Genomic DNA, 72,089 nt, shown 5'->3' with positions numbered 1-72,089 from the left:
ATCCAGTCGTGGAATTCCGGGCTTACCCGCCAGAACCACGGTTATGTGCCATGACCCACCTACTATCCTACATAGACACAACCAAAATATTCGAGGGAGATGAAAAGCCTTGTGGGTCAGTCATAAAAAACCTTATGGTCGGGTGACGAGCCAAACCATTGCGAGATGGCTCAAGCAGGTGCTAAAAACTGCTGGGATAAACACTAACATGTACAAATTTTATTCCACCAGGGCAGCATCCACGTCGACGGCTAAAAGAATGGACGTGCTTATAGACCACATCCTGGCTACAGCAGGATGGTGGGGGGAAAGACCATTCAGAAATTCTATAATAAGCCGTTGGCAAAACCTGTTTTATTTGCAGAAAAGATTTTACAGACTGCAAATATTTAATTTAAGCCCAGGGGAGCAATTTAATTTCTTTATTGTTATTGTTAAAAAATACCATTGTGTTTTTCTACAAACAGATTCATTGGTTGATTACGATAACACACTTTCTCCCTCAAGGACTTCGGCAGTGCGTGAAATCGTGCCTGTTACACGGTTTGAAATCACAGCTTTGAAGTCTTCACGGAATCACTCACGTGACTCCGAAGTAAAATAGTAAGATTAAACGACAACTTACCAGTTTGAAGTTTGATCTGTATTTTATGAGGAGTTACGATGAGGGATTACGTGCCCTCCGCTCCCACCCTCAATAATATGGGTCAAACTGATAAACTGATGTCTCCTTGTCTTTACTATGTTTACTTCAATAACTGTGTCTATCTGTGATTCCACACCGCTGCTTTGAAGTATGCCGCGCATGCGTGCTGAGCGGGTTCTTCACGTAATCCCTCATCGTAACTCCTCATAAAATACAGATCAAACTGCAAACTGGTAAGTTCTTGTTTAATCTTACTAATTTAATGCAGAACCCACTTCCAATGTCAGCAAATTCACAATTTCCCAGTCTTTTTCCATTAGGTCCTTTTCAGATTCAGAAGGTAGACACAAAATACTGGAGTAACTCAACGGGCAAGACAGCACCTCTGGCGAGAAGGAATGAGTGACGTTTCGGATCGAGACTCTTCTTCAGACTCAGATTCAGAGTCAGATTCAGATTCAGGTTGGTTTATTGTCATATTCATCATAGTGTAATGAAATTACTTGTTCACATGAAGCTCAATGGAGTAGCTCGTCTTCTTATCATTTACTTGCAAATATAATTTCAAGGTCATTCTTTAATATAGGATGATCATACTCAAACCAGGTTAGTGTCACACAAGGTGTGATCTATGTGTCATTCTACCTTCACCCTCCTCTCATCCACTGATGAATTATATTGCTTCAAGCCTCTTCTATAGCCCATTAAGACTAATTTGTTTCAGAAATTATTCCCACTCTAACCTCTCAGAATAACCAGGAAATCGTGTATTGCAGCATTGGGAATGCCATACAAGAATGTTATTTAAGGGGCTGTCCCACTGCAGAGACCTAATTGGCGGGTTTAGAAGCGTTTAGGAGTTTGAAAAAATGCCATGTTGAAGACCTCCTTCGACTATGTAGAAGACCTCCTTCGACCTCCTTCGACTATTTTGAACACTAGCTTCGACTAGCTTCGGGAAAATTGAACACCGAATAGTGGAGCGTGAAGACAACCTCCTTCGATCTTCCTTCGACCTCCCTTCAACTATGTTGAAGACTATCTATGACTACCTTTGATTACCTTTGATTACCTTCGACTACCATCGATTACCTACGAATAACATGCCGACCTACTACGACCTACTTCGACTAAACCAACAAGTAAAAGAGTATCGATTTTTTCCATGGCGACCTTTTTTTATTTGCGGGCATTTTTCAACATGTTTTCAATACGCTGCAACCTAGCTGAGGCCTCAAGTACGCGGGGACTACTCTCGAGCATGAAGGAGAGTTACAAAGACCTCCTCGGATCTCCTGTTGACCATGCTGCGAATATGAGTCTAGGGCAAACTCGCCAGAACTCGCGGATTAGGTCGCCGCAGTGGGACAGCCCCTTAAGTTGACTTGTTACGATACTAGGCAGGTGGCATGTTCCAGATACCCAAACAATGCTCACTATTCATTGTGTCTCTCCCCTGCATTATGAATTCAGATTTATGTTATTTGCTGTTAATTCAACGAGGTAAACTGAAATAATTTCCAACATATCACTTGGTTTTGGAGTTGAAAAAGTTTATAGGGCATTTATGTACGAATTGTTGCATCATAGTATCATATTTCAAAATTGACAAAGAGGAAAATTTAATAAATAATTCCCTTCTTTTATATAATGCCCTTTATTCTTTTTGTTCCGACAAGCTCATCATTTTAAAATGAGCTGTACATGATAATTAAAAGACATTCTCTCTTCAAAGTGATTGCAGGAAGCTGTCTCTGCTATTAAACTACTATTGTGGTATGAAGGCACAATGATTAAAATAAGCATATTATTATTATTTTATACATGTTTAACTTTGGACTCTGAGTCATATATTTAGAAGTTACATCTGGTCTTGGTTGCTCTTTAATTAATTTTACGATTCCTCATCAAAGACATTTCAGGAAGTTCCTGGTAGCCAAATGTTGCATCCTGACCTGGAATGTATACAGCAAGTTTATACCCAACAAATAGAAGAAAGACCTGGAAAATGCCGAGCATGGGAATCTCATCAAGATTTTTTTTAAAAGAACATAAAATAAAAAATATAGAAACATAGAAAATAGGTGCAAGAGTAGGTCATTTGGACCTTCAAACCGGCATTCAATATGACCATGGCTAATCATTAAAATCAGTACCCCGTTCTTGCTTTGTCCCCATATCCCTTGATTCCGATGGCGCTAAGAGCTATATCTAACTCTTGAAAACATCCAGGGAATTGGTTCTGGACTCCTCCAACATTGGGAATTTTTTTCCTGCATCTAGCTTGCCCAATCCCTTAAGAATCTTTTAAGATTCTATGAGATTCCCTGTCATCCTTCTAAATTCCAGTGAATATAAGCCCAATTGATTAATTATTTAATGCTGGATCATGCTGGCCAAAATGCTGGATAAACTGAGCAAATCGGGCAATGCCTGTGGAGAGGGAAACAAAGTTAATGTGTCGGGTTGATGAACTTCTATCAGAATTAGGAACATGACAATAAACTGACCTTGAAACCTAGAAACCTTGAAACCTTGACAAGTTGCTGAAAAATGTGGAGTGAATAAGCAGAATACCTATGATAGGGTTATGGCAGAGAGACAGTCAGTGACACAAGATGTAGTTGAGCCAGCTGAGGTGGAATACTTTTAATCATTGTGCTTTCTTACCATAATCGTAGTTTAATGGCAGAAGCAGCTTCCTGCAATCACTTTGATGGGAGAATATATTTTAATTATCATATAGATCATGCCCACTGTGAACTTCTGCTGCATCTCTGCTAGAGTTTGCAAGTTCAAAGGTCAACACATTTAAATGTGCATCGTGAGTCCCGAAGTTACATGCAAGGAAGGGAAGGCAAGAAAGGGAAACGTATGTGAGAGCATAATACAGCGTAAAAAATTGATTTCATAAAGATATGATGGGAGGTTAGGAAAGTAAAGATAATATATGAAAACATACCAACAAGTACAAAAGCAAAGTAAATCAAAGGGCCAGGTTAATGAATACAGTGGTGTTGATGGGTTGAAGTGAGTTTACTTGAATGCAAGGATTATTACGGGTAAAGTAAATTAATTTAGAGCCAGGACTAGTACAAGTAACAATGATCTTGTAGCAATTAAAGAGACCCGGTTGGCAGAAGGGCAGGAGAGGCAGCTCAATATTCCAGGGTTCAGATACTTCAGACACGATAGAGGGGGATATAAAAGAGGTGCAGGGGTTCCATTACTGATTGGAGTCGCCATTTAGCTTAACTCAGTATGTTATAACTATAACCAGTTACCTTAAAAAAAGAAGCATGGGGGAGAATTCACAGCTTTCCGCCATGCACAAATTTGACTATGAGTAAGATCAAAATGTACTTAAACAAGAATAAATTTGGATGAATATCTTACAGTTTTTACTACGTCAATAAATAAACTATTAGTTAAGATTGCCACTTTCATTTCACTGCACATCTCGTATCTGTATGTGACAAATAAACTTGACTTGACTTGACTTGAAGAGTGTATTTTGAAGATTTATCTTTCGACGGCATTGAATGTCTCATGGAGAGCTCGTATAATATAATATAATTTTGATAATCTCCTAACCCCTGTCTTCAATCATAGTGACTTGAAGGAGGAATCCTTGAAACAATATAAAAATCTGTCACTACATCTAATCGAAAGCTACCTTGCAGCCAGGGGATAGAAGATTGGGCCCAGAGAAGAGGGACAGAAGGCTGGGCTGAATCTCTGGAGAGAGATTACTGCCTGAAGAACTGGTTCCGTAGAAGTGGGACTGAAGACTGGTTCCGTAGAAGAGGAACAGCCAGAGATTGGATAAGCCTACTTGCCAGTAGGTTAATGGCAGCCACGCGACTTATCTGAAGATTGCAAACTTCACTGATCGAAAACGTAAATAGAACAGCTATTGGATTTGCTGTAAATTTGAAAGTCAGAATGCTTTAATTAGAACAGCTTCTCAACGAGATGCTTGAAAGTTCGACAAATGTCATATTTTAAAGTAAAATTACAGGCACTGATAAAGTCTAGAGAAGGATGAGAAGAGAGTTCTGCTAAGTTTTGGAAGGGAGCCAAGAAGCGAGTAGACCTGGAATCCAAGTGCTGGCCTTGGTATGGTTTGAAGTTGAGATACGATACATTCTTTCTGAACTGAAGTCACTTCTCTACTTCAAAAATAATTAGATGTTTTCTGAAAGTCCAATTTTGTTTTGGATTCTTATTGGGTGTTTATAGAATACCAATCAGAATGTTTATCAATAATGACAGAAGCAAACTGAAGACGTCCTGTTTGTCCAACTAGCAGATTTGGTGGTCTGCCAAGACCTGTTTGATCCATGGAGCAAGATGGAGCAGGTGAGTCAGAGGAGCCACAAGGTGGCAGAGAGAAGCCAAGTTATTCAAAGAGACAAATTAAGGTAACCAAGAAGATAGAAGAAGCCTATCTGGAAAAAATCCATTAGGAGAGAGACAAGTTGTGGAGAAGGGTGTCTAAGAAAATCGTGAGCCAGAAGAAACTGATGGAACCCACAGAAAATGTAACGATGCTGCAATCTAATCAGGAACAATTACTAAATCTTGGTGTCGAGGTTGGAAAAAGGCAAGAGGCATTAACAAAAGGCAGACTGCATGGGGAGGAGATTGAAAGATATACCCAGTGGTTTGAAGAGAAGGTGCAATTCTTCGCCGAATTTGTGGCGTTTATGAAGGATTGGCTACTTGAAGTCGAAGAGCTTATGGACCCTGTTGCCGAAAGTGCAATGCAACAAGGTGTCGAAATCAAACAAGAAGTAACACCACTAGATAGTTTCTACATGAAGATCAAGACGTAAATCTAGTTCTGTAGCCAGTTCATCCACAAGGGTATCAGTTCAAGTGCAAGCTGAAGCTGGCATAGCTGCTCTTTCATTAAAAGTTAAAGCAATGGAGGAAATGCATGAGATTGAGGAACAATAAATGTGGGTTAAGAGAGAGGCTGAAGAACAAAAATGCAGCTTAAGAGAGAGGCTGAAGAACAAGAAATGCAGCTTAGATGATGAGGAATGAAAAAGGCAGTTAAGTAGACAAAAACAACAGCTGGAACTAGCCACCAAATTGGCACTGGCCAAAAGTACAGCAGAGATACTGGAAAAACGAGGTTCAAGACAGGACTCAAAAGTATCTCAGAGGAAGATTTCCTCAGTCCAAGAAGGAGCTGCTGAGCTGGATACAGCAGCTGGATTAAATCCACAACCGAGGACCACCAGATTTCATGGTGTTGAACACTTACTGTGGCTGGCCGACAAAGCTTTACCTCAACAACAGGATGTTAGACCGAAGCAACAAATTTATGGGCCTCCTGATAAAGCTCGTTACAAACCACCAATTCACTATGCTTTTCAGATGCCTAATACACAGGCTCGAGCAAGCCAAGATTGGACGATGCCTGTTTATGATACGAAGAGGCCTAGTGAGGGACAAACAACTAGTCATAGGACTCGTGACAAAACGTACTCAGACCAGTATTCTTTTCAGAGGCCTGATTATCGTCCCTCTACGCCAAGCCAAGGATCTCAAGGTGAATTCTATGAATTGGAATCAAAATGAAATCAGCAAGCTCATAGCTCAACAAAATCTCTCTTCCACCTTACCACCAATAGAAATTTCTAGATATGATGGTGATCCTTTGCAGTATGAAGCTTTCATAATGGCATTTCACTGAATGAAAAATAACATTATGGTAACAGAGGATTGCTAACACATACATGAAGAAAGCCTATGCTTGGAAAGATATCAAGATGTGGAGGCATTTAGTGAGTTTGCGATATTTCATTAAGGTTGTTGAGCTCGATGAAAAATCTCAACCACATGGATGAAATGTATGTTGTTAGTAATACTAGAGCCATCATTTTAAAAATGTCCTATAGGTTTAGAGATAAGTGGAGAGATAAAACAGGCCGGATAATGGAAATGGAGAATCGAGAAGTCATTTTTTGTGACATGGTAGCTAACTTAGAAAGGATATGATTGACAATGAATATACTGATATGGTATCAACAAACCAACTAAATCGAAGTGATGGACAGCTTTGGTACATTCTGCTCCATGGTGTATATCAATCGAAGAAAGGAACCTTGAGGGTGGTCTTTGACTAGGCTGCAGTCTTCAAAGGAACATCACTTAACTGTGGACTACTGCAACGTCCAGACATTAACAACTCACTCATAGGAGTTCTCATTAAATTCAGACAAGAACCAATTGCTTTGATCGCTGATATTAAAGCGATGTTTCATCAGGTTAAAGTATCAGAAAAACACATTGACTACTTGCTATTCTTATGGTGGCATGAAGGGGATGCACAACAAGATCTTGTTGAATACCAAATTAAGGTACATCTCTTTGGAGCAGGGTCATCACCAAGTTGTGCAAACTTTGCATTAAAGAAGACCACAGAGGACAATAAAGTTCACTTTCCAGAAGAAGTAATATCCACTGTGAAGAATCATTTCTATGTGGATGATTACTTAAAATTCATGTCTACAGAGCAGGAAGCAATTCAAATGGTAAAACATCTGACTTCCCTCTAGCAATAAAGGAGGATTTACACTTTCCAAGTGGATCAGCAACAGTATTGTTGTATTGGAAAGCATTCCACCAGATGATAGAGCCAATGAGACCAGGGAGTTAGATTTGGACAAAGATAATTTGCCAATGGAAATAGCATTGGGACTGCACTGGTGCGTTGAAACAGATGTGTTCTAGTTCAGAATCTCGATTCAAGAGCGACCATGTACTAGAAGGGGTATCCTATCCGTGATTGGTTTTGTTTACAACCCATTGGGATTTCTTGCACCATTTTCACTGCAGCCAAGTTGATTTTGCAGGATCTTTATAAGGAAAAACTTGGATGGAATGAGAGGATAACGCAAACTTCCTCTCAACAAGATATCAGAATTCAAAGTGAACCGGTGCATGAAGCGTACAAGCTTTGGTAAGATCAGAAGTGCGTAGCTGCATCATTTCTCATATGCCAGTGAAAGTGGCTACGGTACTCTTTCATATCTAAGACTGGAAAATGATAACAAAGTATATGTTACATTCTTAATGGGGAAAGGCCAGAGTGGCACTATTGAAGCAAATGACAATTCCCAGAATGGAACTTACTGCTGCAGTCTTAGCTGTTAAAGTTGAAATATTGCTGCAAAAAGAACTACAGCTTCAACTGGCAGAATCTATCTTCTGGACCGATAGTACTACGGTGCTTAAATACTCCAACAATGAGAAAACACGTTTTTTGACATTTGTAGCAAACAGAATTTCTTTTGTATTGGGAGCTACTAATGTTTCACAATGGAAATGTGTAAACACAAAGGAAAATCGTGGAGAAGAAGCTTCTAGAGGACTAACAGCAGACCGCTTCTTGAGCAATAAGAGATACATCAATGGACCGGAGTTTCTCTGTAAGCCAGACAGAAAATGGCCAAAGCTTGAGCTGGGATTTGAAATCTCTGCTAATGATCCGGAAATTAAACAGAACATCACAGTGAACGTTGTTGCGAAAAATCCTATTATTCTCTCGAAGGACTTTCTCATATCAACATTATTGTTACGACATATTTATGAATTGATCGCACTTGGAGGAAGAAGTTTCATGCTGTCAAAACTTTGGACTTTTGTGTTTTGGACTATATACTGAATATCATGCCTGATGTTAAGGGTACGTGTGCACTAAGAACAATGTTTTAATAAGACCAATAACCAACTTATGCTTGATTTTAGAAGGCGAAGGTGAAGAATGAAGAATTGCTAAAGAAGTCTGAATGCTGATATATAATGAATGCTATTTTTTATTTTTTCAAATATTAAGCTTTTATAGCTCCTTTTTTAATGTCTATTAGTAATTGCCTCATTATATACTCAGAACATTTGGGAGCCAGCATGTAGTAGCCATTTAGCTTAACTCAGTATGTTATAACTATAACCAGTTACCTTTAAATTTTATCTGCCTGTAATTATGAGGGTGGGATTTATTACGTAGTTGGAGGCGTGGTTTCGGCAGGGATTCTCGCGCAGACGCCCTATTAGTTTTTAGTTTAGTTTGAAGAAGCATGGGGAGAGGTCACAGCTTTCCACCATTCACGAGTTTGACGACGAGTAAAATCAAAATGTACTTAAACAAGAAGAAGTTTGGATGAATATCTTACTGTTTTTACTACGACAATAAAGAAACTATTAAGTAAGAGACTGTGTTTTGAAGATTTATCTTTCAACGGCATTGAATGTCTCGTGGAGAGTTTGGAATTAGAGTCATTAATAAAACAGTCGGAGATGGTTGAGCTCAAGACTTTGCCCTGAAGATCCCCTGCTTTGATGCCTTGGAGTTGGGATGATTTCCTTCAAACAAACCATCTTCCTTTATGCAATATAGACTCCAATCACTGATGTTTTTTTTCATCTTCATTGCCACTGAATTCAGTTTCACCAAAGTTCCTTGATGTCACACTCAGTCAAATATAGTCTTGATGTCAAGGGGTTTCATCATCACTTCATCTCTGTTTTGCTCCACTTTTTGTACCAAAGTTGTGAAAAACATCTACAGTTGAATGATCCTGGTGAAATCCAAATTGAGTATCAGCATGAATTAGAGAGTGAATGCCAATAGGTTGTCCTATTATTGAGACTTTTAATGTTAAAATAGTAAGATTAAACAAGAACTTACCAGTTTGAAGTTTGATCTTTATTTTATGAGGAGGAACGTTGAGGGAATACGTGAAGAACCCCGCTAGGACGCATGCGTGTCATTCTTCAAAGCAGCGGTGTGAAATCACAGATAACTATAATGACTAAACATAGTAAGATTAGAGAAGAGATACCAGTTCAAGATATGATCAAGGGTGGGAGCGGAAGGCACGTATTCCCTCAACGTTCCTCCTCATAAAATAAAGATCAAACTTCAAACTGGGAAGTTCTCATTTAATCTTACTATTTTACTTCGGAGTCACGTGAGTGACTATGTGAAGATTTTAAAGCTCTGTGATTTTATGCCGTGGAACGAGTCCATGCTTCACTTCTGCCTTGATTGTGGGGAGAATAGTGTTAACAGTATTAGATATCAATACAATCTTGATACAACAAAAAAATATTTTTTTTATTAAATCCAAATCATAGCCCCTATTTGTGGGTAAATCATACTACAGAACTTAAAGGTGTTTCTGCAAATGTTCCAGGTTCTATGACCGGTTTATGATAAAAACGTTGGAACGTTCGTTCCGTTGACCATCCTGCAGTCTTGAGGATTTGGTCCATTGGAACATCCAGTTGTTTTGCTGCTGATGTAGCTGCAGCCCTGGTGGAGTGAGATTTAAAAACGTTAGTGTCTACTCCTGCCTTCATTAAGACCTGTTTTAGCCATCGCGAGATGGTCCGGGCTGTTACTTTTTTATGTGGCTGTTTGTGGCTAATTAACAGAGCCATTTCTTTCCCTCGGATGATTCTAGTATGTTCAATGTATAGCAGTAAATGAGTTACTACACAGAGGCGGTCATCGGTCTGGTAGGCCCTGAATTCTAATATTTGCCCTGTTGTTCCTGGTCTGTTCTGTTTTATTAAGTCATGTATTAGAAAAATCAGATTTCCAGATGAAATGGTCAAGTTGTCCAGCCTTAGTTTTTGTAGCGACTGGACCCTTTGTGCCGTGACCAAAGCCATCAGCATGACCATCTTCATAGTAAGTTTCTCTAGGGACAGAGCTGTTGGTGGAGACCAGTTCCTCAACATGGTCAAAACAATACTCATGACCCAAATTTGGGTGTACCTGGTTCTTGGGGGATTTGTGTTGAAAATGCCCCTCATTAGTTTGATTACCAGGGGGTGAGTCCCTACAGAATGCCGCTCTGTTCCTTGCCACAGGTAGTTTGACAGAACACTTCTGGCACAGTTGATGGCACTGTAGCGGAGCCCCTCATCGTAGTGTAGACTGGCCAGAAATTCCAGAACAGACAGAATATTATTGGATCTGTGATTGAGGTTATTGTCGTGTAAGACTTTCCCCATTACTTTGCACCCCTGTTTTTTCATTTCTTGATGGGCACCATCAGTACTGTCAGTTTTTGGTGGACTGTTCTGTTTTATTGGGCCGATTAGAAAAATCAGATCAGATGAAATGGTCAAGTTGTCATAGTTTTGTAGCGTTCGTCAAAGCCATCCCATGTCTTAGTAAGTAGGGCGGCTGTTGGGCTTTCGGACTCTACAAGTTAATAAGTTGGTATGTTTATGACATGGGTGACTTTCCTGAGTTACTGGATGGACCAGCAAATTTGGTCTACGTTGAATTGTGATGCATGGTTCTAGTGCCATATCTAGTATCACCGGGAACCATGGTTGAGTAGGCCAATCGGGTACTATAAGAATCCCAGATGCAGAACCCTGTTGTATTTTCCTTAGTACCCGACTGATGAGGCAGAAAGGAGGGAATGCATAAATGAACAATTTCCCCCAATGCAGCGAAAATGCATCTGTAGCTGCTGCCCCAGGGTCTGGTTCCCATGAAACATAACTTGGTAATTGGTGATTGAGCATGGATGCAAAAAGATCGATATCTGGTGTTCCATACCATGCTGTAATTTCAGCAAATACATTTTTATCCAACATCCATTCCGTGTTTTCATTGAATTTGCGTGACCTGGTGTCTGCCACTAAATTTAGTTTACCTGGTAAATAGGTAGCTGATATCCAAATATTCCTCTGGATGCACCATTACCAAATTGTGTTGGCCAAATTGTCACAGGATGTCGATTTATTTCCACCCATATGGTTGATATATGCTACCACGGTGGTGTTGTCAATTTGTAATCTAACATGCTGGTGATTTAACCCCGAACAATATGACTTAAGGCCATGGAATGCACTTAACATCTCTAGGTAATTTATACCTCGCGCTTTTATCAATGATGCCTCCTGTGCATTCCATCTCCCTCCGCAGCTCGAGATGGAATTGGTGGCTCGCCAACCAAGTGCACTGGCATCAGTTTGTAGTGTCATAGACGGGTTGCTGATAATTAGTGGGTTGGAACAATACTTGATGTTGTGTTCCCACCATTTTAGTTCTATAATGGATTCTGTAGGTAGCTCCATTGGCCTATCAAAATGGTCCCTATTAATTTTGAGGGCTCTAATTTTTGCTCTCTGTAAATTCCGATAATGTAAAAGTCAGAAATGTGTGGCTGGAAATGCGGCCACTATTTTCCCAATTACCCCGGCTACCCGTCTAATGGAGGGTTTGGTGATGTCAATGATTTCGCTGCAAGTCTCTTGTAAGGCTGTAGCCTTTTCTATCGATAAAGTCACTGACATGTGAACCGAATTAATGGTGAACCCCAAGTAATCCATTTTAGTTGAAGGCATTAATTTAGACTTAACTGGATGGATGATGAACCCTAGTTCTTCGAACAGTAGTTTTGTGGTGGTTACTGCTAGTTTAGCCAATTCGAAAGTTTTGCCAACAATAAATATGTCATCCAGATATGCCATTACCATATGTTTTTGTTTCCGCAGTAACGCCAAGGCTGGGTTCAAAATTTGTGTGAATAACCTGGGGGCTGAAGCTAGACCATTTGGTCGTGCCCTGTATTGCCAGTACTGTCCCATCCAGTTGAATTTCAAATAACATCTGTGGTTACCCCTGATGGGTACTATATAGTTAGCATCTTTTAAATCGATGCTTGCCATATAGTAGCCTGCTGAAACTAATTGCTTAGCAGTAACAAAGGTTTCCATTTTGAAGTGAATGTATTGTACAAATGTATTTAAAGTTGTCAAATCGATGATGATACGACAACCACCATCTTTTTTGTTTTTTATAAAGATATTGGACACGAATTCCTGTGATTCGTGTTGGGTGTGTTCAATTACTCCTTTTTTATGTAGTCATTGTAGTTCTGTATGTGCTTTAGATGTTTCTATGCCTGTGAGCACGAACGTTCGGTCGGGTGCATGCTGTACTGGGGGGTTATGTTTTAGTATGAATTCTATGGTATAACCCTGGATACTGCTTTGAATGTAAGTGTCTAGAGTTATCTTATTCCATGCATCCAAATAATATCGAAACCTCCCACCAACTTTCGTGCTCCCCTTTTTAAAGAACCAGACCCACCTACCTCCATGGTAACCGGTGGTGGGTGTGTTATTTCCTCATCATCTTCTTTGGATGTTGAGGCTCCGTTGTTTTGGTCTGCTGTTGGCGTTGAGGCTGGCGCATTTTCCAGGGCGGTGGTCCTGGGCCATGCCCTAAAAGAAGACCGCTGTTGGGTGCCCCTGGTTTTTGCGCTCCTTGCGCTGTATGTTCCCCGTCTGCGAGGTCCGTAGGGCTGATATTTTAAGTATGTTTTGGTGGCTGCCTTTATTAGCCCCAGCGTTTTTGCCTCTTCATCCAGTTCCTTTACTTGTTTGGATAAATCCCCTCCAAACAAAAGAATCGGCGGTTTGGAGGTTCCCGGTTTACAAAGGCTGGCAAATTTGGGGTCCAGTGCTGGTTGGATTGCACTTTTCCTAATGTTATTTAACTCATACTTTGAGTTGCACAGCAGAGCCAGTGCATCCTGGTAGTCTTGGGTCATTTCTGTCTCCTTCAAAGTACGGGCAAAAGCTGTTATGCCCGCCGTCAATCCTTTTAGGACCTTTTGAATTTTTAAATCTTGGGTTCGAATCCCTGACCCCACATGCTTCCAGATGCATTGGTTTACACTTGGCACATGTAGTGATTTGCAGTTACCAGGAGGCAAATGCCGTGCCATGGTGTTCTCCTCTGAGGAAGAAGAGACACTATGCAGCCCTACAAGGCGTACCGCTGTGGGGCTTATTGATTGCGCACTGTGGCTAGCCTCCATCTCCCGGAGTCTGCCACTTTGGAGGATCTCCTCCAGCAACCGCTCCAACCGGCCCCGGTGCTCACGGGCACTGGCCGCTCGCGGCTGTTCCAATTCCTGCAGCCGGTCCAACCGGCTCCAATGCTCTCGGGCACTGGCCGCTCCCGGTTGTTCACTATACTGCAACCGCTCCAACCGACCCCGGTGCTCACGGGCACTGGTCGCTCGCGGTTGTTCCTCGTCCTGCAGACGGTCCAACCGGCTCCAATGTATTCGGGCACTGGCCGCTCCCGGCTGCTCGTTATACTGCAACCGCTCCAACCGACCCCGGTGCTCACGGGCACTGGTCGCTCGCGGTTGTTCTTCATCCTGCAGCCGGTCAAACCGGCTCCAATGCTCTATGGCACTGGCCGCTCCTGGCTGCTCGTCATCCTGCAGCCGCTCGAACCGGCCCCGGTGCTCACGGGCACTGGCTGCTCGCGGCTGCTCAAAGTCAGACTCGTCTGTGTCTGGCATATGATGCGTCTTTTGCTTCGCCTTCCCGCCCGGCCGAGGAGTGGGTGTTGCCAGTGCGGGAGCGAAGTCGGGCACAGCTGATTCCACTGCGGGAGATTCCCGTGCCGTCGGCTGCTGCTGCTGTTGCTGCTGGCTGCCTGCAACTCCGCGGTTCTCCCCCTGCAGCTTTTTGGCAGCCTTCTTTCTGGTCACTATGCCCATTTTTCCTCCTGTAAAATAAGTTGGAAAAACGCAGAGTCGCTTACCTGCTGTTGTCAGCTTTTTGATTCTGCCGCTTAAGGGGACGTCCTCCCCCGGCTGTGACTTGTTGCAATGCGTGTAGCGATATGACACGCATGCATCCTAACGGGGTTCTTCACGTAGTCACTCACGTGACTCCGAAGTAAAATAGACTGGTTGACCAGTAGTTAGCCAGTTTGACATTCCTGCTTATAGGAAGAAGTAATAGAATGTACCTGGTTATTTTTCCATATTTTTGGCTAGATTCAGGTGTTGAATGTCATACGTGAATGGCTTGATAGAAGTGAGTAAAGTTAGAGATGAAGCACAGATTGACACTGCTCTGGGGTGTGGTTCACTTCTAAAGCTAGGATTCTAATGTGTTTCTTCATATCATTGAGAGGGAATTGAATTGGCTGAATATTGGCTTCTGTGCTGGTGGAGGATCTGAGGAGGACAAGACATAATTTTAAAAAATGCAACATTCCATGAGACCTGCACTGGAGACTCAATCAGAATGTTTTCAGCTCTAAAACTTGACTCCATAACCTTTGGACACAGACTGAGTGTCACCAACTGAGTCTGACACAACCAGGAGTATAACTCAGGAAACACATGCTTGTGGAAGAATTGATAAATAAAATTGATGATTTCTAGTGAAAATCCAGCAATGAACTTCAGAAAAAGGTTGAGGTACTCCAGTCTGCAAAGAGTGCAGATTCTTTCCAGATTAATATTGACACCAGCTGCAGTATGTTTTACAATGGAGTAAATCTAGAGGTCAGAATTTGTCAGTATTTATAAATTAACTTCTTGTTTAATAATATTATTTTTCCCTGATATTTATTAAAGGCACGGATGAGAAGAAATGTATATACATACTGTAATAATGTGCCTCTGATATTCTGCAAAAACACAAGTTGGACAACTTAAATAACACAAAATTCAGAGATAACGCCTTCTAGTAAATAAAAAGAAATTGGATATTTTAATAAAATTGCAAGCAGACTGTACAAGGTAATATGTTCTGATGGAATTTACCAACTGATGTCCTTCCAGGCTGCATAAAGTTAAGTAAATGGTCTATTCATTACTCATTTTCCTGCAGTTTACAATATTTAAGATTACACAGTGAAGGCTGCCTTTAGCTATTGTTCATGTTTTGTTTTATGTCCACAACATTCTACAGAGGACTGCTCTCCACAACAGTTAGCAGAATAACCCTTTAGGGATAGCACTGGTGACCTAGATCCCCAAAATCTAGTGGCATGAATAGTGCCTAGAAGGCAAATATTTCCATATTCAGAGCTTGCATTCCTGCTACTCACTTCCTTCTGTTTAATCATGCAAATAAGCTAATCAGGGAATGGAGGGGTACGGAGTATGTGCAGGGATGCAAAGGATGAATAATATATTTAATGTGGACATATTCTGAGGAGATTTAATCTATCAAATCAACGCTTCTTTACTGGATCCACTTATCATTTGCCAGCTCTTGCTTCAGTCTTTTCCTTTCTACCAGCTATCTCCCCTTTATGCCATTAGACTGAAGAAGCGTCCTAACCGAAAACATAATCTGTCCATTTCTTTTGGTAGATGCGGTCTGTCCACCGATTACCTCTAGAGGTTTGGTTTTTGCCCTAAACCTTTGGACTTGGGGCCTCCATTTGCAACTGGCTTCAAGACTCTTGACTGGCAGACCTCAGTCAGTTAAAATTGGTCATAACTTTTCCTGCACACTCATCCTCACCATTGGAGTCCATCGGGTTTGTATGCTCAGTTCACTGTTCTACTGGTTTTGAGTTTAGTTTGAGTTTGAGTTTAGTTTATTGTCAGGTGTACCAAGGTGGAGTGAAAAGCTTGTTTTTAGTGTGCTAACCAGTCAAAGGAAAGACAATACATGATTACGATCGAGCCATCAACAGTGTACTCATTCCTCCCCCTCCCCTTTCACCCCTAAATCCCACACCCTCTATCTTCTGCCCACCTGCATTCCTTCCACTGGCTTCACAATTCACAACTCTTCTATCCTCAAGCTTCACAATTCACAACTATTTATCATTTTGAGCTCACACCCATCTTTCCATCTCTGGCCTTTGTCCAACAATCTGCCTATTTAAAAAAAACCCTTGCCTGCATTCACTTTTACCGGCCATGATCTGTCCTGCCCCTCCTTTTTTCTAGCCTTCTTTCCTGCCCCCCCACCACCCTGCAATCAGTCTGAAGAATGAACCCAACCTAAATTGTCACCTATTCATGTTCTCCAGACTGCCTGACCCCTTGAGTTACACCAGCATTTTGTATCTTTCTCCGATCTTCCTAGTTCACAACAAATATTGCTTTTGCTTTAACACAACAGAAAGTTGAGCAGAAACTTGAGATATAACAATTCCCAGAACTAATGTATTAGGAGAAAGTTACAGCTGAATCATGGATTTCGGTTAAACAAACCTTTACTTCAAATTCGTCAATAGCTAATAAATTTAATTTTCTTTCTTGAAAATCTAATTGAAAATTTCAAATTGGCATAAAATGTTAGAATATAGAACTGTAAAGCTCTGGAACAGTCACTTCTACCCACACTATGTGTGCTGTTGATCATGGTTGTTGCCTAATAAAACTAACTCCAACTACCCAAACATAGTTTATATCTCTTCATTTCCTGCCATTTTAAATGCCTCTGAAACATTGCTGTTTGCTTCCATCATCTAACCAAGCAGTGCATTCTAGGCACCTATCACTCTACCTCCGTGTAAAATCTTGCCTCAGAAATCTCCTTTAAACTTTCTCCCTCTCACCTAGTAGATGATATTTCTATCCTAAGATAAAGACCCTGGGTATATACCCTATTTATCACTCATAATTTTATAGACTTCATCAGGTCACCCCTCAGCCTCTGATGGTCCAGGGAAGACAATTCAAGTTTGTCCAACTTCCCCTTACATCTCCCATTCTCTATTCTGGACGACATACTGGCGAAGCTCTTCAGCACCCTTTGCAAAGCCTTCACATCATTCCTGCAATACAGCATCCAGATTTGTACACATTAATCCAAATGTGGTGTAATCAATGTGTTATACACCCGCAACATGACTTCCAAACTTTATACTCACTGCTTTGTCCTATGAAGGCATACACATCTGCCTTTTTCACTATCCTATTTAATAGTGTTGTAATTTTATGGATGCCATAGACTTGCATTGAGATCACTATGCACACCAATGCTCTAAAGGGCCCTGCTATTTATTACATACTTTCCTCTTACACTTAATCTCCCTGAGTGTAACACCTCACAATTGTTTTGATTAAACTCTGATGGAATTATTGACTCATTTCAAACTGATAGATTTATACAAATCCGTAAGGACGGTAGTTCAGATCGCTTAGATAGCAGACCTCTCATTGTGAACATGAAGGAGCGAAGGATATATAACTGTTTTGCTTGCTTTGTCTTCTTTACTTTTCCCTGCAGTTTGGTGATGAAATGTACACTGTATTCAGGTGTGGACTTAACTCTGGTTATATCACTTTCTTCAGATGAATAGTTTGTGTGTTTAATCCTTACTAAAGGCCATGAAATTATACATGATAGTCTGAAAATAATGAAGAATCCCTAATTGTGGTACTGACAAAACAAGAAGGGTCTCGACCCAGAATGTCACCCATTCCTTCTGTCCCGAGATGCTGCCTGTCCCGCTGAGTTACTCCAGCATTTTGTGTCTATCTTCATTTTACCAACTTCCCATTGCACTGTACCATCCACTCCACACCATCAGCCCCACCTCAGCCCGTCTCATCCTGTTTCTATGTGCCTTTTCCAGTGGTCCAGCTAGCAAATGTTAACAATTACATAGTCATCTTGGCATGCTGAACAGCATGTTCCCTCAAACAACGCAACAAGCTCATTCATGTTATTGGAGTTCATTATAGGAAATGTGTTTCAGACAGTGCTTTGAAATCTCTGTGTGAAATGCCGTGGTACTTTTTGAGTGCATATCCTTATTTCAGTGAAAATGTTCTAACAAATCACGTAAATGATTTACCTGCTAAGATAACAGTATTAATTTCTTAATGGTAGCAGACTATATTATATTTCTGCATACGGAGACACTCATGTTTCAGTTGAACTTATTTTTGTACACATATATAAAATGGTTGAATTCAGTAGAAGATATGTTTAAACCAAAATAGCCACATCCGCCGCAGTACTACATTCCTAGAGGAAACAAGTTGCTTTAACTTGTTCACTGTTTATGGATGAATCCTCATAGACTAAACTCTGGGGAGATTCAGTTCTTGAAAGTCCCCCAGAATACACAAACAGAAGTTCCACTGTAAACAGAATGAGGTAGGTATGGTAGATAGATTTTGGACGTGAGTAACAGACTGCGCGTTTAACACATGCAAGTTAAGAAAACAGGTTACCCATAATCAGAAGTAGCATCCCTTGAGACTTACTAACCAATTTGTGTTGATTAATATGTTCAAAGTAAAACAGTATAACTCGTGTGATGTAAAATCTAGCTTAGAAGGTTTTTGTTTTTCTGCCTCTGGTAGAGTGTTTCAGTAAACAGCACAAATTTTAATATAACAAATCTGAGATTCTTTGGCTGTTAATTTTAAAAGAGAAGAAAAAAAAGAGTGATGGTACAAAACTTCCTGATCCATTTTCCTGGCCCACATCAGTCATTGTGAAATGTTAACTGTTGAGGGTATTAAATCTTATTGTTCGTCTGATTTTTGCCTTTTGCAGGCGTATCTGGATCAGCTTTCTGAAGACATCAGAATTTAGAGTGTCAGTGAGAAACCAGCACTATTGACAAGACCTTCCCCTTCATGATTAGTGTGTTCAGGCTGAACTAGATCAATAGATTGCACTTTCTTCTACTATATAACTGGTTCATTGCCAATATGAATTCATGGGGTAGTAGAGCGATGCACAAACTTCGCAGAAGTGCTAAGCACAACTAAATATTTAGCTGCCAGTTGTGGTCACTCCCAACCATTCACTTCCATTTAAGTCAAAAGAACCAAATGGAGGACAACATGAAGCAAATACTGTCACCAAAGGATTTTTCTCAGTACTTCCTGATATACAGTAAAGCATAGAAACAGGATCTTAAGTCCATTGACTTATCTGTATATTGACAGTTCCAATGCTGGACTTTTCAGATATTTGTTGACTGCCACACCATTCCAAGTGATCTTCTTTACCACTTCCCCACGTTTACTTTTGTGGTGTTTTATCTGTAAAATGGGCATAGGTCATGTGATAAGCATCATGATATGTTCAGGATCGTGTGATGTAAACGTTACATTGATCCAGAATTAAGTGTGTTATCTTGTTTTGAAACTCTTCTGTCTGCAGGTGTTACCAACACTTTAGACTGCAGACTTTAAGAGATGCAGCTCAGAAACAGGCCCTTCGGCCCACCGAGTCCACAGCTACCAGCGATCACTAGCACTATCCTACACACTAGATACTATTTACAATTTATCAGAAGCCAATTAACCTACAAACCTGTGGAAGGAAAACAGAGCAATAGACAATAGGTGCAGGAGTAGGCCATTAGGCCCTTCGAGCCAGCACCGTCATTCACTGTGATCATGGCTGATCATCCACAATCAGTATCCCGTTCCTGCCTTCTCCCCATATCCCTTGATTCCGCTATCTTTACGAGCTCTATCTAACTCTCTCTTGAGCCCACGTGGAGAACGTGCAACAGAGAGCACCTGCAGTCAGGATTGAACCTGGGTCTCTGCCACTGTAATGAAGCAATTCTACCACAATGCTACTGTGCCGCCCCACTCTTGGCTTGGTTTAAGTACCTCCCAAAATACTTTACATGACCAATAATCTGTTGTGATATGAGCTGAGTCACTTGGAAACATTGAAAATGTAGATATGAAAGTCTTTATTCTTCAGGAGAAGCAGACATTCTCGTGTTGACCCTCTCAGTAGCGTCTGAACTAAAAAATAATCAAGTTTTTATACTCGTAAGAATAAACTTCACCACAGGTGATTCAGTACAATTTCAATAACCAAAATTACATTGTTCCTTTCAATGTTCCCTTCAAATTCATAATATTGAGGATGATGAAATAATTATGTTTGATTATACATTTACAGTTGGGACCTTGGTGAAGTAGTCCAATATCCAGGAAGGTGAATATTGGAAAGAATAGCAGAAATGTCCATGTTGATCAGATGAACATTACCAGAGAGATATCTAAAGATACTGGCATGATGCATGGTGGTGAAACTTTTTCTGGTGTTGATATATTGTCAATATCTATTGAAGAGTCACAGAACACAAAAGTGAGTGAAGCTAAGAGGCTGCAAGTTGACTAGTTGCAGGAACTTATGTAAACTCAAAGACATTCCACTCATGTGAAGATTGAACCATTAATGGAAACTAAGCAATGGATTGAATGGTTGCATACAGATGTAATGAGTGTGCTCATGGAATTGTTTTAAATGAGGAAAGGAAATATGGTTTATAAGTTACGTGGGTGTAGAATGAAACATGATGTATATCTGACATAAATATGAATGTTACAAGGTAACATGCCTTGCCGTTAAAATAGAATAACATTTACACCATTTCTTTGAAGCTTCTAGTATCCTGTAAATATGTATTATTATGTTTAGGACTTGCCAGTACTCCCAGTTCAGTCCATGACCCACTTGAGCTTGCATTGCAATTTTTTCAAAAGTCTTCCTTGAGACCATGTACAATAAATGCATTATGTTTCCTGGGTCTATCATTTGTAGGATTTCCTGGAGGATTCAACAGAGTGCACTCAGGAAATCACACCCTTTAAATTGAATGAATAAATATCTTTATTTTATTAACAACCCCACATAGTAAAAAAACACACTTAAAGAAGAAGTACAACATCTTCCCCACCATAGATGTTAATTTATTTGGCATATTTTACAAAAAATATTAATAACTTCCTTTTTAAAATTGAATACAGGTCGCTAAGTTACACTGACCTTTTTTAGCTAGGCCAATCACCATTATCAGCCTCTTTCAGATACAAAAATGACTCTGAAAACAAATAAACCCCATCCGATATTTAATGTCATTTTATAAATATCTGTGCTTTTATTAATTTTCTGTGCTTGATCTACACACTGCTCCATTCTTGGGGTGATCTCTATTTTTATACACAATGAAATCTGTAAGACAAATTGTTTTGCGTTCAATAGATACAGAAATAAAGAGATTATAATATTTTAAAGAATCTCTGGGAACTTACTTTTTACAAAAGCCAAGTCTAAATGTACGACTTAAGCACTTGTGCTGAAGCTGCATAGTTCACCGACAGTTGTACGTATGAAAATTTATTCAAGCGTATTTTAAATTGTGAATATTTTGCTTTTGGTCTCAAAATTGTTATATTAATGGCAAATATTTAAATAATAAATCAGATATTGGAATAACAACATTCAAAGTTTTAAATTTGTCGCTTTTCAAGGGGAACAGGTACCCATCCTTGAGGTTCAGTTGATTTGGAAGTTCATAGACCTCCTCCAATCTAAACATGATGCCTGAACTCCATTTGCCTGCATTAGGCCTGTATCACTCTACTCCTTTCCTCTCCAAGTACCTATCCAAATGCCTTTTACATATAGTAATTGTATCTGTCTCTACTGGCTGGTTGTCCCCAATATTCTTTCCTCTGTGTAAAAAAAACATAACCCTCAGATCCTTTAAAATTCTTCCCTCTCACCTTAGAACTGTTCGGCTATTATTAGATTCCCTTGTCCTATCTATGCCCCTCATTATTTTGAAAATCTTTGGAAGTTCTCCCCTCAGCCTCCTATGTTCAGTAAGACTAAACCCGGCCTATCCAAACTTCTGTCTAACTAAATGTGTGTGGACGGGGCGTCGAAGGATAAGAAGTTGAAGCGAAGAAGTGGAAGCCATGATACCGAATGGAAACAACGCTGAAAAGCCAAATAAAAGACAAACCCGACAATGAAAAGCCAAATAACTGAATGGACATGGTGACGAAAAGCCAAATAACCTAACCCCTGATGTTGTCTCACTCCGCTGGGTAGAGAACACTCCCCGCCACCCCTGCCTGAAGCGTTTCCCTCCTTCGGCTACAGAGCGCTCCTGCCAGCCCCCGCCTGAAGCCGTCCCCTTCCCCCGGATATGGAACGGTCCCCGCCTGAAGCCGTTGCTGTCCCCTCCCACTGCAGTCCATTTAGCCCACAGCACCCATACCAGCCCAAGAAAAGACCACTCCCCCCACAATGTCATACTAGCCCTCTGGCAACCAGTCCCTCTGGCCCACAACACATGTATGAGCCCAAGAAAAGTCCCTTTGGCTGATACTACCCATATTAGCCCTCTGGAAACCAGTCCCTTTGGCCCACAACACCCGTACTAGCCCTGCAGAAAGCCTCTCCCCACCAGCCACAGCCTAAAGCCCTCCCCATCCTCTTCCCCTGGCTGCAGTATGCTCCCCCCCCCCCCCCACCAGCCCCCACCAGCCTCCGCCTGAACCCATCGCCCTCCACCGGCTGCGGGACGCTCGCCCTCCCGTTGGCACCCGACAGCCCCTGCCTGAAGCCGTCTCCCTCCCCCGGCTGCAGGACACTCTTGACTCCCCGACCGGCCCATGACAGCCCCCACCTGAGGTTGTCCCCCTCCCCCACGCACCGGCCCCCGACAGCCCCCGACTGAAGCTGTCCCTCCCCCGGCTGTAGGACACCTCCCACCACCACTGGCCCTCGACAACCCTCGACTGAAGCCGCCCCCCTCCAATGGCTGCAGGATGCTCCCTCCCATGCTGGCTCTTGCCTGAAGCCTTCCTATCCACAGCTGCAGGATGCTCCCCTCCCCCATCACACCGGCCCCTGCCTGAAGCCGTCGCATGGGGGAGGGAGGTTTGAGTGATGGATGGAGTGAGTGCGTGGGGTATGAATGGCAAGGGGCAGAGTGGGGGTTATTGATGGAAGGAGGGGGCATCAGGAGCGTCACAACGGGGACCCATCATTTATGGGTGAGTGGAGGAATATTGCATTGGGCGACCAGGCCTCACATGTGAGAATGGGACCCAATGGGTCCCACTTATTCTAGTTAGTAAATAAATCCAATATTGAAACATAGGCTTAGCAGGCGGACCCTGTCTAACATATACATTTATTTATCTATGGAGCGAAGGAAATAGGCAATGTTTCGGGCCAAAACCCTTCTTCAGACTGGTGGGGGGTGGCGGGGAGAAGAAAGGAAAAAGGGAGGAGGAGGAGGAGCCCGAGGGCTGAGGGATGGGAGGAGACAGCCCGAGGGCTCAGGAAGGGGAGGAGACAGCAAGGGCTAACAAAATTGTTTCCTACATCAGTGAGACTAAGCGAAAGCTGGGCAATCGTTTCACCGAACACCTCCGCTCGGTCAGCAAGAACCTACCTGACCTCCCGGTGGCTCAGCACTTCAACTCCCCCCCCCCCCCCCCCCCATTCCCCATTCGACCTCTCTGTCCTGGGTCTCCTCCATGGCCAGAGTGAGCAACACCGGAAATTGGAGGAACAGCACCTCATATTACGCTTGTGGAATCTACATCCTGCGGGCATGAACATTGAATTCTCCCAATTTTGTTAGCCCTTGCTGTCTCCTCCCATCCCTCAGCCCTCGGGCTCCTCCTCCTCCCTTTTTCCTTTCTTCTCCCCGCCACCCCCCATCAGTCTGAAGAAGGGTTTGGGCCCGAAGCATTGCCTATTTCCTTCGCTCCATAGATGCTGCTGCACCCGCTGAGTTTCTCCAGCATTTTTGTGTACCTTCGATTTTCCAGCATCTGCAGTTCCTTCTTAAACATTAATCAATTTCTTTATCACTGTGTTCATCTTTCAGATAATTGGGTTGAGTGTATTTCTCATGTCTGATCCACTGTTTCCTATTTTACCTACAATAAAATAGTGGAATTTCTCCACTAAAGTAACCAAAACAATAACATTTACAGCAATGGCCTTGTTGAATATAAAGTGAGGAAAAACCATGCTTCTAATTTTCAGACTCATTGATGAGCACAAGTACAGATAAAAAACGTTTTATAACATAGGAAACTTCCAAAGAGCATATTTTGTAAATTATGTATATTATTTATCCATCAGAAATTGATTGAAGAGAAATTTGCCTTGTTTTATATCCTATACCAATAAATTTCAACCACAGTTCAAAGAATTTTAGTAGAATTTTAGTGATCAAGCGCTCCACTGAAATTCCTTGTTGTGCTATTTCAGAGAGGTGTTAATCTCCCTCAAATGAAAATAGAGAAGCGAGAAATATGGGAGGAATATGTCAAGTATCATGCCAGTGCACCAATTATGTTGTAGGTTGTTTCTTCCCTCTCTTTACTCATTATCTTTAGCGACAGGGGAAAGACAATTCTGCAAAATCCTGATAGTAGATCAAGGTTTAATTGTATTTGGTGACGGGAACAGGAGTCATACAGGGAAAGCAAGTATTTTTAATGACTTTCCTCCACAGTAAACTATTGTGAGAAATATCTTGAGATGTTTCAACATCCTCATATAGCACTATGTAAATACTCCTTTAACTTTGTTTCACTGAACTTTACTGCCGCAATACACATTATAAAGATTATTTTAAGGTAAACATTAATATAAAATGTTGCACAGCTCATTAAGGTTTAACTACAGCTCTGTACCCCAAGCTATCTGTCATTTAGATAATAAATTATATAACTGTTATCACAAACAACTTCTTCCCAAATACCATCTGTTCTCTACTAGAGACCAGCTTGCATGCTAGCATATTTTGAATTGTCTTCCAAAGCAACTAATAGAAAAATAGATTATTACCCAGGCACTTTGAAATATTTATTTTTGGCTTCCACAGTATACTTCTAAATGTCTATTAGCTGATATGGTTCACAATAGGTCTTCAGAAGTACAATAATGATAATACATCACACATCAAAATTTAAGTCGTCAAAGGGAGTTAAATGTACAATTGTCATATGCACCCAGGATCAAAACAATGAAATTATTACGTGCTGCAACTTTACAGGCTTATTAATGCAAAAAAACAACAAATCAATATACAATAAGGAGTAATACATTTAATTATTAATTACACTAGTTAGTTAGACCATGATAGTCCAAGTATGTAATGCAACTTTGTACTAAGCCCATAGGCATCCAGTGCTGAAGTAGGGTTGTGGTTAGGGTTGTGCAATGCGGTTCAAGAACCTCTATACATGCTTACATCATCATTTAGTTTATACAAGTGAAAATAAACAAAAAGATAATTCCCAGAGATGTGACAACTTTCTTTTTCTCCTGGATTAAAATATCCAAATGCAAACATAGCCCAAGGTTATTAATAACAATCCATAAAACTCAAAGAGTGAAATGTAAGCAGTAGCCAGTAGCCCATTTCCATTGATAAAAATTCCAAAGGGCACAATGGGCTGGATTGGCTGAGTGGCTCAGGCAGCATCTCTGTAGAATGTGGATAGGTGACCTTTTGGGTGGGGATCCTTTTTCAAAACTCCAACCTTACTTGATTTCAACAAGCAACTTTTTAGCCAAGCAGGACTTCCAAAGATATTATTTTTAACTCTACGTTTATTGTATTTGATTGTGAGCCATAAAAAAATTACAGTGAAGCCTATCCGAGAGTTTTGGTTAGAACACGGAACATAGAACAGTGCAGCACAGGCACCAACCCTTTGGTGCACAATGTCTGCGCCAAACAGTAAAGGCGTGTCCCACGTGGACGACCTAATCCGCGAATTTAGAAGAGTGTCTTCGACCTTCAAACTCGCAGCATGGTCTACACGTGGTCCTAGGAGGTCCAATGAGGTCGCTGGAACTCTCCTTCACGCTCGAGGGAAGTTCCCAAATAGTCGTGGCCTCAGCTAGGTTGCAGAAATTTTTTCAGCATGTTGAAAACATTTCTGTGAGTAAACTTTGGTCAGCATGGGTCTTTTTAACTCGTAATGCAGTGGAGTGGGGTCGCTATTTAGTTACAGGCAGTCAAGGGCAGCTGTAGGCAATCTCCTTCACTGACCGGGCATTTTGATTGGCTCATTGGAGTTTTCAGGACCAAGGAAGACACACCAGTAGGTAAAATGCCCGCTAAACTTTATTATACTTCTCAAAAGTGTCTCCAGTCCTTCTTCCCCCCCCCCCTTCTCCCCCCTTCTCGCCCCCCCCCCCCCCCCCCTTCTTCCCCCTCCCCCCCCCTTTCCCCCCTCCCCCCCCCCCCCCTCCCCCCCCCCCTCCCCCCCCTTCTCAACCCCCCCTTCTCAACCACCCCCCCCCCCCCCCCTTCTCCCCCCTCCACGCTCTCTAAAGAACTTACCATTACTGTGCAGCCATTTTGCCTTCTTCTTCATCGCGGGTTTGAATTTCAGACTGTGCTCCCCCGCTTTCCCTGGCCCCCACTTTCGCGATATGTTTGTGTGTGTGTGTGGTCGGTCGATCCAGCTCACGGTTTCAACTTGGACAGTCGATCCAGCTCGAGGTTTTCCAGGCGAGTGCCCTTGAGCTTGAAGGTCGAAGACACTCTTCTGGGCTGGCGGATTAGGTCACCCAAGTGGGACAGCCCCTTAAAAGTGCAATCATACAGAAAATGCTGGGAATACTCAACAGGTCAGGCAGCATCTGTGGAAAGAGAAACAGAGTTAATGTTTCAGGATGTTAGCATTTATTGTTAGCATTTATTTCAAGAGGGCTAGAATACAAAACCGGAGGTGTAAAGCTGAGGTTCTATAAGGTACTGATCAGGCCGTAATTGTGATTGTGAACAATGTTAGGCACCATATCTGAGGAAGGATGTGCTGGCTCTGGAGAGGGTCCAGAAGAGGTTTACAAGAATGATCCCAGGAATGAGTGGGTTAACATACGATGAGCGTTTGACTGCACTGGAACTGTACTCGTTGGAGTATAGAAGAAGGAGGAGGGACCTGATTGAAACTTACCAAATAGTGAAAGTCTTGGATAGAGTGGATGTGGAAAGGATTTTTCCACTCATGGGAGAGTCTAGGACTGGAGGTTGTAGCCTCAGAATTAAAGGACATTCCTTTAGGAAGTAGATGAGGAGGGTGAGGGTGGTGAATCTGTAGAATTATTTGCCACAGAAGGCTGTGGAGGCCAAGTCAATGGATATTTTTTAAGACAGACACAGATAGATTCTTGGTTAGTACAAGTGTCAGGGGTTGTGGGGAAAAGGCAGGGTAATGGGGTTAGGAGGAAGAGATTGAATGGCAGATTAGACTTGATGAGCCAAATGGCCTAATTCTGCTCCTATCACATGACTTTATGACCTTCCATCAGAATACACAACATCTGCAGTTTCAGCATCTGCAATTTTACATTTGATTTTCATTTACTGTTGTAAAAGTTAACTGGTTCATTGATGCTGAATGGAGAAAGGAAATTGCCAATTTTGATCATTCTGCTCGTTGTTACCTTGCTGTGTGTGAAAATTCAATGCACAACAGGCATTCACATTCCCAACTTTACAACAAGGATTCCATTGGCTTTAGGACATTTTGAGGTCATGAACAGTATTATCAAAATTACAAGACTTCCTTTCCTTTTTCCAAAGCAAGAGCTTGAACATTAGATTCTGATTGCTCACCATCACAGACGCTCACACAGTTTTTAAACAGCCAATCTGTAATCTACGGTTTTAGTTTTTCTACATGCTATCTCTGAATTAATTTGTAGCTTTCTTATTGAGAGTCAATACAATTAACGTTATCAGAACTTTTCTGATCTACATTCTGCAGATTTGTTCAGGCAGGTTAGTGCTGCATGACCTACATTTCCTGAAGCCATGCTGGGATTCTCTAACAAGCATCGGAGTCTCCAAGTAATCATATTTCACATCCCTCATAAAGCTTTTCAACAGGTCCCCTACAGTCAATGTCAAGATCATAGAACTATAATTGCAAGTGTCTAGTTTCTTCCATTCTTAAATAATAGCACCATATACTGTAGAACAATCCCCACCACATGGTGGCTAGCACACAAATCAATCTGTTAAATAGGCAGTGACTCACAACCAACTTCCCTTAGCTTTTCCCTCTTGACTTCCACACATACGCTGCATGGTTGCAGACAACTAAACATCTAGGCCCACGTGAAGAGGCAATGTCTTTCATTTGGCAATAGAAGCCCCTCTACCATATAACCATATAACCATATAACCATACAGCACGGAAACAGGCCATCTCGACCCTTCTAGTCCGTGCCGAACACATAATCTCCCCTAGTCCCATATACCTGCGCTCAGACCATAACCCTCCATTCCCTTCCCATCCATATAACTATCCAATTTATTTTTAAATGATAAAAACGAACCTGCCTCAACCCCATTCACTTGACGCTCATTCCACACAGCTACACAGCTCTACTCCCTATGCTCAACCATTTCACCTGTTATCTGGGAAGAGGACTGGATTTTGCTGCCTTCCCTCACAGTGGGAACCATTGCGGGGGGATGTTTTTATGTTTTATGTTAAATTCTTTAATGTTGTGTTTTATTCTTATTGGTGTGCTGCAAATGGCAACTCAAATTTCACTACACCAATTGGTGTAGATGACAATAAATGTCCTTTATCCTTTGTCCTTGTCCTTGTCCTTGAAGGGGAATCTCTGTCAACTGTTTAAGTTGTCAGAGTGATATATAGAAGCCTATGCCACTGATATAAGAATTTGTGTTTGAATCTGCTTAGGCTTTTAGATTCAAGTAATTAAATCTAGGACGAGAAGCCAGTTATCCTTATTGGTGCAGGGGATTTTTATTTTGGTTGCAGGCAGGACATCTATCATCCTCATTGGGCCTAGGTAATGGGTAACTCTAGAGACATAACAAAACTCTTGATTGCCTTCTGAAATTGGCTTTCTGGAAAGGGGGGGTTTGGCGAAAACGTGGACAGACAATAAATGCTGGTCAGTCCAACATTCTACAAACTACTTTGCTCAACAACCTTCTCATCTACTATAGTCATCATGTGTTACAGTGGAACAACCAGCTATAAGCTCAATGATGAAAAGGCACCCGATATCATCAGACCCACTACCACCTTGACTATGCTCTTATTTCACTACTACCTCTGGGAAGAAGGTAGAGGAAACTATGACAACCAAGTTCTAGAAGAGCTTCTTCCCATCAACTGTCAGGCTCATGAAAACTACACAACACTAATCCCTACAAAACTATGAACTTCTATAGACCGTGCCTTTGGTTGCACTATGGACTAAAAATGTGACTTCTTATGTGACTAATGAAGAACCTTTGAACCTTTGACTTTGCTTTTTGAACTATTATGGAAACTTTGTATGATAGTTCTAAATTATTATTATTTTTTTAATTATTATATTTTTAATTGTGTGCATTGCTTTTATGCCTTGTTACACTGTTGCAAGTGAGAATTTATTTATTTCATTGTTGGTACATAAGACAATTAAACATTCTAGATCGAGTTACGATTCTTGATATCTATTTCCTCTAATTTATTTAGTTAAATTTCTGTTTTGTTGCGAAAGAAGACACAAAGTGCTCAGTAACTCAATCGGTCAGGCAGAATCTGTGAAGAACAAGGGTAGGTACCGTTTCAGGGTGGGACCCTGTTATACAAGAATTTTGCCCGAAGAATCTATGACCCAGAGCGCTGTGGCCATGGCGCTATGTTTAAAGCCCATAGCGCTGTGGTCGGTAACGCTATATTTAAAGCCCATAGCGCTGCAGCTGACAGCTCTTTGTTGAAGCCGACAGCAATCTGTTTAAACCTTTGCGCGCCAAACTGGCAGCGCTGTGTGTATTACCTTTACGAGGCAAATCTGTAGCACTGTGTGTATTACCTTTGCGCGCCAAATCTGTAATGCTGTGTGTATTACTTTTGCGTGCAGTGTGTAGCTGTGTATTGCTTTTTGCGCCATCTGCGGCCGGTAGTGATTTGTTTCCAGGGGTGGGGGGGCACGCTCAGGTGCAGTCCCATGCCATTGGGTGTAGTTTGATTTTGGGAGCAGCGCTATTGGCCAGGACTTACCAGAGGTTATTTCAACGTGTAAAGGCTGTGCCGGTAATCCATGAATTAGTTCATGTACAAGAGGGGTTCACCGTCGGGCTGAGTCACATTCAGTTAGATGCAGAGTGACAGGGAGGTGTACTGCTGTAAAATGGACCCTGCACATACCAAGACAAATATTCTTTTTGTTCTCTCACTTGCCAATACATCTGATTTATAACTAAACAGACGAATGAGCCTTTTTCTGTTCTACTAGTCAGACCCTTGAACCTGTTCCCTTGTAACAGACCCCTCTTCAGAATGATCATAGGGGATTTATTGATTCTAAGGGGTTAATGGATGGTAATAGATTAAACACGTTTTCAGTTTTACTTGCCACTTGGAATTTCACATTTTGAAACGGTTGTTTCAATAAGCATTCAATCTCCCAATAATATGTGCTGCGGCAGTAAAAAAATGTAGTGGTACATGAATAAATAATAAAATGTATCAAAGGTGTGCTGGATTTCAAAGGAATACAATTTGGCTTTTAGTATACATAACAGATGTAAATGAAATGATAAAGCTGTTTCACGTTAATTAAATTGGTATCAGCATGGCTGAAGGTATCTTTGTTGGCTCAGTTCCGTGAGAAATATGCTCCAGAAATTTACTGTATCTTTTGGACAAGATTAAAAAAACTAATGAGGTGGTATAATGGACAGTGAGGAAGGATATCAAAGTTTACAACAGGATCTAGATCAGTTGGAATGTCGTGCCAAGCAAAGTTAAATGGAATTTAACTCAGACATGTGTGAGCTGTTGCATTTTTGTATGTCAAACCAGGGCAGCACTTACACAGTCAATGGTAGAGCCCTGGAGAGTGTTGCATATCAAGACGATCTGGGAGTACAGTTCACTAAAAGTCTTCCAGACTGATTCCTGGGATGGCAGGACTTTCATATGAAGAAAGACTGGATAGACTCGGCTTTTACACGCTAGAATTTAGAAGATTGAGTGGGGATCTTATAGAAACTTACAAAATTCTTAAGGGGTTGGACAGGCTAGATGCAGGAAGATTATTCCCGCTGTTGGGGAAGTCCAGAACTAGGGGTCACAGTTTGAGGATAAGAGGGAAGTCTTTTAGGACTGAGATGAGAAAATCATTTTTTAAACAGAGAGTGGTGAATCTGTGGAATTCTCTGCTACAGAAGGTAATTGAGGCCAGTTCATTGGCTATATTTAAGAGGGTTAGATGTGGCACTTGTGGCTAAAGGGATCAGGGGGTATGGAGAGAAGGCAGGAATAGGGTACTGAGTTGGATGATCAGCCATGATCATATTGAATGGCGGTGCAGGCTCGAAGGTCCGAATGGCCTACTCCTGCGCCTATTTTCTGTGTTTCTATGTTTCCCGTTTCTCATGTTTCCAGTGATTCTTACAAACTTCTCCATGTGTGCTATAGAAAGTATACAATCGGGTTGCATCACACCTTGGTTTGGGAACAGCTCTGCCGAACACCACTAGAAAGTACAGAGACTTGTAAATGTAGCCCAGTCCATCACATAGACCAGACTTCCCACCATTGACTACATCTACACTTCACACTGCCTTGAAAAGCAGCCAACCTAATGAAAGACTTGTCCCACTGTGGTCATTCCGTCTTTTCCCTACTCCTGGCAAACTGGCAAAAGGAACAGAAGCATGAAAGTGTGCATCACTAGACTCAGGAATAGCTTCTTCCCCTTAGTTATCAGGTTTCTGAACAGTACTTCTATTAGCTTGACTACTGTTCAATTCACCTCTGCCCCACTGAGGATATAGGACTTTGTCTAAGGAACTAATATACCACAATGCACAAAATGCTGAAAACTTTATTCTGCTCCCTGTATCTTCCCGTTTGCTCTATTTATTGTACTTGAGATTGAACCAATTGTATCTATGCATGGTATATATGATCTGTTTGGATAGCATGCAAAACAATGCTTTTCAATGCAACCATGTGAAAATAATAAACCTAAACCTAAATCTAAAAAGGTAGCGAGGCAGATTGACAGTGTGGTGAAGATGGCATTTGGCACATTTGCATTCTTGGTCTTGGTTCTTGGTTCTCGGTCCTCCAAAATATTCCAAATGGAATTTAAACTGGAGGCGGCGGAGGGTGGACATAAGCAAAAAAGAGTCCTTGGAGAAGAAGAGCTACCTTGAATTTAGTTGCGTCTGGTTGGGTAACGATGGTAGGGTGAAGACTATTCCATGTTTTAATTGTGCGGGGGAAGAATGAATTGCTGTACACATCTGTCTTGGTTGCTGGTATCTCAAATTGGATCGAATGGGATAGACTCTTCCAGGCAGAACCGCCTTTTGGATCACGGTCGCTCCCCTGCCAGGTAAGTGGGCCTGGGCCTCCTCCATTATCAGATTGAGGCCCAGCGCAAAGTGGAGGAACAGCACCTCATATTTCGTTTGGGCAGCTTGCACCCCAGTCAAGAGTCAAGACACCTCCTTGTAAAGCTTGACCACAGTGGTTCAACGTTTGTGCAGGGAGGAACTGCAGATGCTGGTTTAAACCAAAGATAGACAAAAAAGGTTGGAGTAACTCAGCGGGTCAGGCATCATCTCTGGAGAAAAGGAATTCTCTGCCTCAGAGGATGGTGGAAGAAGGTTCTCTGGATGCTTTCAAGAGATAGCTTGATAGGGCTCTTAAAAATAGTGGAGTCAGGGGATATGGGGAGATTCATTGGGAAGGTTATTGAGTATAAATGTTGGAACATTGAGGTGTTGATGAGACCACATATGGAATACTCTGTGAAATTGTAATCACCCAGATAAAGGATGGGTGTCATTAGGTTGGAAAGGATGCAGATGATATTTACCTGGATGTTACCTAGGCTTGTGGACTTGAGTTATAGGGAGATTGGATAGGCTGGGTCTTTTCTCTTTGGAAGTCTAAAGAGTAAACTTTATGAGGTGTAGAAGATCGTGGGAGACATTAAGTCAAGTCAAAAGAGTTTATTGTCATGTGTCCCAGATAGGACAATGACATTCTTGCTTGCTCCAGCACAACAGAATATTGTAGGCAAAAATACAGAACAGATCAGTGTGTCTATATACCTTAGAATATATATATATATATATATATATATATATACACACACACATAAATAAACGGATAAAGTACAATAGGCTGTTATAGTTCAGTTTGTTTGAAGTTGTGTTTAATAGTCTGATAGCTGCGGGAAAGGCTACAACTTTTTGAAGCCTTTTCCGCTCCTGGGCGCTCAAGTTGCTAAACCATGCCACGATGCAACCGGTCAGCATGCTCTCTACTGTGCACCTGCAGAAGTTCGAAAGAGTCCTCCTTGACATTCCGACTCTCCGTAATCTTCTCAGGAAATAGAGGCGCTGATGTGCTTTCTTTATAATTGCATCAGTGTTCTGGGACCAGGAGAAATCTTCGGAATTATGCACGTCCAGGAATTTGAAGTTCTTGACTCTTTCCACCGTCGACCTGTTGATATAAACTGTTGGTCCCCATCCTACCCCTTCCAAAGTCCACAATCAGTTCCTTGGTTTTGCTGGTATTGAGAGCCAGGTTATTGTGCTGGCAACATTTGGTCAATCGGATGATCTCACTTCTATACTCTGACTCGTCCCCATCAGTGATAGGTCCCACAACAGTGGTGTCGTCGGCGAGCTTGATGATGGAATTTGCACTATGTCTGGTTACACAGTCATGAGTATAGAGTGAGTACATGAATAAAGTGAACACTCACAGTCTATTTCCCAGGATAGAGGACTAAAACTAAAGGGCATAGGCTTAAGTTTAGAGGGGAGAGATTTAAGACAGACCTCAATGGAAACTTTTTCAGTCCATATTCGGTTATCCATAGGAAGAATCTGCAGATGAGTGCCAAAAAGCAGACAGACTTAGCCCAGAGCTTACGTGGATTTTGAACAAGTGGCAATAAAGAGAAGCAGGAAGAAGAACTGATTGGCCAAAGCCCGTGGGAAAGGTGAGTAAGTCACAGGGGAAAAACAGTTTAAAACTGAGGAATTTGGTTTGTAAATTGGTAAATTAGGAAATGTATCAGTCAATATGAGCAAGGCTGCTCTAGGGGAGTGGCGGTGAGGGAGTGTGAGTCTTTGGCTCTATTTTCTAGTCTTCAGCTTGGAGGCTGAGGAGAGGAGGCTACGCAAAACGCTGGACAGGGAGAGGTGAAAGAAGGAGATGTCAAGCAAGCTGATTCAGTGTGATGCTTGCAGTAAGTGGGAGATGAAGGGCACCACTGGTGCCTCTGGCTGCTACTAATGTGAGAAGTGGATCCAGGTACAGCACCTGAAGGACCATGTTGGGGAACTGGAAAAGCAAGTGGATGACCTCAGGTTCATCAGAGAAACTGAGTAATTCCTTGACGAGTTCCTACAGTAAGATTGTTACAACTAAGGTACTGGAAGAGAGAGGTGGGTGATGGTGAGAAAGGGATGGAAACATAGAATGCAAAGCTCCCCGGGTGTTGTACCTCTTGTAAACAAGTGATGTCCAAAGAACAAGATTTGATAAAGAGAACTCGAGGTACAGGAACCGCTTGGAGGTAGTGATCATAATATGATTAGTTTTAATCTGCAATTTGAGAAGGAGAAGGTTAAATCGGAAGTGTCAGTGATGCAGTTGAACAAAGGGGACTATGATGGCATAAGAGAGGAGCTGGCCAAGGAAGACTGGAAAGGTATCCTAGCAGGAATGACGGTGGAACAGCAATGGCTGGAATTTCTGGGCATAATCCGGAAAACGCAGGATCATTTCATTCCAAAAAGGAAGAAAGATTATGTGGGGAGTAGGAGGCAACCGTGGCTGACAAGAGAGGTTAAGGATAAAATAAAACTAAAAGAAAATATGTATAACACAGCAAAGAGTAGACGGAAGCCTGAGGATTGGGAAACTTTCATAGGACAACAGAAGGAAACAAAACAGGCAATACGGGCTGAAAAGATGAAGTATGAGGGGAAGCAGGCCTGGAATGTAAAGAAGGACAGTAAAAGCTTCTTTAGATATGTTAAGGGAAAAAGAATAGCAAAGTCAAATGTGGGACCCTTGAAGGCAGACACGGGTGAAATTATTATGGGGAACAAGGAAATGGCAGAATAGTTGAATAGGTACTCGGATCTGTCTTCACTAAGGAAGACAAAAAACAATCTCCCAGGAGTACTGGAGGACAAAGGATCTAAGGGGGTAGAGGAACTGAGAGAAATGTTCATTAGGTGAGAAATAGTATTGGGTAGGCTAATGGGACTGAAGGATGATAAATCCCCTGGGCCTGATGTTCTGCATCCTAGGGTCCTCAGGGAGGTGGCTCTAGATATAGTGGACGCATTTGTGGTCATTTTCCAATGTTCAATAGATTCAGGATCAGTTCCTGTGGATTGGAGGATAGCTATTGTTATCCCACTTTTCAAGAAAGGTGCAACAGAGAAAACGAGGAATTACAGACCAGTTAGCCTGGCTTCGGTGTTGGGAAAGATGCTGGTCAATTATTAAAGAGGTAATAATGGGGCATTTGGATATCAGTAATAGGATTAGTCCAAGTCAATATGGATTTGTGAAAGGAAAATCATGCTTGATTAATATTCTGGAATTTTTTGAGGATGTGACAAGTAAAATGGATGAAGGGGAGCCAGTGGATGTAGTGTATCTAGACTTTCAGAATGCCTTTTGATAAGGTCCCGCACGGGATAATGGTGACTAAAATTACAGCACATGGGGGTAGGGTGTTCACATGGATAGAAAATTGGTTGGCAGACAGGAAGCAAAGAGTAGGAGGAGTGAATGGTGTAAAATGACTTGATTCCTACACAGAGTCTTTTACTGATGGTTTATTACAATCACTAACACACACTATGCAATAGCTGTCCGTGGTCATCACTGGAGCTAGAGAGCAAGCTGGAGGTGGGGACCTTACAATTATATGAGAGACAATGGTGAGTGGTTAGTAGTGGTGAGGTCACTATGTTAAAGGAACATGTACTGATCTACATCCCTCCTCTTGGAAACAAAAGCATGGCAATACACAGAGCGACCACGGCTCATACGTTAGGATTACAAACCGCGCCGGGAACAGTTAATCTAAGCGAGCTCCCCGTAACGGACAGGCGGCTTGACCAACCGCCCAGAGCGGGTGTGCAACCCGCATTCCCCCTCAACCGCAGGAGCAGAAGGGACAGAGGCAGGGACAGAGGTGGGAGAGCCGGGCGGGGAACGAACCGGAGACGGAGGAGAACAGCGAGGCGAAACGGGCACGCTGGCAGGCGAGGCAGGGGAAAGAGGCTTGTGAGCGCGGGGCATAGAGAGCTGGAAGGGCAGTTTCCGCGACATGCGAGGACTGACAGGGGCTGGCAGAGCTTCGGGCAAAGTGGAAGGGATAGGTGGCTGAAACGGGTCCACGGGAGGCGGAGGAGGCTCGGTGACAAGCAGGAGGTGCTGGTGTGACCGACGGTAGACAGTGCCCTCATAGTCGACGAGGTATGACCGGGGAGAGCCGGCATTACCAAACACTACGGCCAGCCTGTAGTGCCCGGAGGGGGACTGCATCCGAACCACCTGGCCCGGGAACAGGCGAGGAAGCGGCCGGGCCGACTTGTCAAAGGATCGCTTCTGGATGGCTTTCTTCTCGATGATGCGCTCTGTGACAGCAGCAGGATTCTGGACCACGGGTTTAAGGGACTGTTGAGAGACCGACAGGGGGGGTCTAGTGGTGCGGGACATGAGGCGCTGGGCAGGTGAACCGAGCGCGGGGTCGCGGGAAATGTTGCGGAGGTTGAGGTGGGCAAGGTAGAAGTCGGAATGGGAAAGGCGGGAGTGTTCCAACAGCTCCTTGGCACTGCGGACGGCGCGTTCCGCAAGGCCGTTGCTCTGCGGATACTCAGGGCTGCTGGTGATGTGGTGAAAGTTCCAACGGGCAGCGAAGGTACGGAACTCAGCGCTGGAGAATTGGCTGCCTTTGTCCGATTGGAGGGTCACCGGGGATCCGAAGGTCGAAAAGTGGCGGCGAAGCTTCCCGATGACGGCGGCAGAGGTGATGGAGGTAGCTGATCCACCTCAAACCAACTGGAATATGAGTCCACCAGGACCAGGCAGTGCTTGCCACGCCATTCGAACAGGTCCGGGGCTACAGCCATCCACGGTAGCTCGGGGGCCGGCTGCTGCAGGAGAGGCTGGTGCTGCTGATGAGGCAGGAGACTGTTGCAGGCAGCGCAAGTGGAGACCCTGTCACGGATGTCCTGCCATACCCGGCCAGTAGAATTGGCTTTGGGCCTGGGACAAAGTGGCCTCCACCCCGGGGTGGCCATTGTGTGCAGATTGAAAATAGTGATCCCGCAGAGCAGCTGGCACCACAACCTTGTGACCCTTCACCACCACGCCGTCGTGTAGCACCAGTTCATCCCGAACCAGGAAGTAGGGCATGGCACCAGCGGGCAGGGAAGAGCGTCGGTCAGACCAACCACGGCGGATAACGTCCGCAAGTTGTTGCAGGGCAGGATCATCAACATGTTTGACCAGGGACTGCATCTGCTGGGAAGGAACAATGTTAACGTTCAGTACCATCAGGTCAGACGATTTGTACGGGTGGCGGGCAACGGAAGGGAGCGGCGCACGGGACAATGTGTCGGCCACTAACATATCTTTGCCCTTGCGGTACACAATCTGGAACGCGAAACGCTGGAGCTGCAGCATCATCCGCTGCAACCGGGAAGAGGTGACATGGATAGGCTTGTTCAAAATAGTGACCAACGGCTGGTGATCAGTCTCAATGGTGAAGGTGTTGCCCAGAATGTAGTCCTTGAACTTGGAATAGGCGAACACCACGGCAAGTAGCTCCTTCTCGATCTGAGCATAACGTTGCTCGGCAGGGGTCATGGTGCGAGAAGCGTAAGAGACAGGTAGCTGCAGGCCGTCATAAAGCTGCAGAAATGCGGCACCGAGACCGAACTTAGAGGCATCACAAGTGAGGACAATTGGTCTGTGCAGATCGAAGAACTTGAGAGTCGGTGTGTGTGCGAGCTTGGACTTCAGAGCCATGAATGCCGACTGGTGATGCGGGAGCCAGACCCATGCGGAGTCCTTCTTGATCAGCTCCCTCAGGGGAGCACTCAGTTCGCTGAGGTCAGGTATGAACTTCCCCAGGTAATTGACCATGCCCAGGAAGCGCTGCAGGCCGGGAACGTCAGTAGGAGCGGGCATCTCGGTGACTGCTGATGTTTTCTTGGGGTCAGGCTTTAAACCCCCCGCCGTGAAAACGTGACCAACGTAAGTGACTTTCGGGACCCGGAACCGACACTTCTTCGGGTTGAGCTTGAGATTGATCTCACGAGCACTGTCCAGGACTTTGCGGAGGTGCAGGTCGTGCTCAGCGGCGTCTCTCCCGTACACCAGGATGTCATCCACGATGATAGCACACGGCAACCCAGCAAACAGCTGTTCCATGGTGCGCTGGAAAACCTCACTAGCCGAGTTGATCCCAAACGGCATGCGGAGGAAACGGAACCTGCCGAAGGGTGTGCTGAAGGTGGTGAGGAATGAGGAACGTTCATCTAGAGGGATCTGCCAAAATGAGCTCTTGGCGTCTAGGACAGAGAAGACAGTGGCAGGACCGACCTGTGCAGCGACGTCCTCCACCGTCCGCATGGGGTAGTGCGGGCGCTTGATGGCAAGGTTCAGGTCCTTTGACTTAATGCAGATCCGGATCTCGCTCTTGTCCTTCTTGGCAGCGACGACCATGGTGGAGACCCACCTGGTGGGAGCGCTCACCTCCTTGAGGATGCCCATGGTCACCATATCACGCAGAGTAGATTCCACGCGGCCCTTCATTGCAAAGGAGACGCGGTGGGCCGGTTGAATCACCGGGTCGACACTCGGGTCGACAACGATTTTATAGTCACAGGGCAATTTGCCCAAAATGTCATCAAAATGGTCGGGGTATTCGCCCAGGGGGTCCATGGGGGCCTGCACCAAGTGAATTCCGCGGTGGAAAGAGACTAACCCCAGGTCCTGGCACGCACGGGCGCCCAACAGGGTGACGTTGTCAGGATCCAGCAGGTGGAAGGTGAGGGGCTGAGAGGTCTCAAGGGCTGTGCAGATAAGCGTGGCCTTCCCCACTGGAACCAGAACACCTCCCCCATAGGCATGAAGGTGGGTGTCGCCGGGAGTAACTCTCTCACCAGATCTTATCCGCTTGAAGAGGCTGACAGACATAACATTGGCAAAGGCACCATATCGACCTTCGCAGAGAATGAACGGCCATTCACAGTAACATGCACAGAGGGATCTGTTATCGTAGCAGGTGCACCCAAAAGCGAAAACACCGTTGAATCACCATGGGAGGAGCTCGTATCAGAGTCTGGGAGTTCATCCGACTGGTACTGGGAACCAAGCGCGCTATCAGGGTCTGCAAGGTTGTTTAAATTCCTCCTTGGAGCAGGGACCGGCTTCCCACGGGACCGACAAGCCGCCGAAAAGTGGTTCAGTTTGCCACAGGAATTACAAGTCTTACCCTGCGCGGGGCAAACGTTGAATTGGTGGGAAGAAAAATTACAATTGGGGCAACGGCGTGGGGTGACCTTAACGGGCATAGGCGGTGTTTCGTCGTGGCGGACCAGCATTCTGCTGGCGGCCAGCTGCACCGGTAAAGTTAATGTCCTGGGACACCGGTCGAGACACGGAGCCAACAGCAGAGGCCATACGAGTGGCATGCATGGCATCCCTTAATGTCAAATCTGGTTTCATGAGGAGCTCGTCACGCAGCTTAACGTTCAGGAGACCATTGACCAGGACATCCCTGATCAATTCGTCCGTGGAGATCGTTTCAAGGCGACAGCGCCGAGCCATATGACGCAAAGAGGCAATAAAAGCGTCAATATGCTCCCCGGGAATCTGCCGCCTCTGGAAGAATTTAAAGCGCTCAATAATGTTATTGGTAGGGATATCACAGAGGGCAGTGAACTTAGCCATGAGACATACCGGGTCCCGACGGTCTTCACCGGGGGCGAAGTCAAACGAAGCATAGTGATCCATGGCCTCCGGGCCAGCGAGGTTGAGCAGCAGGTTAGCCTGCACAGCAGGGGTGGCATCAGGATGAGCGATGGCTATGTAATGTTCAAAGTCACGCTGGAACACAGTCCAGCGGTGGACAATGTCCGTGTCAAAGACCAAAGTGTCAGGTCGACGGAGTTGGACATAATGAAAACGGGGGGGGCAGACGAGAACAACTGGGAGAAAGCAAAGAATAAAAAGAAAACTGATAAACAGGAGACGCGAGTCTACCACTGTGACACCATGTAAAATGACTTGATTCCTACTGATGGTTTATTACAATCACTAACACACACTATGCAATAGCTGTCCGTGGTCATCACTGGAGCTAGAGAGCGAGCTGGAGGTGGGGACCTTACAATTATACGAGAGACAATGGGGAGTGGTTAGTAGTGGTGAGGTCACTATGTTAAAGGAACATGCACTGATCTACAAACGAGTCCTTTTCAGAATGGCAGGCAGCGGCGAGTGGAGTGCCGCAGGGCTCGGTGTTGGGGCCACAACTGTTTACCATATATATCAATGATTTGGTTGAGGGAATTAGGAGCAACACTAGCAAGTTTGCAGATGACACAAAGCTGGGTGGCAGTGTGAACTGTGAAGAGGATGTTTTGAAGTTGTAGGGTGACCTGGACAGGTTGAGTGAGTGGGCAGAAGCGTGGCAGATGCAGTATAATATAAATAAATGTGAGGTTATCCACTTTGGTTGCAAAAACAAGGGGGCGGATTATTATCTCAATGGGGTTAGGGGGAGATGCAGCGAGACCTGGGCGTCCTTGTACACCAGTCACTGAAAGTTGGCGTTCAGGTACAGCAGGCAGTGAAGAAAGCTAATGGAATGTTGGCCTTTATAACAAGAGGATTTTAGTATAGGTGTAAAGAGGAAAGTCTATCCTGGCCTGGATCTCACAGGGAGCCAATGGGGGGAGGGAGAAATACACTGAGGTGAGGTTTAATACTTGCAGGGGGAATACTTACTTATAGGCCGAAGGGACTACTCCTGGGCTAGTACTGGCCTGATGGGCTGAAGGGGCTTTAATAAAAATCAGAGTTAAATCTCAGTGAAAGGCACTTTTTCTGGACTTTACCTTGCCTGGCTTGGGCCTTTTGGGCCAAAATGCTCCTCCTGGGCTAATACGGGCATTTTGGGCAAAAGTGACTGGTTTCTTGGCTAATAGGGTCGTTGGCCAAAATTAATGCTTTCAGGCAGGCCAAACACCTCATTTAATTTCATTTCCATTTAAATTTCAAGCGCAGGGCAGGCCAAATAACTCATTTCATTTCCATTTCCATTTCCATTTCAATTTCAAGCACAGGGCATGCTAAACAACCCATTTCATTTTCATTTCATTTCATTTCCATTTCCATTACATTTTCAAGCACAGGGCAGGCCAAACAACTCATTTCATTTTCATTAAGGGCTAACAAATCAATTAGTGCAAGTACATTGCAGACTGACAGTTCAGTTGATTCACAGCTTAGGATCACAGTTATGCCCTCTCTCTCACGATCTTCCAGAATGACTGACTCTTGTCCCGGCATCCGGGGTTTTATAGCCCTGCCCCCCCCCACCTTCTCCCAGAAGGGGTGTTAACTTCATCATGCTGATTGACAGGCGACAGAACTAATCAGCTGAGGACTAATCAGTGATTTTTTAAACACTCATAACTTTTATATTTTTCATCGATCGGGAAAAATCCTCAGGGCTGCCTCAGCAGAGGAGGACTGCGAGTAAATGGGCCAAAATCATAGCAATATAGGGTAGCGTTTTTTCTAAATCAATATACAGCACAGACAGGATGTGGTCAAGATGAGACTTTTAGTTATATAGATTTCTCTTACCACAGATGCAGAGTGACCCACTGTTTTTCCAACATTTTCAGTTTTATTTAAGGTCTAGCACCTGCAGATTTAAGAGAAAAATAATCATTAAATACTAATTTATACCTCCTGTTACAAAGTATAACATAGCAAAATGGTCTGGCAAAAGCTGCAGCAACATTGTCTGTGGTGGAGAAGTCAGAAAAATGAACACAGATGCGCTTGGGATTCCAGCACCAATTTTTGGAGGAAGACAGAAGGGATTTATTTTTTTTATAATCTTATTGGTGGTCCTGATGTAGAAGTTGTTTTTGAGGATCAGTAATCATTACCAGCAGCTCCATTGAGCAGCAAAGACTTCATAGCACAATGTTATCCTTTATCCTGGTAATAACTCTCATGGAACTGCATCAAGCTACAGTCTTTACTACAGGCCACCATGGCTACTAACTCAGTATCAATGTTAAACTTCCCTCACGGTCCAATAAAAAAAAATCACAAAGCAATACATTGAGTTTTGCTCTATTTACAGGCCTGCGAGGGAGAGGTAACTTAAAACATATTTTGAAATGTATCTATTTTTTTAACCTTTTATCCAATTCATCAGTGAATGTATTCATCTGCTGCTAGGTGGAACACTGCTGAATCACTTCATAAATGGTGACAGTGAGATTGACAATTGGAAAGAGTTCCAGTATTGCAATATAGGCACTTCTAATGCAACCACATTGAGGTGTATGAAGTTAGGAAGCTTACACAGAATTAATAAGAAGGACTTACTGTAGTTAACTTACCAGGCTGATTAATAATTGGTGGAATCAAGTGTAGGTGATTGGTTGAAAGATTAGAAGGAAATTCAGTACTATTTTTTCACAAGGTGTAGTCTAGAATCCAGATTTAAAAGCCTGAAAAGTTGGCAATTGCAGAAATATTCAACACATATTAAAACCTAACAACCATTCAACATATAATAACATTGATCATTGAATGGCGAAGTAGACTTGAGGCGCCCAAATGGCCTTATTCTGCTCCTATCACTTATGCCCTTATAACCTGCCAGGCGACACACCAATACCCTGGCTGTGATTAATCAGAATACATCTTTTTCAGACTGGAGTGAAGATAATGGGTTAAATGATCTCTCTCTGTTCTGTATATTTTCAGTGATTCCATATGAAAGTTCCATAGAAACATAGAAACATAGAAATTAGGTGCAGGAGTAGGCCATTCGGCCCTTCGAGCCTGCAACGCCATTCAATATGATCATGGCTGATCATCCAACTCAGTATCCCGTACCTGCCTTCTCTCCATACCCCCTGATCCCCTTAGCCACAAGGGCCACATCTAACTCCCTCTTAAATATAGCCAATGAACTGGCCTCAACTACCCTCTGTGGCAGAGAGTTCCAGAGATTCACCACTCTCTGTGTGAAAAAAAAAGTTCTTCTCATCTCGGTTTTAAAGGATTTCCCCCTTATCCTTAAGCTGTGACCCCTTGTCCTGGACTTCCCTAACATCGGGAACAATCTTCCTGCATCTAGCCTGTCCAACCCCTTAAGAATTTTGTAAGTTTCTATAAGATCCCCTCTCAATCTTCTAAATTCTAGAGAGTATAAACCAAGTCTATCCAGTCTTTCTTCATAAGACAGTCCTGACATCCCAGGAATCAGTCTGGTGAACCGTCTCTGCACTCCCTCTATGGCAATAATGTCCTTCCTCAGATTTGGAGACCAAAACTGTACACAATACTCCAGGTGTGGTCTCACCAAGACCCTGTACAACTGCAGTAGAACCTCCCTGCTCCTATACTCAAATCCTTTTGCAATGAAAGCTAACATACCATTCGCTTTCTTACTGCCTGCTGCCTGCTGCACAATGACTGGTGCATGCCTACCTTCAATGACTGGTGTACCATGACACCTAGGTCTCGCTGCATCTCCCCCTTTCCCATCCATCGGCCACCATTTAGATAATAGTCTGCCCTTCCATTTGCCAGTCAATTCACCTTGCAGTCTCCTACAGCTAACACTGCCCCCCAGCTTAGTGTCAAACTTGGAGATGGATATTCCCCTCACATTTATAGCTTTCCTAAGTCTGCTTTCCCGTTTTTTTGTGGATAACCTCACATTTATAACAGTAACGCAAATATGAGCAAGGATTGATTTGAAAGGAAGAAGGGAATAAATCGTCTTCTATTCTTTCATTACAGAAGTACCAATAATCATTATCCTCATCTCCATGCTTTTTATTGATATCTGAAGATCATACAGCAGATTAAAATTAAGATATTAATATGTAAAGTGGTATTAAAATAACTAGCTAAAGTTAAATGGGATTGGTAACAAAATATGTATTGTATTTGTTTGCACAATATTAAATTGTTACAATGTCTTTACATGGCTTGCAATCTCATGCCCGTGGCTTCCATTTAACTCTTTGGATTGAAAATGTAACAATTAAAGTTTTTTTTTCACTCTCCATAAACTCCCCAAGTCAAGGATGTTTAACTTCAATGCTCCAATATTAAACACCCCAGAGTTTTAACTTCAGTAAGCAGCAGTTTACCAGATGTGATTGCTGTATAGCTTTTATACAAGTTTGTTAACTCTTAAGGTGCAGATAAAAATATCCAAGTTAACATGGTCTTTGTTTTACATGGGGTGGGTAATATTGCACCATAAACTGCAGGAATACCTCATTGCTGTTTCTTCCATTAAGGTTTAAAGGAATATTGGGCCAAACACAGGCAAATGGAACTAGCTTAGAAGGGGCATCTTGGTCAGCGTGGCCAATTTGGGCAGAACGGTCTGTTTCCATGTTGCATGACTCCAAGTGCTATCACTTATCACCAAGTAGTACAATCCAGACAGTCTTCAGACTAAGAAGAATAGGCCTTTCATGTATATTTGATGACATATTTGGGTAATCTCACCTGAATGATAGTCTTGTATTGCATCATATAACTATTCCCAATATTTTACAGGGATACTCAGCCAAAAATATTTAACTATTTTGGATCTGTTTTGAATCCTTATTATATCTGAAACGCTGACTGTTTCTTCTTCCACACATGCTCCTGAATTATTGAGCATTTTAGCACTTTCTGTGCTCTGCCACTAACTTGCAAATCCCTGTATCTCTTTTCAATTCTCCTTTCAGATTCATCTCAGATTCAGATTCAATTTTAATTGTCATTGTCAGTGTACAGTACAGAGACAACGAAATGCATTTAGTTTTGGATCATTTGGGAAGTTTGGGCTACCTATAAAACATTGAGCTTGAATTTTATTTGAGGACTAGATTAAGTGGGATGTTCACACAGGAGGGCTGGTCCCCCAACACAATATTCCACCTCTCCACCAATTCCAATATTGGTGGCCAGTGTGGGGGGTGGGGGCACTTTCTGGAATGCTAGTATGGGTGTTGTAGGCCAAAGAGACTGGTTTCCAGAGGGTCTAATTGTGGGCCAAATGGATTCTTGGGCTGGCAGCTCAGCCACTCAGGACTTGAGGGCTGGGAGCTCAGTCACTCAGGCCTGGTGAGCTGGCAGCTCAGCCACTCAGGCCTGATGGGCTGGCAGCTCTGTCACTCAGGCTTGGTGAGCTGGCAGCCTAGTCACTCAGGCCTGGTGGGCTGGCAGTTCAGTCATTCAGGCCTGGTGTACTGGCAGCTCAGTCATTCAGGGTTGGTGGGTTGGCAGCTCAGAAACTGCCAGGCATTCTGTCCAAAACAGGTGAGAGACTCTATGAGAGAGAGAAGGGGGAGGGGATGAAGATTCAATTTTAGACATTTTTCATCATTTTCTCCAGATCACTTCAATGAAGGAGGAACGTCTGTCCTGACCTGGATCTCATGGGAAGCCAATGATGGGAGGGAGACAAATACTGGGTTGAGGTTTAATACTTGCAGGGGGAATACTTACTGATGAGCTGAAGGGACTCCTCCTAGGCGAGTTCATGCCTGATCTTACAAAAATCTGAGTGAAATCTTAAGGCATTTTTTCTGGACTTTTCCTGGCCTGGGATGGGCCTTTTGGGCCAAAATGTTCTTCCAGGGCTAATACAAGGATTTTGTGCAAAAAGGGCAGGTTTCTTGGCTAATAGGGGCCTTGTGGACCAAAATTTGTTGTTTCTGGCTGGCCACACAACTAATTTAATTTCATTTCAATTTAAATTTCAAGCACACGGCAGACCAAAGAACTAATTTCATTTTCATTTCATTTCCATTTCCATTACAGTTTCAAGCAGAGGGCAGGCCAAACAAGTCATTTCATTTTCATTTCATTTCCATAGGAGTCTCAAGCACATGGCAGGCCATGCAATTCATTGCATTTTCATTTAATTTCCATTTCCATTGCAGTTTCAAGCACAGGGCAGGCCAAACAGCTCATAGCATTTTCATTCTATTTCCATTTCCATTGCCATTTCAAGCACAGGGCAGGCCAAACAGCTCATTGCATTTTCATTTCATTTCCATTTCCATTGCAGTTACAAGCACAGGGCAGGCCAAACAGCTCATAGCATTTTCATTCTATTTCCATTTCCATTGCCATTTCAAGCACAGGGCAGGCCAAAGAGATCATTGCATTTTCATTTCCATTTCCATTGCAGTTTCAAGAACAGTGCAGGCCAAACAGTTCATTGCATTTTTATTTCATTTCCATTTCCATTGCAGTTTTGAGCACAGGGAAGGCCAAACAGATAATTGCATTTTTATTTCATTTCCATTTCCATTGCCATTTCAAGCACAGGGCAGGCCAAAAAGCTCATTGCACTTTTATTTAATTTCCATTTCCATTGCAGTTTCAAGCTCAGGGCAAGCCAAACAGCTCATTGCATTTTCATTTCATTTATATTTCCATTGCAGTTTCAAACACAAGGCAGGCCAAACAATTCATTTCATTTTCATTAAGGGCTAACAAATTATTTATTGCAAGTACATTGCAGACTCACAGTTCATATAACCATATAATCATATAACAATTACAGCATGGAAACAGGCCATCTCGGCCCTTCTAGTCCATGCCTCTCACCTAGTCCCATCTACCTACACTCAGACCATAACCCTCCATTCCTTTCCGGTCCATATAATTATCCAATTTATTTTTAAATGATAAAATCGAACCTGCCTCCACCACTTCCACTGGAAGCTCAATCCACACATCTACCACTCTCTGAGTAAAGAAGTTCCCCCTCATGTTACCCCTAAACTTCTGTCCCTTAATTCTCAAATCATGTCCTCTAGTTTGAATCTTCCCTACTCTCAATGGAAAAAGCTTATCCACGTCAACTCTGTCTATCCCTCTCATAATTTTAAAGACCTCTATCAAGTCCCACTTTAACCTTCTGCGCTCCAAAAAATAAAGGCCTAACTTGTTCAACCTTTCTCTGTAACTTAGGTGCTGAAACCCAGGCAACATTCTAGTAAATCTCCTCTGTACTCTCACTAAATTAGTTGACATCTTTCCTATAATTTGGCGACCAAAATTGTACACCATACTCCAGAATTGCCCTCACCAATGCCTTGTACAATTTTAACATTACATCCCAACTTCTATACAATGCTCTGATTTATAAAGGCCAGCGCAACAAAAGCTTTCTTTACCACCCTATCTACATGAGATTCAACCTTCAGGGAACTATGCACAGTTATCCCTAGATCCCTCTGTTCAACTACATTCCTCAATTTGTGACCATTTTTAACATGTACGTCCTATTTTGATTTGTCCTGCCAAGATGTAGCACCTCACACTTATCAGCATTAAACTGCATCTGCCATCTTTCAGCCCACTCTTCCAAATGGCCTAAATATCTCTGTAGAGTTTGAAAATCTACTTCATTATCCACAACACCTATCTTAGTATCATCTGCATACTTACTAATCCAATTTACCACACCATCATCCAGATCATTGATGTATATGATAAACAACAGTGGACCCAACACAGATCCCTGAGGCACCACACTAGTCATCGGCCTCCAACCTGACAAACAGCCATCCACCATTACTCTCTGGTCTCTCCCATTCAGCCACTGTTGAATCCATCTTGTTACTTCACCATTAATACCCAACTATTGAACCTTCTTAACCAACCTTCCATGTGGACCCTTGTCAAGATTAGTCAAACATGATGTTCCAGCCACAAATCCATGTTGACTGTTCCTAATCAGACCCTGTTTATCCAGATGATTATATATATATTATCTCTAAGTATCCTTTTCATTAATTTGCCCACCACTGACATCAAACTAACAGGTCTATAATTGCTAGGTTTACTCTTAGAACCCTTTTTAAACAATGGAACAACATGCACAGTACCCCAATCTTCCGGCACCATCCCCGTTTCTAATGACATTTGAAATATTTCTGTCATAGCCCCTGCTATTTCTACACTAATGCCCTCAATGTTCTAGGGAATATCCTGTCAGAACCTGGAGACTTATCCACTTTTATATATTTCAAAAGTGTTAGTACTTCCTCTTCTTTGATCCTCATAGTTTCCATAGGTACTCTACTTGTTTCCCTTACCTCACATAATGCAATATTCTCCTTATATAACTGTAGATAACATTGAGTTTACTTTCATCTTACTTGCCAAAGCAACCTCATATCTTATTTTAGCTTTTCTAATTTCTTTCTTAAGATTCTTTTTATATTCTTTATGCTCCTCAAGCACCTTATTTACTCCATGCTGCCTATAATTATAGAAACATAGCAAATAGGTGCAGGAGTGGGCCATTCGGCCCTTCGAGCCTGCACCGCCATTCAATATGATCATGGCTGATCATCCAACTCAGTATCCTGTACCTGCCTTCTCTCCATACCCTCTGATCCCTTTAGCCACAAGGGCCACATCTAACTCCCTCTGAAAATATAGCCAATGAACTGGCCTCAACTACCTTCTGTGGCAGAGAATTCCACATATTCACCACTCTCTGTGTGAAAAATGTTTGTCTAATCTCGGTCCTAAAATACTTTGCCCTTATCCTTAAACTGTGACCCCTTGTTCTGGACTTCCCCAACATTGGGAACAATCTTCCTGCATCTAGCCTGTCCAAACTCTAAAGAACTTTGTACCTTTCTATAAGATCCCCCCTCAATCTTCTAAATTCTAGCGAGTACAAGCCGAGTTTATCCAGTCTTTCTGCATATGAAAGCCCTGCCATCCCAGGAATCAGTCTGGTGAACCTTTTCTGCACACCCTCTATGTCAAGAATGTCTTTCCTCAGATTAGGAGACCAAAACTGTACACAATACTCCAGGTGTGGCCTCACCAAGACCCTGTACAACTGCGGTAGAACCTCCCTGCTCCTATATTTAAATCCTTTTGCTATGAATGCTAACATACCATTCGCTTTCTTCTCTGCCTGCTGCACCTGCATGCCTACTTTCAATGACTGGTGTACCATGACACCCAGGTCTCGTTGCGTCTCCTCTTTTCCTAATCGGCCACCATTCAGATAATAGTCTACTTTCCTATTTTTGCCTCCAAAGTGGATAACCTCACATTTATCCACATTATACTGCATCTGCCATGCTTTTGCCCACTCACCCAGCCTATCCAAGTCACGTTGCAGCCTTCTAGCATCCTCCTCACAGCTAACACTGCCCCCCAGCTTTGTATCATCAGCAAACTTGGAGATGTTTGCATTCAATTCCCTTCTCCAAATCAATAATATATATTGTAAATAGCTTGGGTGCCAGCACTGAACCTTGCGGTACCCCACTAATCACTGCCAGCCATTCTGGAAAGGACCCGTTTACTCCTACTCTTTTCTTCCTGTCTACCAGCCTGTTCTCTATCCACATCAATACTGAACCCCCAATACCGTGTCCTTTAAGTTTGTACACTAATCTCTTATGTGGGACCCTGTCGAAAGCCTTCTGAAAGACCAAATATACACATCCACTGGTTCTCCCTTATCCACTCTACTAGTTACATCCTCGAAAATTTCTATCAGATTCGTCAGACATGATTTACCTTTCATAAATCCATGCTGACTTTTTCCAATGATATCACCACTTTCCAAATGTGCTGCTATCCCATCTTTAATAACTGACTCCAGCATTTTCCCCACTACCGATGTTAGACTAACTGGTCTGTAATTCCCCATTTTCTCTCTCCCTCCCTTTTTAAAAATTGGGGTTACATTAGCTACCCTCCAATCCTCAGGAACTACTCCAGAATCTAAAGAGTTTTGAAAAATTATCATTAATGCATCCACTATTTCTGGGGCTACTTCCGTAAGTACTCTGGGATGCAGCCTATCTGGCCCTGGGGATTTATCGGCCTTTAATCCATTCAATTTAGCTAACACCACTTCCCGGCTAACCTGGACTTCACTCAGTTCCTCCATCTCATTTGACCCCCGGTCCCCTGCTATTTCTGGCAGATTATTTATGTCTTCCTTAGTGAGGACAGAACCAAAATAGTTATTCAATTGGTCTGCCATGTCCTTGTTCCCCATGATCAATTCACCTGTTTGTGACTGCACGGGACCTACATTTTTTTTAAATCATCGTTTTCTCTTCACATATCTATAAAAACGTTTGCAGTCAGTTTTTATGTTCCCTGCCGGTTTTCTTTCATAATCTATTTTCCCTTTCCTAGTTAATCCCTTTGTCCTCCTCTGCTGGACTCTGATTTTCACCCAGTCCTCTGGTAGGCTGTTTTTTCTGGCTATTTTGTATGCTTCATCTTTTATTTTGATACTATCCCTGATTTCCCTTGTTATCCATGGATGCACTACCTTCCCTGATTTATTATTTTGCCAAACTGGGATGAACAATTGTTGCAGTTCATCCATGCAGCCTTTAAATGCCTTCCATTGCACATCCACCGTCAACCCTTTAAGAATCAATTGCCAGTCTATTTTGGCCAATTCACATCTCATACCCTCAAAGTTACCTTTCTTTAAGTTCAGAAACCTTGCTTCTGAATTAATTATGTCACTCTCCATCTTAATGAAGAACTCAACCATGTTATGGTCACTCTTGCCCAAGGGGCCACACACAACAAGACTGCTAACTAACCCTTCCTCATTACTCAATACCCAGTCTAGAATAGTCTGCTCTCTCGTTACTTCCTCTACATGTTGATTTAGAAATCTATCCCGCATACATTCCAAGAAATCCTCTTCCTCAGCACCCCTGCCAATTTGATTCACCCAATCTATATGTAGATTGAAGTCACCCATTATAACCGTTTTACCTTTGTTGCACGCATTCCTAATTTCCTGTTTGTACCGGGTACTCTCAAGTCCCTGCCTCTGCCCCTTACCCCTCCTAACCATGACCCACTTGTCTGCCTCCCGTCGTCTTGGAGTGACCACCTCTCTTTAACTCCTCTCTATGACCTCCTCGCTCTCCCTGACCAGACGGAGGTCATCGAGCTGCTGCTCCAGGTTCCTAATACGGTCCCTTAGGAGCCCCATCTCGACACACATGGCGCAGATGTGGATGTCTGGAAGGCTATCTGTCTCCAAGACCTCCCACATCTGACATCCAGAAAAGTAAACTGCCCTTGGCCTCATACTCCCCCCTTACCCTGGATACAATACAAAGTACAATACAATACTATACAAAGTGCTGGAAGAAATCAGCAGGGATCTGACTCCCAATCAGCTGCTTCCAATCTAGTCCGCTTCCACCAATCAGCGGCTTCCTCAAGCCCACTTATTTTGAACTGTGAATGGAACGTTGCAGAGTTAGGTACCTCTCCCGCACCAACAGTTCCTGGGCCTCTGTGGAAACAAAGCCCCGAAATCGGGTTTTAAACTCACCGCCCAGAACAATATTATTAATGCCATGAATTAAGAACTTTCCAAAAGTGCACTTGGTTCTCAGACAACCTCCCAGTGATCCAGTGATATTCACAAATAACAACGGGGGCTCATTACATTAATATTTGGGGAGAGGGCAATGAGTAACCATAACACTTGCTATGCTGCCTTCTGCACAGTTCTCAATATAATCTTTATTCTGCTTTATTCCCCTAACCCATCACAGTAAACTCCCTGAAGGAAGAGGGTTATTGTTCACGTGCAGAATTGTGACACAACAAGGCTAATAGATCAATTAGACCAGTAATCAGTTAGATCATTGCACTTTTTCAACAATATTTTTGTTGTTCTGCAGGTGCAATACTGTCCTTCTCTATAACTCAGAACAACTATCCTGTACTCTGTTCATCTGCTGCATCCTGCACAATTTTGCTCTGGAAAAGGGACATCAGGTGGAGAAAGTCCTGAATGGGGATTTTCCACCATCCATTGATGAAGACTCTCAACAAATAGGTTTGCATAGAACTACCCAAAAATATCCCAAAAAGCTGTAAATGTTTGCTAAATCAAGCACATGTTAGGAGAGAGAATCACAGCCAACATTACAGCCAACAGTCAATGAGCTTTCACAATTTTACCACCTCACCTCCCTTATTTGGTCCAAGACGTTACTTTACCTTCAGATGAGATTCCATCATCTGCAACCCATTTCTACTTCCACCAATCACTTTCCAGTGTATGTTGCTATCTCAAGGTTTCAAGGTCAGTTTATTGTCACTTGTACCAATTAAGGTACAGTGAAATTTGAGTTACCATACAGCCATACTAAGTGAACAGCAACAAGCCACACAACCATGTAAAACATCCCTCACAGTGGATTCCACATTCCTCACTGTGATGGAAGGCAATAAAGTTCAATCTTCTTCCTCTTGTTCTCCTGTGGTCAGGCAGTCAACCCATTCGCAGTCGAGGCAATCAAAGTCCCCACAGTCGACGATCGAAGCCCCCGTCGGGGAGATTGAAATTCTCTCCTCGGCATGGAGCTCCTGAGTCTGCTTCTTCTTACCTAAACCGCAGGCTTCATGATGTTAAATTCCACAGGCCCTGCGGTTGAGCTTCAAACGCCAGCAAGGGGATCGCAAGCTCCGCGATGTTAAAGTCCCACAGACTCCCGTGGCGTGGAGTGCCGGTTCGGTCTCCAGGAAAGGCCACCAATTCCACGATGTTAGGGTGCAGAGGGGACGAAGATATGATACAGAAAAAAATTGCATCTCTGTTGAGGTAAGAGATCCAAGGAATACTAAAACATGTTTTAACACATACTAAAAATAACAAAATGTAGAAAGGACAGACAGACTGTTGGTGAAGCAGCCACTGCTGGTGGTGCCACCCGATGTTTCCACCCTCCCTCCACCACCTAACCCCATCCAATAGTCCACCCCCTCACCTAGATCCACCCATCACTTGCCAGCACTTGTCCCAAATGTCTCTCTTCGCTCCAATGTATTTGTCTAGTTGAAGGGTCTTAACTTGAAATGTTGTCTTCTCATTTCCTTGACCCACTAGTGTTTTACTTTGGAGTCACGTGAGTGACTACGTGAAGAGCCCGCTCAGTACGCATGCGCGGCATTACGCCAGCAGTGCAACAGCGGCGCATCGGGAGTTAGGCGCTCCCGCTACGGGGTGAAAGAACGGACCATCAGGTAAGCTCTGAGGTTGGGTTTTCTTTCACAGGAGAGCCTTCTGCCTGAAAGTGAAGAAAGGCTCTTGGATAAACCTGTCCCCCGCTCGACTCCACAGAGGAGCATTCCATCTGGGGGGGTGGAGGGGGGCAGCAACAGAAAAGGCCTGTCCCCCGCTCGACTCCACGGAGGAGCATTCCATCTGGGGGGGGGGCAGCAACAAGGCGGTAGGACCGCTTACCGGGCGCTTTGCTATTTCCCGACACCGTGCCGAGCCCAGCCGCTAGCGCCTGAGCAGCGGGCTGGATGTAAAGCCACGGAAGAGGCGTCCGGCCGGTGGTTTCCGACTTGTCGGACGGGGACGTCTCTCCACCCGCACGGAGTGGGGAGACAGCCGCCTGAGCCGTATGGAGCAGCTCCTGGAGCAGGAGCTCCAGCGAGATGCGCTTGTGAGGGGCGCTCTCGCAGGTGCAGTTCAGGCACTCCCTCCACAGTGTCTAGTGCACTGTCCATTGCTCCCTCCTTACCTGAGGGTACATGGGATGTCAGTGTGGTCCTGACATACCTCAGGGGATGGCCACCAGCCAGATCCTTCAACCTGGAACAATCTATGCTCAAAACATTCATGTTGATGGCACTTGTATCTACACAGAGGGTCCAGTCACTACACCTATTGTGACTGGACAGCATGCTCACAGCTCCAGACCAGATCTCTGTCGTTATCCAGGGAATGATCAAACAGAGCAGACCAGGAACACCTAATCCAGTCGTGGAATTCCGGGCTTACCCGCCAGAACCACGGTTATGTGCCATGACCCACCTACTATCCTACATAGACACAACCAAAAATATTCGAGGGAGATGAAAAGCCTTGTGGGTCAGTCATAAAAGACCTTATGGTCTGTGACGAGCCAAACCATTTTGAAATGGCTCAAGCAGGTGCTAATAGCTGCTGGGATAAACCCTAACATGTACAAATCTCACTCCACCAGGGCAGCATCCACGTCGACGGCCAAAAGAATGGACGTGCCTATAGACCACATCCTGGCTACAGCAGGATGGTCGGGGGAAAGACCGTTCAGAAATTTTATAATAAGCCGTTGGCAAAACCTGCTTTATTTGCAGAAAAGTTTACAGACTGCAAATATTTAATTTAAGCCCATGGGAGCAATTTAATTTCTTTGGTGTTATTGTTAAAAAATGCCATTGTGTTTTTCTACAAACAGATTCATTGGTTGATTACGATAACACACTTCCTCCCTCAAGGACTTTGGCAGTGCGTGAAGTAATACCTGTTACACGGTTTGAAATCACAGAGCTTTGAAGTCTTCACGTAGTCACTCACGTGACTCCGAAGTAAAATAGTATGATTAAACGAGAACTTACCAGTTTGAAGTTTGATCTGTATTTTATGAGGAGTTACGATGAGGGATTACGTGCCCCCCACTCCCACCCTCAATACTATGGGTCAAACTGATAAACTGATGTCTCCTTGTCTTTACTATGTTTCCTTCAATAACTGTGTCTATCCACGGATTCCACACCGCTGCTTTGGAGTATGCCGCGCATGCGTGCTGAGCGAGCTCTTCACGTAATCTCTCATCGTAACTCCTCATAATATACAGATCAAACTTCAAACTGGTAAGTTCTCGTTTAATCTTACTATTTTTTATGCTTGGATAGGTATTGGCCTTTGATGAGGCTGACTTAGAGTAAAGGACATCTTGTTGCTTAGAATAAGGGTGCATCAATTATAGATTGATAGATGATGGCATGAACATGCATGTAGTTAAAAAGTAATGAACCACCTTACAGGTAAATGGGTTTATTCTCGAGGCATCAGAAGGCCAAATGGGTATGTTGCTCTGGATCCTCAGCAGCTCCAGCCAATCTAAGGCAAGGTTCGTGAAATGTAGATTGACAGCAAGTCTACATTTCTGTTTTAACCATCTCGTCCCTATTGCACCCATTTAAATTGTCTAAGTTAGAGTTTAGAGTTAATTTAGAGTAAAATACCAGAGCTGACATCCTGTCACAATGTTTAGTCTCAAAACCAAGTAAAACATGGATTATGTAACTCCTTATAAAACCATAGATGAATTCACTTAACATATTTCCTGACTTTCCATAAACCATCAGATACTGCTGTTCCCAAAATGCCGACAAATTCCAATCCATTCGCTGCAGGAAGAGAGTTGAGGTTCTCACTTTTGCGTGTTCCTTTGTAGGTCTCCTGCTTAACAGCCTTACTGGGAGGATGGTATTCCTTGTTCTTAATTTGTTGTAAAATTAGAAATGTGGGCACGAGAATGTGTTCATGATTTGGCTACCAACAATAGAGTGGAGAACCCTTTCTGCTTATTCAATTACAAAAAAGAAAACTGAAGAATGGAACAAAATTGGAAAACTTTTACAAGGAATTTACTGCCTGTAATGACAGCCTATTGCTTTTGTCAGAAATTGCTTTCATGCAGATTCCTCTGGCTAAGGTTAGTGGTTAGGCATTTTCTAATTTTCGTCTGCAAGAACAAAACGTGGGAGTGTCAGGGTGTAAGTTCATTTGTTGGCATGTAGCAGACAGTTCGTGTTCAAATATTTATCCATTTTATTTCTCCTCAGAAACAAGATCTGAATGAGTCCCAAGTGCCCCTTGTTATTGTAACTGATATTCTAGAAACAATGTACAATGTCGATCATTAATCTCACCTATTTACACTTGGCCCAGTGCTCATCAGAGAGAAGGCTCTCTCTTCCAGTTTAGTGACATGTGGTTTGCAGGCTAGCCGTAAGCTCCTCACAACTTTCACTTAGAAGAGAAATGAGAAGCAATTGCTCTCAACATTGTTAATTAATGCATGTCTGAGCATGCAAGGTGGTCTACCTTTTTCTGAAAAAGGAGGGCATTGGTTATGGGGAAAGGTGCATGCCTGAATGACAATGAAGGGTGTGAGTGAGTGCAGAGCATTCTTGCCTGTCTGAGTGAGGGAGGTGTTGGTGTGTGGGGAGGGAGTCTGCCTTTGTTAATGTGGGAGGTGGGAGGAGGGGTGGTGATGTCTGCCTCTTTCTCGTGTGAGAAAGCATGTGTGTTATACAGTCATACAGTGTGGAATCAAGACCTTTGGCCCAACTTGCCCACACCAACATGTCCCATACTTTCTCTCATAACCCTCCATACCAACTTCTAACCTCTAACCTGCCTCTGTCTTGTATAAGATCCCACCCCCCTGCCAAACTTGTTTAAACCCACACATGTAGCATGAGAAAACCAGCCTGCCACAGTATTGATACCCCTCCAGTTAAGGTGCAACCCATCTCTCTTGTACAGGTAACCCCTGCCCCTGAAGAGATCCCAATGGTCTAGGAATCTGAATCTCTGCCTGTGCTCCAGCACCAATTCCTCAAACACACTTTCAACTCCCCTATATTCCTGTTTTTTACCCTGTTTTTCACCTTACTCTGGAAACCAGAGATCACTACCCTGGAGATCACATCTTTCAACATTTTTCCTAACTCCCTATGCTCATACTAATCATATAACCATATAACCATATAACAATTTCAGCACGGAAACAGGCCATCTCGGCCCTACACGTCCGTGCCGAACAACTTTTTTTTCCCTTAGTCCCACCTGCCTGCACTCATACCATAGCCCTCCATTCCCTTCTCATCCATATGCCTATCCAATTTATTTTTAAATGATACCAATGAACCTGCCTCCACCACTTCCACTGGAAGCTCATTCCACACCGCTACCACTCTCTGAGTAAAGACGTTCCCCCTCATATTACCCCTAAACTTCTGTCCTTTAATTCTGAAGTCATGTCCTCTTGTTTGAATCTTCCCTATTCTCAAAGGGAAAAGCTTGTCCACATCAACTCTGTCTATCCCTCTCATCATTTTAAAGACCTCTATCAAGTCCCCTCTTAACCTTCTGCGCTCCAGAGAATAAAGACCTAACTTATTCAACCTATCTCTGTATCTTAGTTGTTGAAACCCAGGCAACATTCTAGTAAATCTCCTCTGTACTCTCTCTATTTTGTTGACATCCTTCTGATTCCGGTGGGCGGCGCGACTCTGGTCAGCAGCGGCCTCTGCAGTCTGTCCGCGTTTTATTATTTTTTGTCTGTGTTTAAATGTAGTTTTTGTTATTTTTTGTGGGGTGTGTGTGTGTGGGGGGTGGGGGTGGGGGGGGGAGGGGGGGGGGAAACTTTTTTAAAATCTCTCCCTGCACTGGAGACCCGACCTTTTCTAGTCGGGTTTCCGTTGTCGTTGGGGCTGCAACGAGGAGCGGCCTCCAACAGGAAGAAGCCGGGGACTCTGGTGCTACGACTCACAGTCGCCGTCGCGGGGCTGGCCGAGTCCGGAGCGGGTGGAGCGGTGGAGGAGCGCTGCTGCTGCTGCTGCTGCTGCTGCTGCTACCGGAGAGTCGGAGGCTCCAACGGCAGGTCTGTAGACGGCGGCACCGGGAGCCCGCGGCTCCCTGGAGGGAGACCGCTTTTCAGGGCTCTCGCAACGGCGACTTCCCCCGCCCGAGTTGCGGGGTTGAAGAGCTCCTGGAGCGGGGCTTACATCACTGCCCCGCGCGGCTTGGAATGGCCGCGGGACTCTGCGAGCGCACGCCGGGAGCTCTAACACCAAGACCCGGTGTGCGACCTCGCACCACCCGGCGTGGCTTTAATGGCCGCGGGACAATCGCCATCGCCAGCCGGGGGCTTTGACTTTGACTCTGACATTGGGGGGGGGGGGGAGAGTGCAGTGGAGAGATAAGTTTATTAGGCCTTCCATCACAGCGATGTGATGGATGTTTATGTAAATTATGTTGTGTCTTGGGTCTATGTGTTTGTAATGTATGGCTGCAGAAACGGCATTTCGTTTGGACCTCAAGGGGTCCGAATGACAATTAAATGTATCTTGTATCTATACTTGGGCGACCAAAATTGTACACCATACTCCAGATTTGGTCTCACCAATGCCTTGTACAATTTTAACATTACATCCCAGCTTCTATACTCAATGCTCTGATTTATAAAGGCTAGCATACCAAAAGCTTTCTTTACCACCCTATGTATATGAGATTCCACCTTCAAGGAACTATGCACGGTTATACCCAGATCCCTCTGTTCAACTGTATTCTTCTATTCCCTACCATTTACCACGTACGTCCTATTTTGATTTGTCCTGCCAAGATGTAGCACCTCACATTTATCAGCATTAAACTCCATCTGCCATCTTTCAGCCCATTTTTCCAAATGGCCTAAAGCACTCTGTAGACTTTGGAAATCCTCTTCATTATCCACAACACCCCCTATCTTGGTATAATCTGCATACTTACTAATCCAATTTACCACACCTTCATCCAAATCATTGATGTACATGACAAACAACAAAGGACCCAACACAGATCCCTGAGGCACCCCACTAGTCACCTGCCTCCAACCCGATAAACAGCCATCCACCATTACCCTCTGGCTTCTCCCATTCAGCCACTGTTGAATCCATCTTGCTATTCCTGCATTTATACTCAACAGTTGAACCTTCTTAACCAACCTTCCATGAGGAACCTTGTCAAAGGCCTTACTAAAGTCCATATAGACAACATCCACTGCTTTACCCTCGACAATTTCCCTAGTAACCTCTTCAAAAAATTCAAGAAGATTAGTCAAACATGACGTTCCAGGCAAAATCCATGTTGACTGTTCCTAATCAGACCCTGTTTATCCAGATGCTTATATATATTATCTCTAAGTATCTTTTCCATTACTTGTCCCACCACTGAAGTCAAACTAACAGGTCTATAATTGCTAGGTTTACTCTTAGAACCCTTTTTAAACAATGGAACAACATGCGCAGTACGCCAATCCTCGGGGACTATTCCCGTTTCTAATGACATTTGAAATATTTCTGTCATAGCCCGGCTATTTCTACACTAACTTCCCTCAATGTCCTAGGGAATATCCTGTCAGGACCTGGAGACTTATCCACTTTTATATTTTTCAAAAGTGTCAGTACTTCTTTTACTTTGAACCTCATAGTATCCATAGCTACTCTACTAGTTTCCCTTACCTCACATAATTCAATATCCTTCTTCTTGGTGAATACCGAAGAAAAAAAAATTGTTCAATATCTCCCTCATCTCTTTTGGCTCTGCAGACAGCTGTCTACTCTGTCTCTCCAATGGACCAATTTTATCCCTCGTTATCCTTTTGCTATTAATATAGCTGTAGAAACCCTTTGGATTTACTTTCACCTTACTTGCCAAAGCAACCTCATATCTTCTTTCAGCTTTTCTAATTTCTTTCTTAAGATTCTTTTTACATTCCTTATACTCCTCAAGCACCTCATTTACTTCATGCTGCCTATAATTATTGCATATCTCCCTCTTTTTCCGAACAAGATGTCGAATTTCCCTTGAAAACCAGGGCTCTTTCCAATTTTTACTGTTTCCTTTCAACCGAACAGGAACATAAAGATTCTGTACTCTTAAAATGTCCCCTTTAAATGTCCTCCATTTCTCTTCTATATCTTTCCCATAAAACAAAATGTCCCAGTTCACTCCTTTTAAATCATCTTGCATCTCATCAAAGTTAGCCTTTCTCCAATCAAAAATCTCAACCCTAGGTCCAGTTCTGACCCTCTCCATAATTATATTGAAACTAATGGTATTGTGATCACTGGACCCAATGCTGTTCAACGTTGATGTGTCATCCTCTCTGTCAGCACACACCTGTTTTGAAGAGGTACAGCCACTGGGGTCACCTGCACTCCCATGTTTAATTCCCGTCCTCATGGTCACCCACCTTCTATCGTCCTGGACCTTCAGTGTGACAACTTCGCTATTTGTCTTGTTCAAGATGCTCTAATTTTCCCAAATGGTCCTGAGGTCAACCAGTTGCTGCTCCGGTTCCTTAATGCAGTCATTTTCCCAAATGGTCCTGAGGTCATCCAGCTGCTGCTCCGCTTCCTTAATGCAGTCTTTAAGGAATTGCACCTGGACACACCTGCCACTGGTGTGTGTCATCAGGGGTACCAGCACCTTCCCTGACCTCTCACATCCTGCAGGAGGAGCATTGCAATAACTTCCCATGCCATCACCACTGCAGCTAAAACAATAGTCTTACGAGCAGACTATCTTATCCACCTCTGCGATAGCCTCCTTGGCTCAGCCTCCTCGCCAAAGACTTGCATTTTACCTCCACACAGCACTTCTCTCGCTCCACTAGACATTGTTTTTTTTTGTTTTTTTTAAATTTGTTACTCACTTTACTAATTTGGGTGCTGCACCCAGTCCTATGGTTAACTTTAAATTGCTCTGCCTCTCACCTTAACTGTCTTCACTAATGATTCTGTTTTCCATGTCCCCCACTGTTCTCAAACTAAAGTTCTTTGATTATCATGTTGGGATTTCTGTGTACTGTGCGTACCTGCCTCCGTTTATAATGTTTGTGTCTGTCTGCCTGGTCTCGAGTGTGGGTCTCTATATGCATGCATGTGCAACTCTCTGAAGAATTTAAGCATTGCCTCTGAACCAAGCACACTGATGTGTAATTCGTAGTGTTAGGACATTCAGTCTGACCTATCTTGTGTGGCCATATTTTGCCATTGCTCCGTTGCAAGTGGCATCACATATTTACATTAAGTTCTGCAAACTCTTCCTGCCAGCTTTTTATTTTGGATCCCCTCCTTTTATGGATCATAGTCACCAGTGGGCCCCTATCCAAAAAATGGGGGAGCACACTCCCTCTCCTTTCCTGCCCCTTCATCTGAGATTCTCCTCAGCCAGATCATAAAAAGCCTTGAGTTGGATTCGAGGTGAGGAACCTTTAAGAGCTGGGGCCTTGATGTGTTTGCTGTGCGCATAAGTGCTGGCAGCTGCTTGAAATTTAACAATCATTAGTCGGGTCATGCGCCGCTTCTCTTGTGAGGAAACGTTAGCTAGTGAAATCGTGCCTGGACTGTTGGACAAGGATTGCTATCTCAAACCGCGATCTTAATGCACCGGCATGAAACAGTGTGGGTGAGCCGTGCAGCACGGAGCAGATGAATTTCCAGGCAACCGTGCATCATTATTGAGTACTTTATAATGAGTAGCGTGAACAGCTCCACAATGTGACAAATTGTATTTTTGTCTCAAGGTTCAATGCATGGCTTCTCTATTCATTACCATACTTCAGACGTATTTAAAAGTTGAAAAGTCTTGGGGGAACAGAAATATGGCTTAAAACTGTATTTTCTTTTCTTAAAAATGAATTATTGCTAGGAATTAACAGACCACTAAAACCCACTTTCTCTGGGCCTTGGCTGCTATTTATTTCCTGTGTCAATGCACTTGGATTTAATTAGCATAATAATGCTGGTATTTGTGCTAACCCCTTAATCAGGAAATCAATTCCATCACAAGCTGTATTGCTTTTTTTTTGCTTCTCTGAGTTGGTATTACGAGTAACTGCTAAGTGTTTCAGTATGATCGCTGACGCTGCAGTACAAAACTCTAAGAACTTACTGCTCTCTCTTGGATCAGAGCACAATCTATCCTCAATCTTCTGTTCATCAAGACCCCCAATCTACAAATAGTTTGATCAGAATAACAAGTTATAAAAAGAGTCGTGACCGCAAACGGCGTCTGTCCTTTCTGTTCACAGACTCATTGAGTTCTTCCAGCATTTTGTTTTTTGCTCAAGATTCTGGCATCTGCGTCTTTTGTGTCTACAGATAATTTCAGCAAGTTAAACATCAAGATATCTCAGCTTTAACTCACACGTGACCATTCATATCCATGCCCCCCACCCCCCAAAAGAAAAAAACACTCAACCTAATCCATCTACAAACAATAACTGGAACAGGAAAAGTGATGGAGACATAAAATTAGGAAACTGGCCCTTCATCCCAACTTGTCCATGCTGACCAAGATGCCCGATCCAAGCTGGATTTGCCCTCGTCTGGCCGATATCCCACTAAATCATTTATGTCCATGCACAGTACTTGTCCAATTGTATTTTAAATGTAGTTATTGTTCCTGCCTCAACTATTTAATCTGGTAATCTGTTCCATATACCCATCACCCTCTGCATAAAAAAGTTGCCGCTCGGGTTTCTATTAAATCTATCTCCTCTGATCTTAAACCTATGCCCTTCAGCTCTTGATTCCCTTACACTGGCAAAAAAAGGACCCTGTGGAGTTAACCTATCTATTCTCCTCATGATTTTATACACCTCCATTAGAGTTCGTTGCCAAGTCATAACTATTTGCGGGATCCTGCTGTGCTGCCATTTTCCACAAATAGCATTAAATTGTTTTCTTCATTCCCTGTCAACTATCTTTTGCATTGAATTTGATTTTAAGTTTTATTTTTGCAAGCATATCCAAAACCACTACTTGATCAGGATATCCTGTGGGCATGGAGGGCCCTAGATAATTGCAAGACCTTCCTTTGCCTTTAATAAAAAATCATCAGTAACAACTCATCCCTTTAATCGTTGGCACTTTAAATTCCACATCTGTTTATATTCCAAGACAGAATTGTGGGCGAGAGAGATTTAATTTTCCACATACTTCCAAAATAAATCTCAATGTAAAAATAGTTTTTATAGATGTGGAAATATAGAAAAAAAAGTCATCAGATAAATTAACATTTACAGAGAAGAGCAATTAAGGACCTAATTTACAGAAAAAATATGAAGAAAATAGTTTAATATGCTGAACAAAATATACATATGAGAAGTTTGGGAGTTCATGTTGCAGTTACATAGGACATTGGTAAGGCCACATTTAGCGTATTGTGTTCAGTTTTCGACACTGTGATAGGGAAGATGGTGTCAAGCTGGAACGGTGAAGGGAGGATTTATGAGGATGTGGCCAGGACTCAAGGGCCTGACCTATTGGGAGCGGTTGAGCAGGCTAGGACTCTATTCCTAATCATAGACACATAGAAACATAGAAATTAGGTGCAGGAGTAGGCCATCCGGCCCTTCGAGCCTGCACCGCCATTCAATATGATCATGGCTGATCATCCAACTCATGGGATGAATAGATCATGTAGGCACATAGAGTCTCCTGCCCAGTATCAAGAACCAGAGGGCATAGGTTTAAGGTGAAGGGGGAAAGATTTAATAGGAACCTGAGGGATAACGTTTTTACAGAAAGGATGGTGGGTATATGGAACAATCTGCAAGAAGAGACAGTTGAGCTTGGTACTATCGCAGCAAATAAGAAAAATTTAGACAGGTACATGGATAGGATAGGTTTAGTGGGGTGTTGGCCAAATGCAGGCAGGTGGGACTAGTGTAGATGGACATGTTGGACGATGTGCGCAAGTTGGGCTGATGGGCCTGATTCCACGCTCTATGACTATGACTATGAAAACATAAGTGCTGGTGCAACTCATTGGGTCAGGCAGCAATTGTGGAGGGAATAGGTAAATTACGTTTTGAGTCGGGACCCTTGTTCAATCTCCCTATTCCTGTAATTTCTCTTTCAGTGCTCCCCCTCTAAATCATCAAATACCGAGAAATTCCAGCGCAATTAAAGCAATGGAACACTAACTGTTTTGGTCCTGCTACCATCAATCAAAATTAATTTGCATCTGAGGTCAGTGTCAGATGGTGCAGGAGTAGGCCATTCAGCCCTTTGAGCTAGCACCGCCATTCAATGTGATCATGGATGATCATCCACAATCAGTACCCCGTTCCTGCCTTCTCTCCACTATCTTAAGAAGTCTGTCTAGCTCTCTCTTGAAAGCATCCAGGGAATCAGCCCCCACCACCCTCTGAGGCAGAGAATTCTACAGACTCACAACTCTCTGTGTGAAAATGTTTTTCCTCACCTCCGTTCTAAATGTCTCACCCCTTATTCTTAAACTGTGGCCCCTGGTTCTGGACTCCCCCAACATCGGGAACATGTTTCTTGCCTCTAGCGTATCCATACTCTAAATAATCTTATATGTTTCAATAAGATCCCCTCTCACCCTTCTAAATTCCAGAGTATACAAGCCCAGCTGCTCCATTCTCTCAGCATATGACAGTCCCGCTGTCCAGCCATCCCGGGAATTATCCAGATGAACCTACGCTGCACTCCCTCAATAGCAAGAATGTCCTTCCTCGAATTGGGAGACGAAAACTTCACACAATAATTCTAGGTGCGGTTCCACTAGGGCCCTGTACAACTGCAGAAGAACCTCTTTGCTCCTATACTCAACTCCTCTTGTTATGAAGGCCAACATGCCATTTGCTTTCTTCACTGCCTGCTGTACCTGCATGCTTACTTTCATTGACTGATGAACAAGGGCCCCCAGATCCCGTTGTACTTCCCCTTTTCCAATTTGTACTTGACTCCATTTAGATAATAATCTGCTTTCCTGCCTTCTTCTCAGAGGAGACTTCATGTGGTCAGGGGTGGGTGATCTAAGCTTTTGGTGACAGAAGGGTGGTCAGCAGACCAGCTTCCAAAGCGGAGAGGGCAACAGATTGGTGAAGGGAAGGAAGTGCAGTTGATTGGAGCACTGGAGGAGTGGAGGGGCCCAATTATTTAGTTTAGTTTGGTTAGGTTAGTTTATTTATTGTCATGTATACAGAGATACAATGGAATGCTTGATCTGCACATTATCCAGTCAAATAACACTTATAAAATGGATCCTCTTCTGGAACAGCATGTAGATAGTTGTTATGTTCCAACACCATCTTGCAACTTTCAAACCTCTGAAAAGTCCAACCTTGGCTTAAGGAGATATGTTATTTCTTATTATCCCACTTGAAGGCCCAGTGTCTTGGCAGCACTGAATCAATGAAGTAGGGGTCAGCCTGGCCAAGGGTGATGCCCATTTGCTTCTTCACTATCACTGTGCAACTGCCGTAGAATGGCCTCCTTCTGCGCGCTCAGTCGGAGCACCACTGCCGACACAACAACTTGCAGCCACTGTAAATGTGCAGTCCACCATGTCCAGCTGTCACCCCTTTGCTTCTGTATGCTGAGATTGCCATTTCTCACTTCACAAGCCAATTGTGGAAATGTAGGCACTTGCCCTGGGTCACAGGAGGTGAGTTTGCAGACCATTCGCAGCAACCAACTTTCCCCATCAGGCTCCACCAATGCCATCTTAGAGAATTATTGCTGAAGGCAAGTGCTTAGCAGTGAGCAATTTGGAATAATTATAGAAGCAACAGCGAAGGAAGAGTATTTCTGGGTTTCATCAATAACACCTCTGTCTAGATATATGGAAGGCAGCCCTACATAAGACAATATTCTCACAGAAAACGCTACTACGATGGATAGTCTCAAGACATTGATATTCAAATTCCCCTATCACCCTCTAGGACATTATAACATTATAGCATGGAGACACGTGACGCTGAAAATGAATTTGCATTGCCATTGCAAGGATGACCCACCACAGAAAATGTCCGGTCAAATTTACCCATGACCCAGGATGAGCAGCATAATTGCTCCAGGCTTAAATCAAACCACAAGCCAATCCTATTTTGGGTACTAATTTGTTCTTTTGTTTCCTTTGCATGAGGGAGTTTGTGTTCTTTGGAGCACGTATCTAATCTGGTTCAAGCAGTGCATTAGTGGAAAGTAAAAAAAAGGAAAATGAAGCAATGAAAAAGAAACCCAGTCGTACGGAACTTTATAGTAAAGGAATTCATATGTCAGTGAGGAAGTTACAAAGTATAATGAAAATTGTAATGCATTTCCTTACAGCCTATGTGAAGAAATTGCAGAATAGCAGGATGAAAAGTGTGGGAAATGCAATAACAAACAGACACTTCAACGGAACCTTGGATAGTCATCTCAAACTTTAATAGAGGTACATAGCATGCAAATCAGGTAAGACACATTGATCGCAAGTGAAACGTTCACATGAATTCATTGACTGAAACTCTAAACATTGCACAGATCTATTTAATAGTAGTATTGAACAATATAGAAACATAGAAAATAGGTGCAGGAGAAGGCCATTTGGGCCTTCGAGCCAGCACCACCATTCATTGTGATCATGGCTGATCATCTACAATCAGTAACCCGTGCCTGCCTTCTCCCCATTTCCCTTGATTACGATAAATATTGCCACCTGCGTAGCAGTGACCAAATAAAAATCAATATAAAAGTACCAGTGAAGGATGAACATATCTGTGCTTCATCAATAACAACTCCATCTGGACAAAGCAAAATGATAGTTATTCTTGTTAATTGGAAGCAGAATGCAAAAGGCATTTACCCTATTTACTTAGGGTAATATCTTTTTTCCAAACCATTGTCATCTTAGGTGCAACAGGCAAATTTGGGTAATGCTCCTGTCCCACTTAGGAAAGCTGAACGGAAACCTCTGGTGACCTTGCGCCCCACCCAAGGTTTCCATGAGGTTCCAGGAGGTTTTGGTCATTCTCCCTAATAGTCGAAAGTGGTTTCCGCGTAGTCGAGTCTACTTCTATGTTCCTGCGATTATTTCAACAAATTCAAAACCGGCCTCGACTAAACCTAGGTTGCCGTTTGGTCGAAGTCAGTGGAGTGGGGTTGCTAATTACTTACAGGCAGTCGAAGGCAATCTCCTTCGCTGACCGGCCATTTTGATTGGCTCATTGGCGTTTTCAGCAAACTTGGTTTTCAGGATCTAGAAGATCTACCGGAAGGTAAAATGCCCGCTGACTTTATTAAACTTCTTAAAACTGTCTCCACACCTTCTCCCCCCCCTTCTCTCTCCCCCTCCTCTCCCCCCCTCCCCTTCTCTCCCCTTCTCTCCCTCTCTCCCCTTCTCTCTCCCCTTCTCTCTCCCCTTCTCTATCCCCTTCTCCCCCTTCTCTCCCCTTCTCTCCCCTTCTTTCCCCTTCTCTCCCTCCCTCCCTCCCACGCTCTCTAAAGGATTTACCGTGCTCTGTGGCAGTCGTTTACCTTCCTCTTCATCGCGCAGACAGGGCTCCTCTGCTGTCCCTGGACCCCACCTTTGCGATGTGTTTGTGTGTGTGTGTGCGATCGGTAGCAAAGATCCTGTAGGATCTTTGGTCAGTAGATGCAGCTCACGCTTCGGTCAAGGCTTTTCAGGCGAGACCAAAACCTCTGGCGATTCATGGAAACCTTGGGTGGGGCGCAAGGTCAGCAGAGGATTCCATTCAGGTTTCCTAATTGGGACAGGGGCATAACATGCATTTATTTTGGTTGTGACATGACACTCCACCATGAGGAAGTTCATTTTTCTGACTAGTTGGCAGAATTTAGGCAGAAGTATCAGATCACAACCCTGGAAGTCGTTCCTACTACGGATCCTGTTGTCACAATGGTGCAGCACGGTGGCATTGCTGCCTTACAGCACCAGACACCTGGGTTTGATCCTGACTATGGGTACAGTCTGTATGGAATTTGTACGTTCTCCCCGTAACCTACATGGGTTTTCCCTGGGTGCTCCAGTTTCCTTCCACACTCCAAAGATGTACAGGTTTGTAGGTTAATTGGCTTCGGTAAAGATTGTAAATTGTGCCTAGTGTATAGAATAGTGCTAGTGTATGGGAGTCAGCGTGGACTCGGTGGGCTAAAGGGCCTGTTTCCATGATGTATCTCTAAACTCAACTAAACTAAACTAAACTAAACTAAACTAATTTGTCAATTAAACCAATTCATTGTGCTACCAAACAAAGTATCCGTGATTTTGTTGGATGGACATATAGGAAGAATAATATTACTCAGAAGGAACTTCAAATTCTATTGGAAAAACTTCAAATGCTTTCCCTGTTTAGGAACAAATGACTCAAAATTACAGTATAGCTATACTTTTCAACAATGTTGTAACACAGGATGGTGATGAGCACACATTTGCAGCAAAGTTTTAGTCTCCATATTTAAAAGACGATATGTTTGCATTGGAGGCTGTGCAGAGAAGATTGAACCGTGAGATTAAGGTGTTAATGGATAAAAAAAAGGTTCACCAAGTTTTGCATAGTTCATTTTTATTCATGGCTCAGTGCGAAAAAATTAATTTTAAGGGGTTTAAAGGTTTTTTTTTAATGATAATCACTACGAGTAGATAGTCATTTTAGACTCATTTGATGCACTAATTCCTGCAGGGAAAGATTTTTTTTACCTTGTTTCGCTTACATTTGACTCCAGCCCCACCATTATTGTGGACTTAAATACCCTCTCAAATGGCCTAGGAAAGTTCTTTGTCATGGATAATTATGAATGGACAAAAAATTGCATTTTCAGTGATACTTCAATCCCACAAAATCAACTGAAATACAAAATAGATATACTGATGCACTTTCTTTACAATGTATTGCTTCTGCCTACTTTTGAATTGTTAGAGCACAGGAGTCCTTTTAGCCCACTGCAACTGTTATATCAGGAGCCAAGATAATCATTGTCCCGTTTCTTCCACTCATTCTCTACAGCCTTCAAGTGTCTATTAAACACCATCTTGAAAGCATTGGTTCTAACCAGGCAATGAGCTCTAGATCATTATCATTCTGTGTGAATATTTTATTTTGTTTGTTGGTTTTGCCAAAATTTTTGATTTCTGGTCCTTGAACTATCAGCTAATGGAAATATTTTAATTCTGTTTACTTTATCTAAATTAGTCATAATCTTGTGAATTATGTATATTGTATATTTAATTCCGGTTTGGATCAAACATAAACAGGTAAACATCATGGGACGGAAGGAAATCATTCACCCATAGTTCTTCGAAGGCAATGGTCTTAGATCATCAGTTGCTCTTAAAATAACAATTTACATTTGGACATAACTCCACTTGATCCCAGCCTTGTCCTACCATCCAGGAGATAGCTGGATTGTATACACCCCTTCTGACCACTGTTTCCTCTTTTTAATATGTAGTTACCAGAACATCCTTTGACTGATGAGCATAACCTTCTAACTTAAGCAGCATAAAATCTCGTGAAAGTTGAGAAAACATTATTCAAGACTTGTCAAAACTTCACAAGGATCTTTAGAGGAAAATGTTCAATGCTCAAGAGCTCTGATTCCGGCAAGAGACAGACCATATAACATGCTGGTTTGTCTGTTTGCTGCTCCAGAACAACGCATGTATGTTTTGCGTTCACTTCACGTCTGTTTGCATGCTTTAGATATACAGTCATTACAGAAACGTGGGACACACAGCAAGCAACCCAGCGCACAGCAATATCCCATGTGCAATGATGATCGATCATACATTTTCTTGATTGAATCGGTTAGCAAGAAGGACTTCACTATATTTTTCTAAAGCAGTGCAAAGGGGTCCTTTATGCATGTTTGACAGGTCGAGCAAGATTTTATTTCAGAGACTCTTCCAGAAGATGAGGCCATTAACAGTGCAGTAAGGGCAGCCCATATATATTTAGGTTTTTTTTGCTGAGGACAACCTGCAAACCATGCAAAGTGACCATCGATGGAAAGATCTCTGAAGATAGACAAAAATTGCTGGAGTAACTCAACAGGACAAGCAGTACCTTGGGATACAAGGAAAGGGTGATGTTTCGTGACCCTAAAAGTCACCCATTCCTTCTATTCAGAGATGCTGCCTGTCCCGCTGAGTTACTCCCGCATTTTGTGTCTATCTTTGGTGTAAATCAGCATCTGCAGTTCCCTCCTACACAAACAATCTCTGAGGTCTGTGGACAGACAATGTTCAACTGCAGATCCAACCTCCTACATTATCATAATGGGAGATAGCACAATCTTCTACAACTCAGCTGTTAATGGTCTGAAGAAGGATCTCAATGCGAAACCTCACTCATCCTTCTCTCCTGAGATGCTGCCTGTCCTGTTCAGTTACTCCAGCATTTTATGTCTTTCTTCAACTATTAATGGGTTGCAGAACATAAATAATACAATGAATCATCTGTGACTTGACAGTATTGCCTCTCACCTCTTAACAGATTAAAGGAGACTCCAGTAGACCCAACACAACACTAGTTAACACTCAAGTACAGTACTGAAGGAGTGCTGCATTGAGGTGAGCACCACTTTTGGATGAGCCATTACAATTATATATTGCCGTCTCAGTCAGATGGATATTAACAATCCCACTGCACTGTTTTCAAGAAAGGCAGTGAAACCCACTCTGATGACTTTGATAAACAGTAATATCTCAATCAAGAAAGAATAATTAACTAGTCACCATGATATTGTGGTCAATGGCATCTTGCAATGCAACAGATTTGTTGCTGTGTTTCCATCTTTTTCATTGAAGATTATATTTCCAAAGTATAACGCAGGCTGTGAGATAATCAGGCACATTCTGTAGTTGTGAAATATAAGTTTTTTTTCACTTTTTATGTTTTGTTTCTTCTCACCTTAAGAAAAACCCCCAAAAAACAAAAGATTATCAAAATTACTTTTAAAAAGTTAGAGAAAAAAGATGGAGACTGAAAATAAGGCGACATATTGCATAACTACGGGTCACGTCTTATAATGGTAAGATTGAGAGATCAATCAAGTATAAAATCGAAGAGATTTGATCAAAATAAAGCCGCAGTGTGGGAGGTGGAAAATGAGCGGCCACAATGCAGTGGAAGATCACATCTCCTTTCATCACATTATCAGAGATAAGTACTTGAATCTTCTCCAGCTCCTTCATGCTTTGGGTTCATCTAACACACCAATCACATTGCCATCATTAGAGAATATTCAGAAGCTATAGACTTGTATGGAAAGAAAACACATGTTTGAAGAAGGGTCCTGACCCAAATCATCTGTTCTTTTACTTCCGCTGAATTATTCCAGCAGTTTGTTTTTTACTTATGAGGATAGGAGATATAGAACCAACCTTCAAAATAAGGGGGGAAAAAATCTTGTTCACAATTTAACATGCAAGGATATTTTAAGGCTAACAAAATGGATCACTGGGGCACTGAATTGTGCGGGGCACACTGACACTGTACCATTCAGGAGAATTAATGAATGCTCATGTTAGGACACAAAGTACAGGAGCAACTCAAAGGTCAGGCGGCATAGCTGGAGAACATGGATGGAGATTTCTTAAGAAGGGTCTCGACCCGAAGCATCATTTATCAATGCTCTCTACAGATGCTACCCCGCCTGCTGAGTTACTCCAGCACTTTGTGTACTTTTGTATCTTTACCAGTATCTGCAGTTCTTTGTTGCTAGTAAATGTTCATGTTAATTGGCCCTCACTGAAACCTTCTCGATTAGATCAGGAAGGGACATTAATATGCTACATTAACAAATCATTAAATACATAACCTTACCATTTAATATTCTGCTGTTTGCATATGCAGTGAACAGTCACTCAACATTGTTACATAATAGCTCTGTCCTCATGCTTTTAGACCATCTGTATAAAATACTTTATCCATCAACGGTGTTTGAACACTCAGAGATGCCATCTTAGTTAGAGTGTGTTGCCATTGATAATATGTAATTCTGCAAATTTACGTGTAGGAAGGAACTACAGGTTCTGGTAAACTGCTGGTTTAAACCGAAGACAGACACAAAATGCTGCAGTAACTCAGCAGGACAGACAGCATCTCTGGAGGGAAGGAACCTGT

The 72,089-nt window shown here is 43.1% G+C and overlaps 1 long non-coding RNA gene across 1 annotated transcript; it reads right to left on the bottom strand.

Moving 5' to 3' along the window:
* Positions 1-21,314: 21,314 nt before the first annotated feature.
* LOC129697986 (uncharacterized) lies at positions 21,315-43,968 on the bottom strand. Its single transcript, XR_008723600.1, has 4 exons — positions 42,930-43,968; positions 42,157-42,217; positions 26,574-26,875; positions 21,315-21,415 (listed from the first exon to the last, which is right to left on the bottom strand). It is a non-coding gene; the product is annotated as an uncharacterized LOC129697986 (long non-coding RNA).
* Positions 43,969-72,089: the final 28,121 nt, after the last annotated feature.

This window comes from Leucoraja erinacea, chromosome 6, assembly GCF_028641065.1.
Source record: "Leucoraja erinacea ecotype New England chromosome 6, Leri_hhj_1, whole genome shotgun sequence".
In the NCBI taxonomy this organism is placed as follows: Eukaryota; Metazoa; Chordata; class Chondrichthyes; order Rajiformes; family Rajidae; genus Leucoraja; species Leucoraja erinaceus.
Note: the sequence above shows the minus strand (reverse complement) of the source record. Positions and strands in the feature narration are given on the sequence as shown.